The following is a 60,948-nucleotide window of genomic DNA, read 5'->3' as shown; positions in this document are numbered from 1 at the left end:
CTTTAAAAGCTTTTTGTATATATTTCCAAAAATCCACAGAAATCCACAAAAATTGAGTGAATATCAACTTTTGTAGACTTCCATATTAAGAATTTCGTACCAACCTTGAACTCCTACATAAAAGACAGGTCTCATTTTCTGCTTCTTTTCAAATACCTCCCACCAATGAATGATGTTACATCCTTTTGTACAAACATCAAAGCCTCAAAGACAAAGAGTCAGTCGAACATTTTCTTGACACTAGGCCTACAAAATCATCATCTACCTCCTTTTTAATTTAGCTGGCTGCTTTTGTTCTGAAGAGGAATGATTTTTTGGGCACAAAAATTGCACCTAGTTTTGCTTGTTTATTTGTTGGCCATCTGGAAGAATGAATTTTATACAACCACCAAAAAAACCCTTTTCTACCATTCATTATGTCTTGGAAACGGTACATAGATGATGTATTTTTATTTTGGAAGGGATCAGTCTCCACAGTACTGGAGTTTGTACGATTTTTAAATGAACACTTTGCAGGTTGATGTTTTACTCTTGATCATAGTAGTAAAGAAATTAACTTTCTTGGCATAATAGTAACCAAAAAAGACAAATATCTGTCCAACTCTCTTTACTCCAAACCTACGTATTGAAATACATTATTTCATGCTGGAGGTTTTTAGCCTCAAAAAAGGTTTACCTGTAAGCCAAGTCATTAGATTCAAACGCATTTGTGAAATTCCTGAACAATATAATTACAGCAAAGAAAAGGTGTCATAAAAATGACAAAGAGGACTGGCTAAGATTTGTAGAAAATAAGGTGGACTCAAAAAACAGAAAGTTTTATCTGGTAACTAAGAAACCTCCAAAACCCAAATGAAATCTTGTTTTTTGCTCAACCATTACAACAAAAACCAGGAACATTAAAGAAATAATTTTAAAAAATTGGCACATCCTTCGAATTTACAGGGGATTTTTAAAGAACCGCCAATGATAACTTGTAAGAGTGATTCTAAAACCCCAGAAACAACCCTGATATCTCATAACCTACAAGGTCGTTTTTTTTTTTTTTTTTTTTTTTTTTTTAAATGTTTTTTTATTAGTTTTTCTGTTTTCACAAGTAGTACATAATTACATAACCTAATAAAGTGTACAATTCAGAACCAAAAATAAATAAATAAATAAAAAACAAAACCAAACAAAAAACAAATAAACAAAACAAAAACAAACAAACAGACAGACTGATAACTAAGCACAAAACACCAGCTCAGGTCCATCTAAAAAAATAAAAAAAATAAATAAAGAGAGAATACAATACAGTACAATACCTGTGGTCCCAGTAGTACGTTGCAGTTTGAACACTCAAGAGAATCCTTGTAACATAATATTAGAGACGTCAGGTTCCACATAATTCAAGTATGGTTCCCACACCTTAAAGAATTGGTCTGTTTTTGAGTGCAGTACACATGTAAGATATGCCAATGGCACTAGATCCAACACTACTCTTTGCCAACCTTTAATAGTTGGTGCTTTTTCATTAATCCATTGGAGTAGTATATTCTTCCTCACCGCATAGGTGAGAACACAATACAATCTCCTATTATTCTTGGATATTAACCGCCGGCTGGGGAGGCCCAGTATGAGAGACATAGGGTCCATCTCCAATTCACAACTGAAAATCTTCTCAATTTCAGATAACACATTAGACCAATATTCTTGCAATTTCAAACATGACCAGAAGCTGTGAGTTAGGGTACCAATTTCTGTCTTGCATTTGAGGCACATGGGTGAAAGGGTAGGATTATACTGACGTCTGCGAAATATGGATATATGCATTCTGTGTATGATTTTTAACTGTATTGCTTTGGTAAGATTACAGACTGAGATTGATTTGGCATAACTCCAGACATCTTTCCACTCTTCATCATCAATTGCTATACCTAACTCCTTTTCCCATGTGCCTTTAAGCCTCTGTGACATCACTGAAGGTACAGAATATAAAGCCTTATAAAATATCTTCACAGGTACCTCTTTAACAGGAGAGACTTCATGACTCTCACTAAAGTTAGTACTATGCAAGATATAATGTCTTATCTGTAAGTAACGGAAAAAGTCATGTTTGGGGAGAGAATATTTCTCAACCATTTGGTCAAATGGCATAACCACAGTGTCAGAGAATAAGTCCCTCAGTCTGTGAACTCCTTTGTTCTTCCATTCCTTAAAACCTATATCAAACATCCCCGGTTGAAAGTCAAGATTATTCACAATAGGGGTGAACATAGATGTTAACTTCAACCTTCCCTCAATTCTACATACTGACCGCCAGGCCTTAACCCTAGAACACTATCACCGGGTGATTTATACCCGAGAAAATACATTTACATGATTTCTCCCTCCTCCAGCTGTTTGCGTGTCGGGGAGCCTGTGCCTTCACCACGGAAGTCTCAAATGTCCCAGGAATGGGTGGACCAAAGACCAGCTTTCCAGAGTCATTATTTTGTTTTAGGAGGTTTATTTTTCATTTTGTTAGACATGGCACAGTTGAAAGTAAAAGAAGACTACTCTAATTTGTCATGTGTTGTCATATTTTGATATATTTGATTACTTTTCATTGGTTATATTATATCGGGTGAAAATCACCCGGCACTAGTGATCGTGTTACTATTTATAGCGATAGTGTTCTAGGGTTAAGTGTATTAAGTGTGACTGGATTATCACAGCTCAATCTAATATCTTTAAAGTTCTTAAAGAACAGTAAGTCCCTTAATGGATACTTTGAAAGAGAGGTTTCAATCCCCAACCAGATAGAGTGTAAATTATTTGTGACCCAGTCATGAATATAGCACATGTGAGTACTCAATTGATATGTTCTAATATTTGGTAAATCTAGACCCCCTACTGAACCTGGGAGCTGCAGTGTAGCCATCTTAAGTTTTGGTCTGCGTTTACTCCATATAAAAGAGCTTAACCAGCCATTCAGATCCTCCATCACCCTATTTGAAAATATAACTGGAATCATTTGAACAGGATATAACAGTCAAGGCAAAATATTCATCTTAATCAAAGCTATACATCCTAGCCAGGAAACAGGTAGGGAATTCTATCTCTCCAAATCCTGCTTTACTTTCTCGAACAGAGGGACAAAATTTGCTTTATACATTTGTTTAAATTTTGGAGTTATAAATATCCCTAAGTATACAAAACCTGTGGGGGACCATTTGAAGGGGAAAGAAAACAGTCCAGTTGGCACTGAATTAAGACTCCCAATTGACATAGCCTCTGACTTAGTCAAATTTACTTTATAACCAGAAAATTGACTAAATGTATCGATAATGTTAAGTATTGATGTCTCTGGATCAGAAATAAATATTAAAACATCATCTGCATATAAACTGATCTTATGCTCATAATCGATTTGCAAGCCCCGTACATCAGGTTCCGTCCTTATAGCCTCGGCTAATGGTTCGATGGCAATAGCAAACAAAAGAGGTGACGGGGGCAGCCTTGCCTCGTTCCTCTAAACAGTGGGAAACTATCTGATTTCAGTCCATTAGACAAGATGGACGCCTGAAGATTATCATACAAAATTTTTACCCACTTTACCCAAAATTATCACCAACACTGAATTTATTTAAAGTGTAAAATAAGTAAGTCCATTCTATCCGGTCAAAAGCTTTTTCAGCATCCAGAGAAAGCACCAAACCGCCCATGTTCCTTTGCTGAGCAGCCTGAATTAGATTGAGAAGGCGCCTGACATTATTACGAGAATTACGGCCTTTTATAAAGCCTGTTTGATCTTCTTTAATAATTACAGGCATGAGAATTTCAAGTCGAGTAGCTAATATTTTAGAAAGTATCTTCCGGTCCACATTTAGAAGAGCTATCGGTCTATAAGAGGAACAAGACTCTGCGCACTTCCGCTTCTTCAAAATAAGAGAAATATTAGCTTCCCTTAGAGTCTGAGGTAATCTATTATGCAAGAACGAATAATTAAACATATTAATTAATGGGTCTATTAACAGCTCACTAAATTCTTTATAAAATTCACTACAAAAACCATCAGGTCCTGGGGCTTTTCCGTTCTTTAAAGTTTTTATAGCGTTTAGTACTTCCTCTCTAGAAATGGGAGCATTAAGGGTGGTCTGTTGTTTTGTTGTTATGGTAGGCAGATTGAGCCTGAAGAAGAAATCCTCCATTAATTTCAGTGCGTCAACTGATTGTTCAGATGTATATAGTCTACAAAAAAATTCTTTGAAGATGCTATTTATGGTTTTTTTTTTTTTTTTTAAACCTGTCCCGTTTGGTTCTTTTGCCATCAGAATTATTGTCTAAAGGCGAAGAAAGATGCCCAACGGATTTACTTTACCAAATTGACCATCCCAGCCTTGCCGTAATGGTCCATTTGATTCACCTTTTATTGTTTATTTTATTTTCACTTGCTGAATACGGGACAGACTTAACTGGGGGAAATGACAAAGAGGACTGGCTAAGATTTGTAGAAAATAAGGTGGACTCAAAAAACAGAAAGTTTTATCTGGTAACTAAGAAACCTCCAAAACCCAAATGAAATCTTGTTTTTTGCTCAACCATTACAACAAAAACCAGGAACATTAAAGAAATAATTTTAAAAAATTGGCACATCCTTCGAATTTACAGGGGATTTTTAAAGAACCGCCAATGATAACTTGTAAGAGTGATTCTAAAACCCCAGAAACAACCCTGATATCTCATAACCTACAAGGTCGTTTTAATTGTGGGTCTTCCATACATTGAGAATACTCAAAAATGTAAAACCAGATACTGCAAGTGGCAAGGTTATTGACGCAAAAGGGTTTATTACCTGCAAAAGTAAAAATGTGGTCTACATCCTTGCAACAAAATATATATCGGAGAAACATCCTGTCCTCTGAAAGAATGAATTAACGAACACAGAAGTTCTATTAAGAAAAATGATTTAACCAGCCCCGTCGCAAGACATTTTAATGAAAAACATTGTAGCTCATCTTTATTCTTTATAGGCATTGAAGCCATTAAGCTCAGTCAAAGAGGTGGTAATATCAATTTCATCAGAAAAAAGTGAGAGGCATTCTAGATATTCCATTTAAAGAGTTTATTTCCCAAAGGTATGAAAGAAGATCTAGCTATTAATGAGTTTCTGTGATTCAATCTATTTTTGTCTCTGAAAAAATGTCTCTAAAAACCTTTTAATTGTGATGCAAATTGTTGTCTAGTTCATGGAATTCATTTCTTAGAATTCCTGTGATTGTTATGTATAATTTTATCTTGTTTGCAATTTTTGTGCACCTGTGGGAATGACCCACTTTTACATGTATAAGGTGACATCCAGTTTAAATCTGTAATGGTTCGGTCCAGAGCCTATTTGAACAATCATCATCCCCATTAATGATTATGTTTATGTGTGAATGGGTGATTGGTTCATTAGTTGTTTTTATTTTCTGTTGTTTTATTTTAAATTAAGCAAAAGCTGTTTGTTTTGTAATAACCCTGATGAAGGCCACAAGCCGAAACACGTTTGTCTGGTAATAAAGTTGTTCCTTAGGGTTTCAGGCATCTCTGGAGTTTTCATCTCACCACCCCTTTATTTTGAAAAACACAAAGCTCAGGCACCAGGTAACTACTCCACATACAGACCACTACAGTATGATGCATTAGGTTTCTTATGCATTCTGTATCTCTTTTAAAAAAGTACTTATTCTAAATGATTAAAGTTTAATATTATCACTGCAAAATGCAAGTGCTATTAATATCTGATGAGCTTTCTCCCCCACAATTCCCCTGAAAACCATACCTCTACCTGAAGTATATAACTTAATTATTCATTTCAAGATTTACTGAGGGCGATCGTGGCTCAAGAGTTGGGAGTTCGCCTTGTAATCGGAAGGTTGCTGGCTCGAGCCCCGGCTTGGACAGTCTCGGTCGTTGTGTCCTTGGGCAAGACACCCGTTGTCTACTGGTGGTGGTCAGAGGGCCCGGTGGCACCAGTGTCCGGCAGCCTCGCCGCTGTCATCACCAGTGTGTGAATGGGTGGATGACTGGATGTGTAAAGCGCTTTGGGGTCTTTAGGGACTAGTAAAGCACTATACAAATACAGGCCATTTCATGTCTGCATGTCTTTTATTGTCAAGTTCATGTAGTCATGTCTGCGTTTCATTAAGTTTGCTGTTTTATTCTGAAGAGGTCCTGTGTTCCTGTGTTCATAGTGTTTAGTTTTACACTTCCCCTGTGACATTGTTATGTTCATTTGTTTCAACCCATGTGTTGCCACTTCTGATCACCTCATGTGTGTATTTAAGAACTCAGTCTTCCTGTGCTCAGTGTCGCGTCCTCCCTCATAGCTGTGTGTGAGTCTCCCTGTGTCTCCTCGTGCATTTGTTTTTCCCAGTTTAGTTTTGTGTTGTTATTTGTATAACCACCATGCCGGCAATAAACTTGTGTTCTTTTTGACTTTACTTTTCGTCTCTGCGAGTTTGCGTTTCGGGCCTTTTCTGCCTACACAGAGCCAATTTGTGACATTCATACATTAACATTAACATTTAATCTACATTTAATCTATGCTATTTGTGATATAAAAGAGGGCTTTCCAGATTAATAATTATATTCATAATTTGGATTAATGTTTATATTATTAGTCTCATATAATTAAGTATATTATCATTTATTTCTTATTTAGCTATTTATTTAATCCTTCACAGCTACACTTAAGCATAATTAAAAGCACGGTTCTTTTGCATGAGTGCAAATCAGATTTGATTACACAGCAGTGAGGGGTGCCTCATGGTTCTACCTTGAAACCGTTTCTTTTCTCTGATAATATTAATGATTTGAACCTTTATTTTTCTGCTAACTCTAAAAAACAAATTATTCAGATAACAGTATTATATTTTAAAAAAGGCTTCAGTTTTACAAGTTCAAGAAGCCCTGTAATTCAGTTTTAATATATTACAAATGTCGATTTGAGCAAACAAACTACCGCTTAATAAATACAAACCTTACTTAGTGCTCATTAGTAGGAGGCAGAACCTCGACCTTAAATCACAATCTTTTGCTTTAACCAGTAACGGTGCTGGAACACTTTGAAAGTACAAAAAAATATTTGGGTATCATAATCTACTCTAATTTGTATTAATTGCATCTTGAAAAAAGCAAGTATGGTGTTTTCAGAATGCCTGTAAACTGATCTTCATCCTCTTAAATCATATAAAACTGACAATTACATCATTGCACAGTGCTTGACAAACCCAGTGAGCTTCTTCTTCGTTGAAGATATCATTTGTACTAAGTTATTTTTAAATGTATTAACTTTGACTGTCATTATAGACTAAAAAAATGCCCTTTCTGCTTCAGGATGTTCTTTAAGTTTCATTAGTGTTTCTTTCATGTCTTCTCTGTATCTAAGTAAGGTTTAAAAAAAAGCTCTTGTGCTTTAGGCTCTATCTCGTTGGAATAATTTATCTAGTTGTTGATTTTGTTTTTATTTGTTTTTGCTTTGTTTCATCACCTCAGACTAGACTTCTTATGTTTTTAAGAAGTATCACTTTTCTCTATATTCCTTCTTTAAATGGTTGATTTACTTCTCAAGGAGGTTTATGTCATTTTCAATAAGAAGATCCTTTGTTCTATAAAATCCAAGTAACTGTCAAATTGTTCAGTATGACAGTCTGCTTTCACAAAATCCATTTTGACTTAAAATAGTAGGTAAGCACAGATGTCACTAATCACATTAAAGATATTTCTGGACCTAAAAATAACTGAACCTTCATTATAATGTGATTAGCAACACCCGTGCTTGCCTACTATTTCTATTTCATGTCACAATGGCTGATGAAAGTTTGGTTACCAGCCTCAAATTGCCTATTACTAGCACCTCAGAGTAGAGCCCAGTGCTTCCCACAGTTCAAATAGCACACACTACCCAGGGAGCTCCATAATAAGAAGAAAATTGCTTGGGCCGAGAAACACAAGCTGAACTAGTAAGCTGAACCAAAGTATGTGCTTTGGTCCAATCAGATTTATGTATCACAGACCAGGTGAACCTGTGGCCCTTACACAGCCTCCAGGCGGTGTGGTGCATCAGACGACCTCGCCTCCACAATCAGCTGACATAAATGAGATAGTTTGGTTAAGCTGGAACACAGACAATGCCAATTAAACTCCGAAGAAGCTCTTCTGTTACCTTACCAGGTAATGACATCAGGATGACATCATGCCTTCTTGACAGCTTTGCATCTTCATGCAAAGCTGTCAAAATGGGAAACAGTGGCTGCTTTAAGAAATAAAGCCATAAATTAAAAAATTATTTAATACCAAAATAAATAATGACAAATGCACATTTGCACGCAGAGTTTCATGTAGTCTAAATAAATACCACAAGATCTGCAAAATATACTTTTACAGTTTTTACTATAACACGTTGTATTTTTAAGCTAAAACTCACCACTGTGCTGTAAATAGTACTGGGAGTTGTTACTCAAAAAAAGTAACAAATAACAATTTATTTGTTACTTTTCTTAAAAGTAATGCAGTACATTCCTTAATCGATCACTGAAGAAAGTATCACTCAAGATCACTCACCTAGCTGCCGCTCTGCTCCTGGAAGCACCTGTTGAAGGAATTCTTCCCTTGGATCCTTCTCTGTCTTGAACATCTTGACACTTACCTGTGCTTCCTTTTCCCCCCCTCAAAGCTCTGTTACTCTGCCGAACAAAGGTAAACACTAATCACATCCACAATTGCTCCCCCTGATATTTTACAACAACTAACTCACTTTTCCCTCTGTTGCAGTGGATTCCTCACCGCTGACTCTAGTTTTCCCTCCATCCCCTGTGATTAAGTCTCATGAGAAAACAATAAATAAAGCTTTTTCATTCTAGTGAAACATTCCATCTTTTGAATCTGCCTTTCGCTCCGGCCCAATCGCTGCTTCTTGTAATGGGAGAACAGAGAGCATGTTTATTTATTTAATAATAAACCGTACACTGTCTCCTCTGAAACAATTATCTGTGCTGTGTTGTTATGTTCCTGTGAATGATGAATCTGTTAAATCATCTTATATGCACGCTTTCTACTGCTTCAACCCTGGAGAGCTTTTGTTCTGGTTGTTAGACACACATGCAAACTGTTGGATTTCCATGATTTCTGCAGACATTTCATTGGCTGTGCAAACCTTACAGTAACCCATACCTCCATGCAATTCAATGATTTTCCTTGAGGGGACTTTGTTTTTTGTCCCCAGAAGAAAGACCCGTCCCTATAAATCGACTGTTTGAGTAGATTTAGGTCCCCACAACACACTGTAAAATGTAATTCTAGCTGTTTGTTATTTCAACATATTATTCTATATCAGTTTGACGATAGATGACTGAAGTTGTTGTTATAACATAGAATTACAAGTTAAAACGTCCCAATTACACCAAAAAAGCTAACTTGAAAACTCATGTCCAGCTAAATCAGAAACTTATGTGAACTTGACAATGTGGGTAAGTTGAGCACAGCAGGATTCAAAACTGCCTCACGTGACTGCTACCGAAGTGCATCATGGGGAATTGGCGGTTAACGACATGCTCACTTTACTTGGACGTTTTCTAATCGTCTTCTTTGGAATATGCTTTCAAGGTGAGTAACATTGGTTATAACTATAAGGAAAGAGAGCTACAAAAGTTGGAACATGTTTTGAATTTATGGCATGATGTGTGTTTTTCTCTTTTACCGAAATGTTTGCTTTAGCTAATGTAACTTTAGCCGACAAGGTCCAGCTTGTGTGTCATGACCAAACTTGACCTAATAAACTGACACATGGCCTTTTTTATGGGTTTAATGTGGCGCTGAGCAAATCACAAGTATTGTGCCGCTAGCTTTAAGGTTGTGCACTCACCCTGTTGCGATATTAGCAAGCTAACTCAGCTAATTAATAAAGCTTATTTCATATTGTCTCTGTACTTGTAAATTTCTTTCAAGTTCACAGGCTGTTGTATTTTGGTGGAAGTTCATTTTGGCAATATTTCCAATAACTGGCTGGGTTCAAAAAGAACTTTTTGGCAGGACTCGGATGCTTGTTGTCATCTGTTTATCCCTATGTAATCACTTAAGGTGTTATTAACTGCTGCATGCTAAGCTGCAAGAGTGCACTGAGGACTGAGACAAAATATGGTCTACAAACCAGCATTATATTAGTTTTTATCAGATAGTCCTCCAGTGTGCTTATTTTTTGCTTTAATTATATTGTGCAGTTATTTGTTACCCTGAAATGCTTTATGCTTAACAACAGCTCACTATTTTGACTTATTTTTGAACTCTTGTGATCAGTATGACTAGATTGTGTGAGTTTCCATACTAAAAGAGCTGTAGTGATAAAATAATTGGCATCAGAGACACTGATTTTTGGCATGGTATACTGCAGAAGATTTTTTTTTTTTTGCATAATTTACCTTTTAATTAAACTGCATTCTCTGTATTGTAACAAAACTAACATTGTTTATATGTCAGAAAATTAGCAAACATGAATAAATGGCGAAAACAATATAATTATAACATATATTTTTATTTTACTTATTTTAGGTCTGTGAAGCCAAACTTGATGCTGGGGATTTATTTTTGTCAGTGGAGTCAAATGGTAAGTTACAATTTGTGCATTTTGTCATACTGGAAACACCTCAGATTATATTGTAATTTAATAGCTCTGTAGAACAAATGATATAAAGATTGTAGTGTCAGGGTACTTCTTAAGAAGTAATATGGCACTATTGATGATCACATGCAGGTGGCATAAACTAAATATTCAGATGTGTTACCAACAAATGATTCATTAACAAAAGCAATGGAGCAGACTGTTTAGGTTCTTGTGGTTGTAATAACATCCATAACTGCAAGTTTGTCATTAATTTATTTTCACAGGTCTAGATGATCACATTTGACTTTGTCATTTAAATGAGGTGGACTTGCAAACTTTGCGCTCTTTGGGGTAAATTGCTGTCCACTACATATACACAGAATCTGCACAGTATTTCAGATCTAAAAGGGAGTATGTAATGGACTTGCTGGCTTTAATGTAAAAAGCCTGTTGTGTAACTTTAATGAGGCAGTTGGACTAAAACAGTATTGCTCATCAAGGTAAACATCTGAGGAATAAGGAAACTGTTACTTGTCCTTTTGCTCAGTGTTCTTTAATCGCATCGTTTACTAAAGTTTTACATCACATAAGTCATTTTCACAATCATTCTACTTTAAAAGATTTCAAGACAGAGCTTATTGTTCTCTGAACTTCCTTGTTTGCTGAACGGCAGGTAAAGTGCATCTTTTGTTTGTTTGCTTTTGTGTGTTTGTGTTTTCTCTAATGGGCCTCAGATGACTGTTTGCTTAAATTTGGGTCTCAAAGAATCTTTTTTAATTCTGCCTGTACTCTCCACCCCTCTTCTTCTATTGCTCAGGTTGAAGCAGAATTTGCCCGTCTTACATCTGTTGACCTGAAAGGGTTCCTTTTGCTGTGCTTGACCATTATGGAGAGGTTCGTGGAGCTGTACAAAATCAAGAGCGGCATAGAAGGGCTAACTAGGCTCATAAGATGCTTCGGAGATGATGTAAGTGTTCAACTGCGAAATCTAATCCTTTGTTTAAGTTTTAGGTTATCCAGTTCAACTGATGAACTCATTGAAAGAAAGCTGATAAGTAAAGTCTGTCATCATATTTCACAACTGGACATTTAGTGTGGTAACTTTTACAGAATCTATGTATATTGGTGGTAGGTTGGATATCATATTCTACTTGAATGTCCTGATAAGCCTGATTCAAAATCTCCAATGATAATCATATATTGATGGAATTATGCATGAAAAAGCTGTGAATTTGGAGCTGTCTACATGCTTCATAAACACTGTTTAAAAAGTGTTTTTGTTTTCTTTTGACTTCTTTGACCAGAGCCCTACACAAAGGAAGAGGACAGAGGACCTCATTTTCTAAAGGAAGATCCTCACACACTCAAGACTGTGAAGGTTAGCATTGTTTCTTTTAGTAAATTTAATAATGACAGCACCACAGTGGATTTTAAATTAAAAAGTACATGTGTACTTTTTCCTCACCAAATGTATTATTACAAGATCTTTGACACTGGATTTGGTCTGGGTTTCAGAGAAACTAACTGGCAAGCTAGCATTGATATTATTAGTGTCTTGTGTTTATTCATGTCTTCACCAGGGTCTTTGACATTTCGCTGCTGTACTGTTCACTTCAGCTTTACGTTTGATTTCTCACATTGTATATTGTAATGGCAGAGATATTAGGATATTTAAGGGGCTGCAGTGGCTGCTACAGCTGTGGGGGCAATACTTTGGTGAAATGTCCTGGACCCTGGAAAAGAGACTGTGTAGACTGGGTAAGCAATTAAAGGTTACTGGCCGAGAGTCATTGGGCAGCTGGGTAAAGGTGGATGTTGATATTCAGTGCCAATTATGCAACCTGTTCAGCCATGTCTATATGCTCTTTTTCATGCTGTTAATATAGGGGAAAAATAAACTTTAATCAATAAACTGATTAAAGAAGCATTGTCTATGGAGCCATAATCTGATCCTGTAGTGTAGCTGCAGTTTGCACATTTCATGTATTCTCAGCCAGATTTGGTTTAGAGCACAGCCAATATTTAGCATAAGTAGATTTAAATTCACACACTGGTGATGGCAAGCTACATTGTAGCCACAGCCACCCTGGGGCGCACTGACAGAGGCGAGGCTGCCGGACACTGGCACCACCGGGCCCTCTGACCACCACCAGTAGGCAACAGGTGAAGTGTCTTGCCCAAGGACACAACGACTGAAACTGTCGGAGCCAGGGCTCGAACCGGCAACCTTCCGATTATAAGACGAACTGTCAACTCTTGAGTTTCAGTCATCCACCCATGTGTGTGAATGACTGAATGTGTAAAGCACTTTGGAGTCCTTAGGGGACTAGTAAAGTGCTATACAAGTACAGGCCATTTACCATTTAAATTGAAAATTTTGTTTGAATTCTGCAATTGAAGACATGCTCAGTTATTTATGAACATGGTCTTTGTTTAAAGCAAGAAATAGATTTGTAACATGGGGGTGCATATCTCATTCTGAAAAAACTTTAACAACTAATAAGTGTTACCCAAAGCCAATCACCATCATCCAAAGCATCAGTATGGCTCTTCTTTGGAAAGACATGAATTGTTAAGCACACGGGATATTGTGTAATTGTAATTGTGTAATTTTTTTTTTTTTTTTGTCTTTGAACCCTTTTATAGCCGACAGGTATTGAAGACACGTTTTCTAAGAGGATGAAAGTTGGCATTGCGATGGTGAAAGAAGAAGACATCGATGTGTTGGTTGTCCTTGAGGCGGCAGTAATCCTGTCTAATCTGAGGGATGTCTCAAGTGCCATTTCCATGCTGATGGGCCTTCTTTTTGCCCTCAACATACACTATCCAAAGGAACTTAAGGACATCTTTGAAGTCATTCAGAACATCCTAATGAACATTGGTGGAAGGCAGTGCATCTCACTAGTGCATGGTCTAAGAAACAGACTCTTGCAGAAAGCCATGCAGAACTGTAATTGTATGATCCTTAGTGTTAAGGACAGTTTTTATTTTACTGTTTGTTTTTTATTCTTGCAAGTTCTCATTCTCACTTTTGTATGTCACTAAATGACTACACTTTACATTCCAGATTAGACAATTACTCATTTGTTCATGGTTTAAGAAACTTATGTGAACAACAATATAATGGTGGACTCTGCAGATGCTTATCTCATGCAAGTCAGTAGTTTTTCCTTTGTTTTGCAATTGAGCAGACTCAAACTAATGTTTCTGAAATATTCATATTATCAAATGTTTCAGAAGCATGCACTCATTTTCAGAGATATTGGTTCTGTGGAATTTGTTGCAATTGTAAATGAAGACAAATACAAGAGTTTGATGTCTTAGTTGTTATAAACTGATCTTTACTGTCACTTATCAAAGGTTTTGTACTATTTTAATATTTCAAGTTTTATGCTAACAGGTGTGACTGAGCACAATGAAGTTTAAAAATTTTGTAAATGTAAAGAATAACTTTTCTAAAATAGCAAGTGTCCCGTTGATACATTACATTAATGCAGACTTTATGTTGTTACTTCACAAGAATCACTACTGCTCCTAGAGTATTGGTCAGAATTTCATCTTCACCCAAACTGGGCTCAAGACCAAGTTCAAATTTATTGTTTCACAGGAGCAGCCTTTGAGTTTTGATGGATTGTGAGCCTGATGAGCTACGTCACTGATTTTTCTGTTTCTCAGATGACTAAGATGGCACAATAAATGGTGAATGTTGGGTGCTCATGAGTAATTGTCTTGTCATGTTCTTAAAACAAACTTTCTGTATGAAATGATCAGATAGACTTTAATGGAATCTGTGGGGTTTATTTTTTTCTGTAAACAACAGAAAATTAATTTAAAGGAATGTAGATATTTAAACCTGAGATCTAAGATAAACCTAACAGGTAGTTTTGCTGAAATGGATGTTAGAAAGCCAAAAAAAACCAAAACAAAACTTAAGATGTTTAATACACATTTTTCTTTACATCCAGTCAATCAACTCTGATAATTAAAATGAAACTGATTTACAAGTTCACTCAGCTACCTTAAGGAGCTCAGTTAATTAATAAACTTAAATCAACTTAGCTAACAGATTATGTTAGTTAAGCTAAAATAGATTCCTAAGTTAAAAGAACTACTAAAGTATATGAATTAACTAAAAAACCCAAGTCAACTGAACTAGGACAAGAGTTTAAACAATGGATTATTTTAATTTAGCTGAAAGGGTTTTCCCAAGTAAAGATGACAATTAAAGGAGTTGAACTGACTAATAAATCTCAGTCAACTAAACTAAGATGAAAGTTTAGACAACATGTGATTTTTCATTAAGATAACAATTGGTTGTGTTATAAGAACAAACTCTATTTCTTGACTTAACTTAAAATTTTAAGGCAGCCCTTTACCTCATATTTTTAAGTTGAAACAACAAGTTATATTTTACAGTGAACATGAGTAATACCAGAACAGCTCACAACCACATACATACACACTCACTCACTGGTTTATTACAATAGTTGCTTTTTTTCTCAACCAGCAGATGAATAACAGCACGTGGCTTTAACGTCACATGAATATCAGCACCTTGGACAGCAGCCACAGTCAGCAGCTACACCACCAATGAAGGATGGAGATAATTTCTTCTTAGCTGCAAGAAGCAAAGGTCTTTAAAAAAATAAAAAATAAAAAATAGGAAACTATACAGATAACGAAGTTTGGGTGGTTTGAGCTGACGTGCATACGAAACCTCTGAAAATCGAATCTCAGCATCCTGGGAATTATGATGAAGGAGACACTATACTACAGTCTACCAGGTGAAGTGGCACTTCATTGTCTTGCCTTTTCTCCGGGGTCTTGATATGATTTGCTAAATAAGTGAGGAGGTGCAGTTTTTTTTTTAGCAACCCGGAAGGGACAGTTGCGGTCTGCTGTCGGCTCTTTTTGTGTTCACAGGAATCCATATCTGGCATCCTCTCGCTCTTCCTGATTTGTGGCGCAGAGATGGTCGGGAAAAGAAGTGGCATTACAAGTTGCTGTGAAAGGATGTTTTTTTCATGTGATGTTATTTTCTTCGCTTTCTCCGCTGAGATTGAACGCCGCTGGATTCTAACTTTATAATCTGGCTGTCGGACCTGCTTAAGGGGAGAAAGTGCGGGACGAACCCCCCTGATGTAACAGCAGAGAGCGAGAGAGGGGGGAAAGGGCTAAAGCGAACAGGAGGAAAGAGTGGCGAAGTGATGGATGCCACTGCCAGACAACAAAGGATGCACGCTTGTCACCTCGTGTAATTCCACCCGCTCTGTGGGTAAATGAGAAACTCAAATATAAATCGGATTGGACTTAGTTGTTAATAGGATTCAGCATCAACCCCACACCTCAGACACCCTCGCTGCTCGTCCGCCCGAAGAAGAAGAAAACATTTTGTGGCAAACCTCGGACAGCTCCTGGTGATTTACAACATCGAGATGACCCGTTTGAACCTTGCGATATCGGCGAGCGAGCGGGATGGAGACGTGTAAGAGGATGCTGCTGGGCTACTCTGACTTTAATGTTTGTGCCTCACAGTTCGTGGCTCTCAGCCTCCATTGAATCCCGAAAGAAAACGCCTCTATCCATGAAAAATAATCCTTCCCTATTGGCTGGATTGCGGTGCACATGCTATAACAACAGGATATGCAAAGAGCTATGGGCTGATCTAATAGCCTATCATGTTAGTCGCATGCTTTCTCAATTCAGATCTGAATTTTATTCAGTAGGATTTGAACTGTCTACTTGAATCAATTCAATACCTCAACAACAACAAAAATAGTAATAATAACAATAACAATAATAATAATAATAATAACAATAATAATAATAATAATGAAGAAGAAGGGACTGTGACAGTGAAGCTGAAGGTTGCTCTGTTTGTGGCTGTGTAGTAAAGCTGCTAAAGAATGTTTAAGTATCGCATCCGGATGTTTTTTAATGAACTCAAAGTGTTGCTACTGATGCGCTCTGGATCAAGCAGGAGGACGGACACTGACCCGAACACACAGACTACGATGAGAGGGCTCGCTATTGGAGGCTGTGGTTGGCCACAGCTGAGCTGCTCTCAGCGGGACGACGAGGAGGAGTACTATGGCTCTGACCTCCGGCCACGCAGCCTGGCGTTTGAGGATAAAGAAGGTTCCAAACCTCAGGGAGGAGGAGTGGGAAGCATGGATGCTGCTTCACTCCCGAGTCTCTCAGAGAGCGGGACGCGATCACCGCAGTGCCGGATCTGCTTCCAGGGGCCAGAAAAGGTAAAGTTAGAAAAAAAAAAAGGTACTGGTGCTGGAGGAACAAACACCACTGGAGCCTCTAGCAGTAGCTTGTTCATGGTGCTTCCCTCCAATCACTTAAAGAAAGTGTCTTAAGACAAGTTGCTCAGAAAAGTTTCCACCGGATGCATGGGGAAAACAACAGAATTAAAGGGGAATTGTAGGAAAGAATCGAAAGGAGAACGTTTGCTTAGAAATTTACTCATCGTCCAAAATTGTAAAGAAGTTGAAGCCAGATCTTGAAAGTTTACCACCAGCCTGAGCTGCATTTAGCCCAGTGTACTCAAGCTCTTTCTTTGTGCACTCAAATACTTTACTTGAGTGTGATTTCCTAGAGGCGGACTTAATGAATGGTCAAACCTGGTGCAGGTGTAATGGTTAACACAGTTACCTGAAATGTGAACAATTCCTGGTTCTCAGGAAGTCACAACAAGTGCACTTCTAGTGCTCGTCCCAAGTCGTTATAAAGGTTGTGTCAGGAAGGACATCTGGTGTAAAATCTGTGCCAAATCAAACACATAGATCCATCTGCTTGGAAAATAAGGGAACAGCCGATAAAGCTGCAGAGGGTGAAATCTCCAGATTTTTACTTTACCAGTGATGCGTGAAACTCGAAAAGTGTTGTGCATTACCCACAATGCAAATAAGTTAGAGATTTGGGTGTATAATGCTAGGAGCTTCAATTCCTGAAGCTGCTGAGGACTAGTAAGTAAGTGACGTGACTTTACTGGAGTCACGTAAGAGTCAAGATTCAGCATAATATACTGTCAATTCAAGTTTGCATAGTGAAACTGTACATATAGTCTCCTTGTGTTACTAAAAAGAGTGAACAAATAATCTAAGGCTATTTTTCATGCCCAGGTATGAAGGAGTTCAGTATTCCCACTGCCCCCAAAGTCTGAGAGTACATCAACAGACAATTCTGTATTGCTTGCCAGATATAATGTGTGATAACATCTTTTTTCACAAATGCAAAAGTGCTCCCGAGGACCTTTAAGGCAATCTCGATGTGTAAAATCAGTAAGGATTCCTTTTATGTGCCAAGGATTCTATGTGTTTCCTTTGCAAAGACATGGAGAACATGCCAGCTACTGTAGATCAATTTCAACTTGTTTTCAGTATCTGGAAGACTGCATCACGTCTGCTCTGAAGTTTAAAAAAAGAGAGAGAACGAAGTCAGAGTGAGTAAGACTAAAATAGGGGAACTATCTATCAACAGCGATCTGAAAATAGCAGTGGGCAGACAAAGGGCATCAGTTAAGAATAGTCTCAGAGAAAAGGGAGGAGCTTTATGTTACCATGTGAAGTAGTGAAGTCTTTACGGTAACAGATTCAGCATCTGATGCACAAAATTAGGCTGTTTTAAAAAAGCAATAAAGAAAGGTTTTAAGAAGGATTTCTCAGCATGAAAATAAATCAATCTACGCTTATTGTTACTCTAAGGGATTTGAAGGGCAGTATCTGTTTAATAACTCTGACTCTGTAGCAGAAACCATTAACGAAGGGATCAAACCTTTGATCGTGTGTTTTAGCTACAGGAAAGTCAAAGTACAGTGAAAGTGTCTCCCACGGACAGACTCTGCTGGAGGTCTCGGTAAAGTTTTTGGTTCGCCTCCAGAAATCCACATAATTAAAGGCCTCACACGTCACCCAGAGTCAGACAGGAAATAAATTAAGATGTGCAAGAGTGTTGTCAGTCCAAAGGCCTTAGGGAGTCTCATGCTGACAATGAAAACCTGCACCAGATATCTCGTGGTTTTTTAAGGGGAAAGTAGAAAGGTAAGTGTATTCAGATAAAGGTCTTAGGAAGCGTTTAGTCAAAGAATATCACATAGTGTCATCGTGAATTCATGTTTGAAATCACTTAAGCGCAGGATATTAAGGCAGACAGCACATATATACTATACACTGTGCAAAAATCTTGAGCCGCCCCTTGTTTCTTTATATTTTTCTTCCAAGGTGCCAGACTTATTTGTCATTTTTAAAGTGGTCTTAAGCGATAGTTCTCCAGGCTTTCTTGGTCTTTCAAAGTTTGTCTTTTTCTCTTATTTTTTTGGACTTTGGCTGCTCTTTCACTCATTTTCAGACCCGTCCGTGTACCTGAATATTTTCAGAGAAATGTTGTTTGTGTGTGCTGAACCTCTTAACACTGACCTATAAATCATTCGCTAATAAAAAAAAAAAGCTCAAAAAGGAGAGAGAGGTACAACAGTGAGTGTCTGCAGGCATTTGCAACACACAGTGGACTCTTTCATGGTTTAGCTGGTGGTGCTGGGGATTGTGTCAAAATTGATGGAGGTATGAATGCAGTACCATCAGATTTTGACCAACCATGCAATACCAACTGTGTGGGTTTTTTTTTTTTTTTTTACCTTATATGCTGCATTTCCATTCTATTTCCATTGGTATATTTACCAAGGATAGATCAACATGAGGCTGGAGGAGCCAAAGCTCAAACCACAAACTTTCCCATAAGTAATAGATTTGCTCGAATTTCTTCCAAAACTCTCCTTTAAAAAACAACAACAACAAAAAAAACACCTTACTGGCTATTGATTACTTCACCACAAAAAGAGAGTAGCAACGCATCAGCAGCACAGCAGCAGGCTGAAAAAGCCAAACAATGTTCAGTATGAAATGCCAGCAAAGCTTGCCAAGTAAAGAAGCACTCCAAGCTGTCAGAAAGAGTAGGAAGAGTCAACAAACTCTAAGATGGTTCCCAAAGGAGAGGCTGGAGTTACAGGATCCTGTTCACAACTGAGAGAGATAACACAACACTGTGAGGTTACATGTACAGGCAGTGCTTATCAGTCAAGGCAAAACAATGGAAAGTGTAATTAGTTTTTAACTCTGTATTAAAGCAGAACACAACTGTATGTATCTTTACACGTTCTACATCGACAGGTCAGTGGATGTGTATGTCAGTGGACATGCATCCAATTTGCAGTGACCACGATTGAGCCAGCACAACCACAACACTGCAGAGTCGCTAACTGTGTACTCTTCCTGAAAGCAGACCTGTAGATAATATAGAATAACCCTTCATCCACGGTGTCTGCAGCTGTCTGCAATGGAGTACGAGTCCAGTCTTGATTTAATTCACGGTATTTGTAACTACATCACACATACCCTAAAAAACACACTGGCATAACTCAAATATTTACCACCCCCCTTCTTGTCAACCAGAAACAGTAAATTATTATATCTGTTGGTACTTGCTCCAGACGGGTCTGTGACCCAGAGATGCCCTCAAACAATGTCTTCACCAGATAAAACACAACAGGAACATTGTTAAAGCTGTGAAAATCAAAATCAACGATAGAGATCTTTATTTTTATTTTTACTGTCAACTTTGTGACTCAAATCTTCATTCGGTGGGAGTTTTACCCTACAGGAGGCTCTGTGGAAGGCCATTTCATCCACTTAATGTTTCATCCTGCAGGGGGAGTTGCTGAGCCCTTGTCGCTGTGATGGCTCAGTGCGCTGTACCCACCAGTCCTGCCTTATCCGCTGGATCAGTGAGAGAGGCTCCTGGAGCTGTGAGCTCTGCTACTTTAAGTACCAGGTGTTGGCCATTAGAACCAAAAACCCACTGCAGGTATGGTCAATGTGGTTTTGTTCTACTCTTACTGTGTTTTAATGTTAACACTGTAAACCCTTCCTATAGGATTTAGAATTGCTACAAGAATAAAGTCCTTGATGGCTTTATGGCCGAAAGCCATAAATAAAGGTTAATTTGCCAGATTTGAGTGACTGACTGGCAGAGGAGCACGATAATCACATTAGGGGTCACTGTAATCTAAGAGTCGATGTGCTGGCACTCTGTAGAGGCCATGAAGTATTCACATTACCATCCCCTCAGGCTCCCAGTCATTTTGAACTCATGCTGTTCAGTAAACTTGCACCGATTCCCAACAGGAAGCACAGTAGCTTTGCATACTTTTCACAGAGCTATTTTTAGGGTTTCTATGAACAAATGGAGAAGAAAACCGTGAGGATTGAGGGCTTGCAGGAGGAGGTTGCCAAGAACAATAAAATGAGGCACTGCACATTTGAAAGAGTTGAATGATTTGGTCTAAGTGATTTCAGCATCTTAATGCTAGAAAACAGACATCATTGGATAATTCTCCTTCAGTTCAGCTGAATTCAGAGCAGTTCAGTTTTATTTATCTAGCACCAGCTAACAGCAGCAGCCATCTCAAGAAGCTTTATAATGCAAGGTAAAGACCCTATAATTTTAGAAAGGAAACTCCAATAATCTGATGATCTCCTGTGAGCAAGCACTTGGCAGAGGCGGAAAGTAAGATCTCCTTTTTATCAGGATGAGACCTCCGGCAGGACCGGAGCGAGGGAGGGGCAGCCATCTGCCTTGACTGGTCCGGGGCCAGGGGAAGGAAATGACAGAACATATTCGACCCGTGTCCTTTTTCTGTGTGAGAGATGCCGTATGCTATGTTGGAGAATGTGCCATCATTACTGTTGTTCCATACTTGCTAATACGTGCCAAATTAATAAATGCCATAATACCATAGTTATGATTAGTTACAGTCAGAATCAGGAGTAGACATGCTTCCAATTTTGACAAATTTTGAGTTTTCTTTCGTGGCAGGACAAAAAAGAGAAGAGACGCTGAAACTTACGAAGAATAATTTTGTTCCCTGTAATATATTCTCTTTCAAAAAGGTACAACAGAAAAGAGTCTGTAGTTTCATTATGGAGATCAGATTATCCTCAAATCCACTTTCAAACCTGCAAAACACAATTGCTGTTATTGCCTGTGAGATTCAGTGATTATGCTCCAGAAATCACAGAAACCATCTGGGAAATATGTGCTGATAAAAAAACCAGGGCCTCTTTAGATGTACGGCAATGATTCAAACTCTGTGCTATTATCTCACATAATCAAGAAGCAGTTTGCAGTTTCTATCTGAAAAACCATTTCATTCAGTTTTTGTGTCTGTATCCAGTGGCAGGCCATCTCTCTGACTGTGATTGAGAAGGTACAGATTGCAGCCATTATCCTCGGCTCTCTGTTCCTCATCGCAAGTATTTCCTGGTTGGTTTGGTCCTCTCTCAGCCCCTCAGCCAAATGGCAACGGCAGGACCTTCTCTTCCAGATATGCTACGGCATGTACGGCTTCATGGACATAGTTTGCATAGGTAAGACACAGATACTACGGCTGCCACATATTCGGTATTATATATTTCACATTTGGTGTAAATGTCATCAAACTGAGTGCCATTCTTGCATAATCTGACTTTTTATCTTACAACTCTGCAATTTCCCAATCATTTATTAGAATTTATCATTTGGTGATTATTCTAAGTAATATGTCGTGAGTCCATATACACTGCAAGGTTCCCACAAAAGGGCAACGGTTTGGTTTATCTAAGTAAATAGGTGCTTTAGGAGATTTCCATTGGATCATTACTACAGTGATTTATATGTTTGGGCTGGCAACAGGTTGCCGTTGTCGTGAAAAAGATGGGTTGAATTATTGGCCTGCATCAAGCTACTAAAATTTACTAACTATAACTACTGAAATCGTATTAAGAACGGTGCACGGCATTACTACCATCAAGTTCGAGGAACAAATATGGTCAGAAAAGAAAACTCGAATGATCAAACGGTCAGAGATTGTTTAAATATTTGGTGAAATCAAATTGTAAAGCAAATCAACAGTAGAACCTGCAGCTGTTCATGGTTACTGATGAAAGCAAGAGTGTGTTTCCAGAAGCAAAATGTGAAGAGAACTCAAGGGAATGGGACTAAACAGCTGTGCAGCCTTAAGAAAACCACTTATCAGTGGAGAAAAAAAGGCTTCTGTTTGCCTATAGAGCATAAAGATTGGACTCTGGAGCAAAGGAAAAGGGTCATGTTGTCTCTTATTGCATCAGGATAAGAAGACAAGGGATGAAGTGATGCAACCATCATGCCTAATACCGTCCAAGCCGTGGGGGCAGTGTAATGCCTGCGACTTTTTTGGCTAGAGTATATACAGAGTCTAATTCTAACTCGCACTGATTTTTAAGGTAGTTTCAAAGAAAACCTGCTACAGCTGCTGTTTAATGGCCTCATCTGTCGCAGTCTGACGATGATGATGATGGGATCAGGATCCTTGTTTTTCTTATTGTTGTGACTATTGAATCAAAAATTATCAAAAACCTTTGGACATGATTAAACATAAAGAATCACAGATTTCCAAGCTATGTGAATGACAATCAGTTTTTTGAGGGGCTCAAAAAGTATATTCCCTATAATTACACAAAATTGCAATACATCCTGTAAGATACATTATTTTATGTTTTTTTTTTTCAGTTACCATATCCAAACTTACCTTATAACAAGTAATTTAATATGATTGCTTACTTCCTTTTTAATATATACTATCTTAAAACCAAGCATCCCCAATATTAAGAACACCAAATACATTTTGAATAGATGCTTTTGTGGCTTTAATATAAAAAAAGTTAGCGTTGTTAGATCTGAATTCTAGGAGAGCATGTCCCTGAATGGCTTTGGCCACATAGAATGAAGGTCTGATGGAGGGCCGGCAGACCAAAGAGGATCAGGAGCTTGCAGGGAGACGAAGCGAATCTGGAGCACAAAGAGGATGAAGTTAACACTAGGATTTCACACTGAAGAAAACTAAAAGAGTTTGCCTGAAAACTTTTTGTACTCAGACAATGGTGAGAGGAACACTCTGGTCTGACACGCAGGTATTACACTGAGTGTGCTGCCTTTGTAATACAGCGGGGTTTATATTAGAGCCTGAATGATATTGAATGTTTGAGACAGAAACCAATACCAATATTTGGTGATATAAAATATTCTGATATATCCTCCCGAGAACCAAGGAAAAAGGAATCTTCCCATTTAATTTTTTTTGTGATTTCCTTCCTCTTTGGAGCTAAAAGAGGCCACCCAAACACATGAGATATCAATGGAAGATGTCCTCTATTTAGTGCATCAGGACTTAGTAGGGTAGCTCAAATAAGTCAAAAGATATCTAGACCAAAAACAAATGTCCATTACAGGACATAAATGAATAGGCTGGTTCTCAGGCCGCTATACTTGTTTATGCTCAGCCCGCCTCTGCTCTGATCAGCTGGTTATTGTTGCTGGAAGTTGACAGGAAGTGCCTTCTAGTGGACAAACTATGCAACATTAACACTCATGACATTGTGGACTGGTGTTTCTCCTGTCACGTATTTACTCTTTAAATTTTTTATTTATCAGCTGTTATAAATTCAGACATTGATAGATCAGCATCACCATATTGGCCAGAAATAACAGCCTGCTGCTAAGATCGGCCCTCTGATAAATCTTTCAGACTCCAATATATATACACGGCACTGCCAATAGGATAACACACACACCACATGAGAGCACACATATTTCAAAGCCTGTTGCCCACCGTTGCACACTGTTTCAAGGAGACATGTCAGTTAACCTGGGAATTGTAGCACACATTGCACACCATGTTGTGGTTTGCACACAAACACAGATGAGGACAGAAACATTCTACATTCTTAAATGCCTACAGTAACACTTCTTTTCTTGCCTTTGATCTTCACACGCAGGCCTTATAATCCACGAAGGATCATCTGTCTACCGGATCTTTAAGCGCTGGCAGGCGGTGAACCAGAAGTGGAAAGTGCTGAATTATGACAAAGCAAAGGACTTAGGGGACCCCATCAGTTCCAGCAGCAAAAGCACTGTTCGAGTAGAGAGGAACTCTTCTCACACTGTCACAGACAGCAGCCGGAGGGCAAACCGCCATATCAGGACTATTCTGAACCACCACTGTGGCTACACTGTTTTACATTTCCTCAGCCAGCTAAGACCCAACAACTTGCACAGCAGCAACCATGAGGTGGTCATGAGAGTGACCACCGTATGAAGCTGACTAAAGTGCTATAATGTTTAAGGAGGAGAAAAGTGTTGATTGGGGTTTAATTAAATAAAATCCCAATCTGCCATATAAACACTGCCATGAACTTCCACTTTCATATTTCCTTCTCAGATTCTGCTGGAGTTAAGGATGAGTATTACCTATTTTGTGAGAAACTTGAAGTTTTTATTTGAGACTTTAAATGTGAAGCCTGTGAATTGAGAAAAAACCCCCAACAGATTTTGAAAAGAAAAAGCTTCTTTCTTAAAGCAAGTAACCATTTTTAACACTATGACTAAGGTTTCAAAATGTAACCAAACAAGTTTGTTTTACTTAGAAAAGAATAAAGTTTGATTTGGATTTGTTGTTAAGGTGGATTTGGATCTGACAACGTAAGGGAGATTTTGATGGTGATAATGATTGTGCTTCTACGTATGACCACTGTAGCAGTTCCCTTTCTAATGTTTCTGTGTATTTCTGAGGGTTTGCCATGATCTTGGTAACTTGTGCTGTTTTCACTTAAAGTTGAACTGATGGATAAGTCAAGAAAATGCCCAATAAAACTTTAGGATGTGTTAAAAGTGCATAGAATGTCACATTTTATGTTCTGGGTTTTGTCTCGTCTCAATTTAGGAAACAAAGATCTGACTGTTTGATGCTTTAAACTGTCAATTGTCAGTAAAAATCCTAATATTAAAAAATGTGCTAACCAAACTGAGTAAACTGAGTAGGCACATGAGTCAATACATGAGCACAGCTCAGCAAGGCATTGAAAATAACACCAGAGGGCCAAAGCATCAGCTCCTGGTTGATAGAGCAGTACAACAGGACTCTAACACCTGACAGCCCTGAACATCACCTGCACTGACAACAAGAAAGCCAACGACTCAATGCGCCAGTGGAGTGCTTGGCACCGAACAAGACTAATAGTGAGCTAATAAAATTAATCAGGAATTCATTGGGACTGTGGAAAACAACACTCCAAGGCAAATCGCACCAGTCCCTTGTCCACCCCACCAGGATCTACACTTACGGCAGTAAATAGCTAACTGCATTTAGCATGTCCACGAAAAGAAACAGAACTTTAAGGTAATTTCATTCCATCCTACGACTAGGGAGGACTTGGAATTTTACACTTAGGTTTGTCTTTGTGCCGGTAAAATTTGTTTACATATTTTTGTGGTTTCTGTAATAAATCAATAAACATTAAAAACAAACAACACACATCACTTGAAAACTACAAAATATCTGGAAACAAACAAAGAAACTGTAATGTTGAATTTTTCAGCCGGTATCAGCAAACCTGGCAACCCTGAGCGGGCGCTTGGTGATGACGAAAGAACCCCGCGACTAACAAACTGAGTGGAAACAAGCGTGAGTGAGTGCAGATTCCGGCAGTTTGTTCATAACTGGGTGAACATCCTGAATATCGTCGGCATTAAGATCTTTCCTTTGATCCATCATGGCTTCGTCCATGCCGCAGAAGCGTTACTACAGACAGCGAGCCCATTCAAACCCGATGGCGCACCACACCTTTGATTAGTGAGTGAGCTCCATGTGCACGGCTCTCTGTGAGCACAACTAAGTGTTTCTGTGTTTGGATTGGTATGACAATAAAACAAACAGATAACATAAAAGAAACAGGAAATAGAGGATCGCTGCTAATGAATCCTTTAGTTTTAAAAGGGGTCTGTCTTCCGCAGAAGACGATTTAATTGAAAACTTTATAGTGATGTACTTTCTCCTCCTCCTTTTCAGCCCTGTGTGTCCTGATAAAATGGACTGGTCCAAGCTGTATCCAGACTTATTCACTGGCAGCCTGAGTGAGACAGAGCCCCCTCGAGTCGAGTTTGCTGACATTGGATGTGGATATGGGGGGCTTTTAGGTAGTACACACAGCCTGTGTATAAAGACCACATTCAGCCTTTTATTGCTCCATAATCTACATCATGTTTGTGTCTTTATTTTCTCTGCACTCCAGTGGAGTTATCTCCACTCTTCCCAGATAAGCTCATCCTGGGTATGGAGATCCGGGTGAAAGTGTCAGATTATGTTCAGGATCGTATCCAGTCGCTGCGTGCCTCAAATCCAGGGAGCTACCAAAACATCGCCTGCATTCGTAGCAATGCCATGAAGTACCTCCCCAACTTCTTTTGTAAAGGACAGGTGGGTTGCTGCTGTTTAATGAATCAGCACGGCAGAGGTGTCTTTTGGCTTAACTCGCTCAGTAATTCCTGCAGAAATATTTCGCTTTGAGCTCACAAAAATGCTGCAGATTAGTCCCCTAAAAAATGTTCTTGGTCTCTTACCCGCATAAAATGGCTTAGTGAAAAAGGTTAAGTATGAGGGCATTATAAGGCAGCAGTGTGATTTAAGAAATTAAAAAGGGAACATTATTAATTTGGTTTAATTGAGCTTTTTGTTGGAATTCGTATTAGAACTCTTAAATTTCCAAAGCTGGCTCAGGCTGGCTTCAATCAAGCATAATGCAAAATGTTAGAAGTCACTTCTGAATCAGCTGCAGTTTTTCACTTTTGTTTTTAAAGAAAATAAAAGCATTTCAAACACATTTGACATATCAAATAAGAATATTTTCCCCTTTAGGCAAATATCAAACACAGTTCAAATTAAATGTTCAGTGCTTGAATAACATAATAACACCGGATGTCAGTGTCTGCGGTGCGGCATTCATCTATAACACAGTTTATAGGTCGTTCTTACACTTAAATCAGACCATCAAGATGTGAATGAAGTGCAGTTTTTTAAGGTTTAACAAAAAATTGCATTAACTGTTTAGGAGTTACACATGTGTCATCCTCATTTTCAGACACTTAAAATAAATTGAACAAACTAGCATGACTTTAAATGGGATTTTTGAAGTGTAAAACTCTTAGACATGACCAAATTCTGTGTTCTCTCCCTGGAGATGCTCTGCTATGACTTTACTTGCTTTGGGTCATTATCAATTGAAATGCTGTCCAATCTGAGCAGAGGCTATAGCCCTGTACACTTCAGAGTTCATCCTGCTGGTTCTGTCAGCAGTCACATCATCAATAAACGCTAGACTGGTATGAGCTGTTTCTAACAACCTCCATACGTTTCTCCTTCCATCATTCTGGGAAGGTGTTTTTCTAAATCATTGAAATAATTCTGTCATCATGAGCTTTAGTCGTCTTCTGTGGTCTTTCATTGTTGCTGAGCTTGTCCAGTGTATTCAGTCTTTTTAAGAATGCACCAGATTGTTGATTTGGCCACTCCTATAGTCTTTCTCTCTTTCTGATGGGTTTATTTTAGCTTTTCAGCCTAATGATAACCTCCCTCACTGGTATTTCTTCAGCGCTCATAAAAATTCAACACTTTGAATCAACTTGAGATATTCTGTCTGTTTCACTTGTCACAAAATAACAGTGAAAACAGGCCTCACATAGAAATGAAGCTGTTCATCAGCCAATTATTTTTGAGTCTCTGTGTATATAAATAAATGTAATTCCTATTTTTGTTAAATCCCCTGAATTAAAGCTAAAACACTGCACTTCAATCACATATCGGTTGCCTTATTTAAATTTGTGGCGGTGTACAGAGACAAAAATAGAAAATTGTTCTTTCTCCAACATTATGGATATTTACCAGCTTGCATATAAATACTCCCATAAAATTGATATCAGCATCAGCTGCAAAAATCGACTACAGGTTCTGTTGCGGTTCAATGCTTGTGTGCTCATTTTAGCTTCTACAATTCTCTAGCAAACCTAAAGAATATGACTGCAGCACCATTTTTGTGGCACTAATGCATTTTATGAATAGAGGAAAAACCACGTGGACCTACCTGATTTATAGGGCCAGCATTAATATGATTATGTGCAGGTTATTGAATTAGAGCACATATACAAACCTGACCTTTCTGTCTTTTTTTTTTTTAATGGCTCATCCAACGTGGGCTTTAAAAACGTTAAATTGACGCTGACAGTCTGTGCTGGAAATGCCAAGGTAATAAGAAAATGCACGTGTTCAACATATGGACTGAATTAATTTATACAAGGTCCAATAAATCCAGGGATTTCTCAACAATGGGGTCATTGACTGACATCACATCAGCTGAGCGAGACGCCGTTTATCCGGCCCAATTAGCTGCAGCGCTCTATGACTTGTTGAAACCCGCATTAGACTGCTCAGTGGGCTTAGTGTACCAGGGTTCATTCAGGTATCCTGCATAAAAAAATTCACCTCAAATGCCCTGTGTGGGTATCAACTAAAGGGGAAAAAAAAGAGGAATAACTGTAACAGTGACACATTTATGGAGCACAAATCATGAAGGTGTTTCATATAGAAACATGCACATTTGTTTAATGTATTTATATTTTAGTATGCAATTTCAGGTCATTTAAAATAATAGGACATGCTGGAAAGAGTTGGGGCTTTGAACAGTGCTAAGAGCAACTTTGCAGAGCTTCAGTGCCGCAAAGCATTAATACCTCTTGGCTCATAGCTGAACACTGCAGCTGCATCCTCCTTTAACATTGGGTGTCTACCTTTTCTTACAATAGGCTCAAAATCATTCAGATTTTCAAAGTGAGAGTATTAAGTGAAGACCACCCAGACTAGAAATGAAAATCTAGCCACAATCCTTCCCTCATGCACGCCGTGTTTCAAGTGTTGGAACAGTGTATTCTAAAAGATTCAAACTCTCTTTTTTTCCTCCCTCTTGTTGGTGTGTTTTGTAACCCAAAAATAATTCAGTTCTTTGAAGGTTTTTCCACCTTCTATCAGCACTGAAGGAGCCCCTGAGGCTGTAGCCGTCCCCGGTGATTATCCTCACAACTCTCTGTCTGTACCTGATGTTATTTATTTTAACTAATAAAAAGTGACTGGAAGTATTTTTAATAAATCAGCCAGACAAATATGAACGGAGCCTGCACTTGTACACTTGTCAAGGACGGAGACACGGGGAACTTTGTGGGGAGAAAAGGAAAGGAAAAAAAAATCAAGGAGGGAAATTCCACCTTTGCAATCCTCAGTGTTTAAAAACCAACAGCCAGATTTGCTCACCTTTTGTTGTGTTGCATGGCTAAATATCGTTGAATATAACTGCCTACACTTTGTTTGGTCAATACTTGTGTGACTGTTACCATTTTGTTTCTGTCTCTCAGCTCACTAAGATGTTCTTCCTCTTCCCTGACCCTCACTTTAAGAAGACCAAGCACAAATGGAGGATCATTAGTCCCACTCTGTTGGCAGAATACGCCTACACACTCAGAGTAGGGGTATGTATCTGAGTAATGCTTATTCCAGGTTTTTAGTGAACATTAATGCAAACATCATTTATCAGACAAAAATGTAAAACATTGTCCTTCTTCCAGTTTTCTTTCAATGTAATTAAAACCTGACTGATATCGGATATTTAAGACCAATACCGATATTTAGGGATGTAAGAGAATCCGATATAACAGCTAATACTTGTTTTGTTTTTTTACTTTTAGACATAACAGATTTGTTATGTGTAGTTATTTATGACTTCTTATTAAGATGATATGATAATTGCATTTAAACATAATCTTTTTTTAATTGCTATAATAAGTTGGATTGCTCATTGACGCGCTGCCCGACACTGCTTGGATCAGCGGGTTGTCGTGTATGTGGCGTTCCAAAAACGTGTTGTCAACAGGGAATTTGTAGAGTGCCCTTAGGTGGGCAACAAGCCATTATAAATGCAGATACCAATTAAAATGGAGAGAATGTTGTCTCCAGGAGTTTAGCTGATTTAGAGCGGCAAGGTATGGTGGGTGTGTTCCCGTTAAAGAACACGGAGGCAGCTTCCAAGTTTAGGTGATTTATTCAGCTGTGGTCTGTAGTAACATACATAAAGCAACTATCAGTACAGCACACATAAAACATTCAACATGCCCAGACATAATTCTAGCACATAGATAGCACAAGGAACTGTATTCAACACTCATATATAACAATAACAACAATTACACAAGATTTACAATTAGCATTAACTAGCTTAGTAGCTTATTAGCGTATTAGCATATTAGCATAGTCACGAGGGAACAAATACACACAACAGCATCTGACATACAGAATATCATGTAAACAGAACCCACCTTCTGGCATTCACACATAGCAATAAACCAAAACCCACGAGATGCTGATGAGAGGACACAAGGAAAAAAGCTGGCTATTAGCAGCTGCAAAGGCAGACTAGCAGCACACGCACAGAGTGGTGCATTCAAGGAGCGTAAGGATGGATATGGTGAGTTCAATGACGTAGGACATATCAATTTCAACAGCACAAACACTATCTATAAACAAACCACAACACTTCAACCAAGCAAATAACGTATAAACAGTGGGCTTTCTAACACAGCCGCCCCCGACTGTCTGCACAGACAGTCGAATCCAAGGTAGAAAGGCCACTCAGGTATGTGGATCCTTATCATCTTCAAGCATAGGGAGTGGGACCAAGCGGGCTACTGGTCGAATATACGTTCGATCTTTGACCTTAACGGCAGCAGTCCGGATGCGTCCATCAGCTCCAGGGTAAGTAGTTGTTACCTTACCAACAGGCCATAAAGCTCTTGGGAGCTGAGGATCAACTATGAGCACCACTTGGTCCAGTTTGAGGCACTCCGCATCCTTCTGCCACTTCTGTCTCTCTTGCAAGATAGGCAGATAGTGACGGATGAATCGGGACCAGAAATGGTCGACAAGAACTTGACTATGTCTCCATCTGCGACTCCCGATAAGGTTACTGGGATCGTAAACCACTTGAGGGAGTGATGCATCATAGCGTCCCATCAGCAGGATGTTAGGTGTGATGGGGTCTGGATCTGCTATGTCTGATGAGACGTAGCCGAGAGGCTTAGCATTTACGATGCCTTCCACTTCCACAAGGACCGTACGAAGCACAGTTTCAGGGACCGTCTGCTCCTTGAGTACGACCTTAAGAGCAGTTTTCACGGACCTGACCTCTCTCTCCCAGGCGCCACCGAAGTGAGGAGCACTGGGGGGGTTGAAACGGAAAGCAATCTGCTGCTCTGCCAAACGCTCCTTCAACTGAGGCGCCATGGTCTCAAAGGCCTCATGGAGCTCTTGGGCTCCACCGACAAAATTTGTCCCGTTGTCACACAGGAGCTCAAAAGGTTTGCCTCTTCTGGCAATGAAGCGCCTTAACGACATCAGAAAGGAGTCAGTGTCAAGACTCTCGAGGAGGTCTAGATGCACACAACGGGTCGTCATGCACTTGAAGACTATGCCCCAACGCTTCTCTGTTCGACGTCCAATTTTCACAGTAAAGGGTCCAAAACAATCGACTCCAGTCGAATAAAAGGGTGGTTTATACAGACGCAGACGAGCCGGTGGCAGATCTGCCATCTTCGGGATGGAAGGATTGGCACGCCAAGCCTGACACGGCCTGCAGTCCCTCTGATACCATCTGACGGCTTCCCTCCCCCGGAGGATCCAGAACTGGCGACGCAGTTCAGCCAACACTCTTTCTGGTCCAGGATGAAGGAGGGTCTCATCAAAATCCTGGATGATGAGCTTAGTCAGAGGATGTTTTGGGTCTAGTATGATCGGGTGGATGGTGTCTAGCTCCAGCTGCTCAACTCTTCGTAACCTTCCACCAACTCTGATGAGTTCCGTATCCTTATCATATTCGGGTGATAAGGAGTTCAAACGGCTGTTGGTTGGCAATGGTCTGCCAGACCTGAGTGCCTTGGCCTCCTCTGGGAATGATTCTGACTGGGCCTTCATCAGGAGGAGTTTCTCAGCTTTAATGTAATCGTCTGCTTCACTGTGCGAGCTTGAGTTTGGGTCAGTCGCCCCATGTAGGGACCGCGCTGTTGTCTTCATGAGATCCTTCCAGGTGGAGAACATGCTGATTTCAGGAAGTTGAGGGCAGGAGTTGACCCTAACCTGTCCACAGAAATATGATTTCTTCAGCTCACCATCCTCTGGCTCTGGATATGCTGGTGGGCTGATCGGCCAATGCTCCTCGGATCGACGTAAAAACTCAGGGCCTTGGTGCCACCGGTGTGGTCATGACAGCTCCCTCAAGGTCTTGCCCCGGGTGATGTCATCAGCAGGGTTATTCGCGCTATCCACATATCTCCAGGTACTCCCATCTGTAAGACTCTGGATCTCTGCCACCCGCGTGCCCACAAAAACTTTATAACTGCAAGATTCTGACTTGATCCAGTGGAGAACGGTAGTGGAGTCCGACCAGAGAATAACCTTTCGGATGGGCAGCGTGAGCTCAGCTTGAAGCAGACCAGGTAGTTGTGCACCAGTGAGAGTGGCACTCAGTTCCAACCGCGGCATGGACAACTGTTTCTTTGGAGCCACCCGGGATCTAGCCATTACAAAGGCGACATAGACTTCCTTCTGAGCAGTTTCTGTCCGCAGGTAAGCGACAGACCCATATGCTCTCTCGGAAGCGTCGCAAAAGATGTGAAGATCTCTACTTGAAGCAGATGAATCAGCAGACGCTGGTGCATAACATCTGGGGATCTCCATTTGGATAAGATCAGGAATCTCCTTTTCCCAGGCAAGCCATCTGTCACGAAGCCTAGGTGGCTGGATCGGGTCGTCCCAGCCAAGCTGCTCCTTCCAAAGATCCTGTACCAGAATCTTGGCCCGTGTGGTGAACGGTACTATATAACCTAGCGGATCGTACTGACACGCAAGTGTTTTGTAGACGTTCCTCAGTGTGGGTTCGGTTCTCTCCCCCATTCGATGTCTGTATTTGAAGGAGTCACGAAGGCAATCCCATGTCAGTCCCAGAGTTGGCTCCCAAAGGTCTGTGCTAGACTGAGAGAGCCATAGGTCACTACTCTCAGATCTCACATTGGATGGAAGATGTTCAATGACAGCAGGGATGTTGCTGGCCCACTGACGTATCTCAAAGCCCCCGGTGTGGAGCAGCTGGCGCAGACTGTCAACTAGGACCTTAGCTTCCTCTTGGGAGTGGTTGCTGCGGAGGCAGTTATCCACGTAGAACGACTGCTCTACACAATCGATGAGGTCATGATTGGACCTACAAGTGTCCCGGACGTGCTGCTGTAGTGCATAGATGGCGTAGCAGGGGCTGCATGTAGTGCCAAATGGTAGCACTTGCCATTCATAGATCTTCAGCTCTTCATTCCTCTTCATGTCCCGCCAGAGGAAGCGCAGCACTGGTTTGTCTGCTGGCAAGAGGCGTATCTAGTGGAACATACCTTTGATGTCGCCACTCACAGCAACTGGATACTGTCGAAACCGAAGAAGAACTCCTAGCAAAGATGGACCTAGGGCAGGTCCAGGGAGGAGAACAGAGTTGAGGGACTTCCCTTCGTACTGGAAAGAGCAGTTAAAGACGATCCTGTCCTTGTTATTGTGTCGCACCATGTGGTGAGGTATGAACCAGGATTCTGCAGTGGTTCTAGCTATCTCATGTGGCACCACAGCTACATAGCCCAACTTCTCCAGCTTCTGAATCTCCTGACAATATACTTGCCGTTGTGGGTCTTTGACAAGTCTCCTCTCTGTACTGCGCAGACTTGGCAAGACTGCTTCCATAGGAGCTTGAAGCGTGGAGGAGTTGGCGCGACGAAGCAGTGGTGTGGCATACCTCTGTATCCCATCGACAGTGACCCTGATGGTGGATGTCTGGAGTAGGTTTAGAGCTTGCTGATCTTGCTTCGATCGGGTTACCTGCTTCTCGCTCACATAAGGCAGCGTATCAATCTGCCAGAGACGCTCAACATTCCTGAAAAGCTCACTGGTTGGCACAACTGTTGCTGTGAACAGGCACTGCTGCTCAGTTGCAGGAGTCTGGTCGATACTGATGGGACCTTGGAGCGACCAACGAAGCTTGGTATGGACAGCGATGGGTCCCCCTGTCGGGCCCAGATGGACTGGTTCTGTAGGTGCCAGGAGATGAGGCATGTCAGAGCCGATAAGCAGCAGAGGTTGAACATGGTCTACCAAAGGCAGAGGTAAGTCACGCAGGTGTTTATAGCGGCGTTGGAGAATCCTCACCGGATAGGAATGTTCTGAGAGACCAAGGGCATCGGCGGTGAATGCCTTTTGTATATGATACTTCTCCCCAGGTTTGTAGGGGGAGGACACTTGGAAGGAAACTGAGGCACCACGAAGCTGCACTACCTCTTGGTGGACAGTCCGCAGGGTGAGTGTCTCAGGCTCTGGGGTGAGGTTTAAGCGTCGAACAGCTTGTGGTAAAATGATGCTTCGTTCTGAGCCATCATCAAGTATTGCATGAGTCTCCAATGCTTGGTCCCTGTTGTACAGCAAGACCTTTACAACCTTCAGCATCACCTTGGGGGAACGGTTTGGCCTATCCAAGTACACTGTTGTAGTCGGAGCAGTCATCATGAGCACACTTTTCTGGATCTGCTGGACCGCATCATGCAGTACAATCAGGTGTTGCTCTCTGCAGGTATTACAGGGTCGTTTGAGGGTGCAAACCTCCGGCTGGTGAGTTCTTCCACATTTCCAGCACCGCTGTTCATCAGTTAACCACCTCACCATCTGGTCGGTGGTCAGTTTCTTAAACTCTATACAAGCGTTCAGGAAATGCTCCTTATTCTCACAGCGGGGACAGTATGGTTTTGGTCTGGATGAAGACTTTAGTCGGACAGAACTCCCTTCTGAGCTGGGGGTTTCCCGGGAAGTCAGGAAGAAGGCTGTCGATTTCTCCTTTGGTTTATTGGGAAGACGCTGGTCTTTCTTTGTCAGCTTATGAGCTTCAGGACTATAGAGTGAAGCGGCTCTACCTGCGATGCGCTTCGCTTGGGATTTCATCTGCAGCCAGGAACTCAGATCAGGCAGGGTATAGGTTTGGTCAGTACCTGTCCGAAGAATGCCTTGGTTCAGGCAATGCTCTACAAACCCATCGCGATAACTGGGTGGCATCTTACTCAGTAGTCGGTCGACATGAGACCCACATCTTAGCTCAAAGCCGTTCTGGCCCTCCAGTGTCCTAAGCATCCCTACTAGAGATTGGATAGACAAGGCAAATGCATCAAAGGCTTCTGCGTCGCCGAATTTGATAGCTGGAGCATTCAGAATTGTGCCCAATTCACTTTGGACGAGCTGACGGGGTTGCCCATACTTGTCCTGCAGGGCGTGCATGGCCGTGGTGTATGGCGTTGGGTCATGCATGTATGCCTTAGCTAGCTGGATTGCACTAGGTAGCCGTAGGTGCCCAAGCAGCACTTGATATTTATACTGCTCATTCAGGTGTGGATGACTGTTCAACAGGTTGTCAAGGGCCATTTTCAATAAGGCAAAGTCACTTTCACGGCCACTCTCAAAGGAGGGAATCATAGGTTTGGGAATGCCATACCCTGTGGCGAGGAAAGGGTACGCATTAGCTGTCTGTAGTTGATGTAGCTCGGACTTAGTCCCGGCGGGAGTGCAAGATAACTCTGCTTCAGCAGGGTTGGTGCAGGCTGCACGAGTGTACTGCGACGGCTGAACTGAGAATGGAGTAGATGCCTGGTAAGAGGTATCAGGTGCAAAGGTAGTAGACCGAGGTCCAGCTGGAACAGTTGGGTGCGGCCCTTGGGGCATGCATTGAGAATGCAATGGATGAGAGGCCATGGTTACTGGAGGTGGAGCTACCACGGGCGCTGGAGGCTGAGTCACGGTAAGTGTTGAGGGTGGAGCGACTAACGGTACAGGAGGCTGACCCACGGGACCGACTGAAGGTAGAGCTGCATGGGTGCTCGAATTACTATCCTCCGATGGGCATGGTGAGGCTCTGGAACCATTGGGTTCTTGTGCTTTCTCTTTAAGGAGAGAAGTAACCATCTTGGCTATCTCCAACTCGTTTACCCTCTTTAGCTGTCGTCGCCTCTCCAGCTGTCTGGTCAACGACTCTTGGGTTCTAATGGCTTCTTCCTGTAGCTGCTGGGCCTCTCTGGCTTGAGCTTGAAGTCGTTGACATTCATATTCGACTTGTTGATCATCTTCTAGGTGCTGTTGGAATTCCTTAAGTTCCATCTGCTTTACTCGCTCTTCGAGCTGGGCTGTTTCCAGGTCTGATAATGCGTGGGAAGGGAATCTGCCTATCGACGAGCGTGATGCCCTTGTGGACCTGGAGCTGGAGCTCCTCTGGGATGAGCGTGTTTTACCACTATGTGAACACCGGGAAGCGGTAGCCGGTTGCGTGGCTTGGGTTTGTCCCTCAAGAGGGAGTGTTGAAACCTCATAATCGGTCAGGTAAGCAGGTGGCCGTCGCTCTCTCTGCGAAACACGTGGGGGTGCTGAGTCAGCCTGGACATCTGTCTGTTCCATACCTTGATCAGTACTCTAATCCGGCTCGAAGGACCATAAAATGGAGAGAATGTTGTCTCCAGGAGTTTAGCTGATTTAGAGCGGCAAGGTATGGTGGGTGTGTTCCCGTTAAAGAACACGGAGGCAGCTTCCAAGTTTAGGTGATTTATTCAGCTGTGGTCTGTAGTAACATACATAAAGCAACTATCAGTACAGCACACATAAAACATTCAACATGCCCAGACATAATTCTAGCACATAGATAGCACAAGGAACTGTATTCAACACTCATATATAACAATAACAACAATTACACAAGATTTACAATTAGCATTAACTAGCTTAGTAGCTTATTAGCATATTAGCATATTAGCATAGTCACGAGGGAACAAATACACACAACAGCATCTGACATACAGAATATCATGTAAACAGAACCCACCTTCTGGCATTCACACACAGCAATAAACCAAAACCCACGAGATGCTGATGAGAGGACACAAGGAAAAAAGCTGGCTATTAGCAGCTGCAAAGGCAGACTAGCAGCACACGCACAGAGTGGTGCATTCAAGGAGCGTAAGGATGGATATGGTGAGTTCAATGATGTAGGACATATCAATTTCCACAGCACAAACACTATCTATAAACAAACCACAACACTTCAACCAAGCAAATAACGTATAAACAGTGGGCTTTCTAACACCAATGAATCAACAAATAGAAACTATCAACTTAGATATCGGTCGGACTCTAAAGATAAAATCTATGCTTTTTTTAAATGAGTGGAAAAAACACGCAGCCTAGGATTCTGTCCTGAGCTTTAGGAAAGGAGGAAGGAAATCTCAGATTGATGCACAGTCAGAATGGCTACTGCATTAGCGCTGAGCTTCAGTTAAAGTAATATTTTACTAAGTGCTGCAGTATGGTTCACGTATGTCTTTGGGTTCAGAGACCAGCGTAGTTGTGCGTTGATCCTATGCAGAGCTTATCCATAGTTTTGCAGACCGCCATCTCCGTGTTTTACTGTGTTAATGTCACCGGGGGGCAGTGTCAAAAATGTGTGGAGTAAAGACGTCTGTGGGCTACTCCTGGTTCCTGTTGGTCCTTCCGCGTGCCCTGGAGTGCTAAAAATGATGAAAACTTCTCTCTCTGCGGTAAACTCTACTGTTGCTCTACTGTTCAAGCCCACTTAGGCTCTGTATATGTTTTGTAGGTTGCACACCCATAATCCTTCACTCTGTTATCCAAACACCAATGCAAACCTCCACAAATGCACAACCCTGAATCCCGCTTTAGTAGGCTGAGTTCACTGATGGTTTGGAGCTTTTAATGGAATTTGTTGACAGTGCAAATTGATAGTGTATCACTACAATAACCACTTAAAACAGTGTGGTTTAGGTTGTATCATTACTCTAAGTGTTTTTCCATATATGCAACTAACATTTTTTCCCTACTGTGGGTCACAGTTGAAAATTAAACTACTATTTCTTCCCTAGTTTCCTACATAATTGAACAAACCCGTGAGTTCACAGGAAATAAAATGTAGGAACCGGTGTGGCCTACAGCTGGTTGATGCCGGTATACACCCAGGTCCTGCCTGTCAGAGCAGTCAAGGCAGCAGTGGGACACTCAAACTGGGAGTGAACGCTGATGGAGGTTGTGGGGAACAATGGAAGGCTTGTGTCTAAATTTATCCTTATTCCTCCGTTGTGTGTTTGTGCATTGATGCACGTGTGCATACATACATTGTGTGTGCGCGGGTGTGCGTGCAAACTCTACAAGGGCCTTCAGCATTGGCTCGCAGCCATAACTGCCGGTGGGTGCGGAGGCTGTCAAGTGTACGCTCATTTGCAGAGGCAGTTTCAAACCAAAATGAGTCGTTCTGTGTATGTTTTAAATCTTAGGTATTGTTAAAACGGCGTCCCTCACCCTGCTTTTTTTTTTCTTTCTGGAAATTAAGACACATACGTGCTGACATGCACTGGTGTGGAAATCTGTGCCTTTTCAAAGTGTTCAAAGAAATCCAAGTTCTAGTAATGTTATCAGCACTGTCTCCAAAGTAAACTACCTTGACACAGGTGATTCACCTCTGTGTTGGCAGTAGGTTATTTTTATCTTTAGAGATAAATCGCTCTCCAAAGGTGATGAAACCATATATCTAACCGCAGGTCTGAAATGTCTGACAGTGTCAAAAAAGAAAGACTCATATATATGTTTGTTTGTTTTATCATCACTGCAGTGGGTGTGTCTGTTGTTTGATAAATGGATTCATATCAGTAAATAGCAAAGTTTTAGTATTTTTCTCAGAGCTGTGTTAATGATCTCTGTGTGTTTGTCTGCTCGTGTCAGGGTTTGGTATATACCATCACAGATGTGGAGGAAGTCCACCTCTGGATGGTGAAGCACTTCAGTGAACATCCACTGTTCACGCGGGTCCTCGATGAAGAACTGGTACGTTGACATGATGCTTTGCATCGCTGTGTTTGCAGGTCATGACATCAGCATTTGTTGTTCAGCTGCTCACTGGAGCAAAGTAGTCAAAAGTAGGATATGAAATCGTAGAATAGAAATAGTCTTTTCAGAGAAAGATAGTAGTTTTTTACCAATCAGAAATATATTCTATGGTGTAGAAAATGTTGCACTGTTTCCTTTAAAAGGTTAATAGATTTTCTATTATTGATCAGAAAAGAGCAAACTGGTGGTAAATTAATTTGTATGTTAGAATAAGTTGAACTCTGATAATAAAAGGTACTGAACAGTGTCAGAAAATGTAAGTTTTGGTCTGCTGTGCTCTAAAATGTGATTCAATCTTAAATCCTCTTTTGGTAGGCCGATGATGTCATCATAAGTCGTCTGGGTACCTGCACGGAGGAAGGAAAGAAAGTGCAGAGAAACGGAGGGAAGAATTTTCTTGCAGTTTTCCGGAGGATTGAGGATTCACATGAGATTTCCTGAAATAAAGGCCTTATGCAGTCATCTGTGCGTGGGTTCAGCTGCTCTGCTGAGGGATTGTTCACCAGCCAGATGAATGCTGATTTTTTTTTTTTTTCTTTTATTAATGGACCCTTTTAACAAGAGCAAACTTTTAAAGAAAACAATTTTTTTGGGGGGGGGGGGGCTTTTTCACATAATTTATGTTTTTTTGATTTTCTCAGAGACTGTAAAAGAGACGTAACACATGAAAGGATCTGACATGTTTGGTTACACTTTCTAATTTTTGCCTCTCTTGTTCATTAGTTTCTCGGCAAATGTCAGTTTGCTATTTTGGATGTCATGTAAAGCTGTACAGTATTTCAATTAAAAAAAATCTACAAATGTTTAAAATGCAGTTAGTGACTCGATTTCTGTAGTCATGATTTGTTTAGTAACATTATTCTTTGAATAATAATAAAATGGACAGGTTAAATATTGTGATCTAAAACCACAAACCTATCAAACTGTGCTGCAGAGTTTGCTGATAACTGCATGTGCTGTCACATGAATGCCTTCAATACTTGGATAAGGTGTTGGAGTGCTAGGTTATCAACTTTTGAACAGATACTAAATTAAAATTGTAGCATTTCACTTCCTTTAACTGAAACACAGAACTGTTAGACTGGCTGTTGCACCTCACTGCACAGCAGCCATATTATTGGAGTGGATTACATTACAAATACAGTGTGTGTTCCATTATAAGATCCAATGATATAATCAGTGAAAATGCTAAATTTGTGTTCATTTTAAAATTTTAACTCAGCATTCCAAGTTGCTAGACTGTCAGGAGTTTGGGAGCTGGGCAGGTTTCAATCCCATTCGCTGCTGCAGGCTGCGGTGATTACCAAAACAGGACAGCACATGCCTTCATGTTTGAAACCCAGACACTGGAAAACTTGAGCTGAAAGCAGAAAGAAGCACACAAAATACATGTTGTCACCATAATTAGAAACCTTTCCACTTTTGTATCCTTTGTTCACCACATTTGGCAGTATGTATGGAGTTGTGTGCAAAACTCTCAAGCCCTCTCCTCTTTATATTTTGCTTCCAAGGATCCAGACTTTCTTGGAATTTGTTTTATAGTGGTCTTGAGCAATAGTTCTCCAGGATTTCTGAACATCTTTCAAAGGTTTTCCTTGGAAATTGGCTACTTTTTTTCAGTCATTTTCAGTCCAGTCCTTGTACCTCAGCAATTAAAGAAATTTTTTTGTAAAGCCATTTAACACTGTCCTATGAGTCATTCAGTGATGAAAAAATGCACCTAACTCAAAGGATGAATGAGCATTGTGTTTACACATAACAGACAACTTTGCGAAGAACCCACTTTAAATTGTATCTTTAGGCACTTTGCTAATAGCAGCCTGTCACGTAAACGTATGATTTGTTCCCATTTCTTTAGTCAAATCTAAAAAGAATGCCAAAGATAACACAGTTTGGCAGGTATAAAATAGTATTTTTGCACCAACAACTTGATTTCCAAAGAGTTATTGACCAAAGACCTGGCGGATCACAGCATGGTGCTGTGGAGGTAAGCATCAACGACACAGAGCTCTCAGTTCTCACTCCTTCTTTATTCGTCTCTGACATCAACTGCTGCTATCGCGCCGCAAAACAGAGGAACACACTTCCTCAACACTGGGTGTGAGTGGAGCCCTCTAGTGGTCCACCACACATGCCCCCCCCGAACACCCAGCAGAACTAGTCCAGGACCCGGGGCTTAAGCAAACGGCCGGAACGGCTGAACCGGGGGGGTGGGGAACTGACAGAGGGCAACCCAGCCCGGAAGCGAGGCTGGCACTGGCGGTCAGAAAAAGCTGCAGACGACTCTGTTATGTTACGGCTGTGTGCAGACAGGAAGAGGACCCAAAGTGCAGACTCCGGAGACAAAAAGGTGAACTCAAAACAGCTTTAATGCTGAACTCAAAAAGGGTAACAAAACATACCTGGGAAAATCAAAATAAACTTAAACCAGAGAACTGACAGAACACACAGCTAGGTAAACGGTAGAACGCGACAGAGAGCACAGGAAAACACAGGGCTTAAATACACAGAGGGAGCAATCAGGGAATGGGCAACAGGAGGGAAACACAGCTGGGGCAAATCAGGACTAACGAGACAAGGAGAGCAAAACCAGATACACTAACATGAGACATGGGCTTTCAAAGTAAAACAGGAAACATACACAGGCTGAACTAAAGACACAGACGCACATGCAGGCACTACAGAGGAACAGAGACATGGGACCAGGGCAGACACAGACACTGACTGGACACGGGATATAGCAACAAAGGATACAGAGAGACGCCGAACTAGACAAGGGGATACAGCTGACAGGGGAGACAGAGCAACTAAAGAAGACAGAGACAAACCATAAAACAGAACTCAAAGAAACCAAAAACTAGAAATTATGAATAATATAATAAACCCAAAACCCTGGGTCAACGACCCAGGCATCCTAACAGTACCCCCTTAAGGGCTGGCTTCCAGACAGCCCAAACCAGAACCCCAAAAAAAAAAAACAACCCAACCAGGGTGGGCGGTGGGGAAACAGGACGGAGGGCACGAAACAAACGAAACACAAGGAACCAGAAACCAAAACACAGGAACAAAGTCCAAAACAGAACAAAACAACAGCACTGAGGCCCAGGAACAGTCCAAAAGAAAACAAACAAAAGGGCCCATGAAAGGCGCAGAGGCCCAGGCAACAGTCTCGAAAAGGTTCAGGGGCCGGCCCGAGGTTGACGGCATAACAGTGCAAATCCGGGCGGTTCAGGGGCCGGCCCGGAGGACGATGGCCCAAGAGTCCAGAAAAAGTTCAGGAGGCCGGCCGGGCGGGAGGCACCGCGGCGACGGAGCAGGTCAGGAGGCCGGCCGGGCGGGAGGCACCGGCGGCGACGGAGCAGGTCAGGAGGCCGGCCGGCGGGAGGCACCGGCGGCGACGGAGCAGGTCAGGAGGCCGGCGGGCGGGAGGCACCGGGCGGCGACGGAGCAGGGCGGGAGGCCGGCCGGGCGGGAGGCACCGGCGGCGACGGAGCAGGTGAGGAGGCCGCCACGATGGCGAGGATGCCCAATCATCGGCCTGGAAGGGGGCCGTCCACGACGGCAATGACGTCCAATCACCGGCTTGGAAAGTGGCCAGAAAGGACGAGCAGGCCGGACAGGACGTGCAGGACGAGCAGGCCGGACAGGACGAGCAGGACGAGCAGGCCGGACAGGACGAGCAGGACCAGGACGTGTAATCAGAGGCCTGGAAGGAGGCCGGCGCTGTAGAGGCGCAGGATGTGGTCTGGACGTCGGCGTGGCCGAGGCAGGACCAAGCGAAGCTGTAGCCGAGGCCGGACCAGGCGAAGGCGAAGACTCGGAGGCCGGACCAGGCGAAGGCGAAGACTCGGAGGCCGGACCAGGCGAAGGCGAAGACTCGGAGGCCGGACCAGGCGAAGGCGAAGACTCGGAGGCCGGACCAGGCGAAGGCGAAGACTCGGAGGCCGGAACAGGCGAAGGTGACGCTGCAGGCGACGGCGTGGGAGCCGGAGATGGTGGTGCTGCAGGCGACGCTGAAGCCGGACCAGACGACGCTGAAGCCGGACCAGACGACGCTGAAGCCGGACCAGACGACGCTGAAGCCGGACCAGACGACGCTGAAGCCGGACCAGGCGAAGCAGTAGCCGAAGCCGGACCAGGCGAAGACTCGGAGGCCGGACCGGGCGAAGGTGGCGCTGACGGCGGAGCTGAAGCTGGACCCGGCGACGGTGGAGCTGAAGCTGCTGCTGCTGCTGCTGGCGGCGTGGATGAAGGTGCCGCAGGCGGGGATGCTGCAAGCAACGATGTGGGCGCTGCAGGCGGCAACGTAGGTGGTGGCTGAACGGTCTCCCCGGAACCGTCAGTAGAGATGAGGATGTGTTGGCTGGGTCCTCCAAGACCCCCAGCTGACGAGGCAGGAGGCTGGACGGGCTCCTCGGACCCTCCAGCGGGAACAGACGGCTGGACGGGCTCCTCGGACCCTCCAGCGGGAACAGACGGCTGGAGCGGTTCCTCGGACCCTCCAGCGGGAACAAAAGGACGGACGGGCCCCTCGGACCCTCCAGCAGAGACAGGTGGCTGTGGCTGGACGGGCCCCTCGGACCCTCCAGCGGAGACAAACAAAGGCTGGTTCGGTTCTCCAGAACCCCAGCGGGAACAGAAGGCTGGACGGGCCCTCGGACCTTCCAGGCGAGGCAGGTTGCTGTGGCTGGACGGGCCCCTCGGACCCTCCAGCGGGAACAGAAGGCTGGACGGGCCGCTCGGACCCTCCAGCGGAGGCAAACAAAGGCTGGCGCGGTTCTCCAGAACCCCCAGCGGGAACAGAAGGCTGGACGGGCCCCTCGGACCCTCCAGCGGGAACAGAAGGCTGGACGGGCCCCTCGGACCCTCCAGCGGGAACAGAAGGCTGGACGGGCCCCTCGGACCCTCCAGCAGAGGCAGGTGATGCAAAAAATATAGCCCCAGAATAAATAGTCCCATGGCCTGAAGAAACAGAAAAAGTGTCCTTTTCACTCACCACAGCCGGCTGTTTTGACATCCCGAAGTCCGGCTGTGGGGTGACACGCCGGGTGGCGCTGCCGCCGCTTCCTCCTCGGTGATGGCTCCAATGGGCCGGGCAACTCCAAGTCCGGCAGGCTGGGCAGCACATCTTTCTCCGAGTTGGGTAGGTGAGTGGTAGCAACAGGGGCATGCAGATGAAGCTCATTAAGGAAAAACTCCTGTATGAGTGGGTGAAGTGAGTCCAAAAGCCAGGGAGACCAGAAACCAGTCGCTGTAGCCGGTTCGCTACAGCACGCTGAAATTCCTCCCTGGATGATTCAGCCACAGGTCACATAATTTTTCCACTGAATAAATTATATCCTCCCTGAGCTCATCAGGCGGGCGAGTGCTGCTGGGTCCATGTTCTGGTCGCGTTCTTCTGTTATGTTACGGCTGTGTGCAGACAGGAAGAGGACCCAAAGTGCAGACTCCGGAGACAAAAAGGTGAACTCAAAACAGCTTTAATGCTGAACTCAAAAGGGTAACAAAACATACCTGGGAAAATCAAAATAAACTTAAACCAGAGAACTGACAGAACACACAGCTAGGTAAACGGTAGAACGCGACAGAGAGCACAGGAAAACACAGGGCTTAAATACACAGAGGGAGCAATCAGGAATGGGCAACAGGAGGGAAACACAGCTGGGGCAAATCAGGACTAACGAGACAAGGAGAGCAAAACCAGATACACTAACATGAGACATGGGCTTTCAAAGTAAAACAGGAAACATACACAGGCTGAACTAAAGACACAGACGCACATGCAGGCACTACAGAGGGAACAGAGACATGGGACCAGGGCAGACACAGACACTGACTGGACACGGGGATATAGCAACAAAGGATACACAGAGACGCGAACTAGACAAGGGGATACAGCTGACAGGGGAGACAGAGCAACTAAAGAAGACAGAGACAAACCATAAAACAGAACTCAAAGAAACCAAAAACTAGAAATTATGAATAATATAATAAACCCAAAAACCCTGGGTCAACGACCCAGGCATCCTAACAGACTCGGACTCCGTTGATTGTGGGTCGCTCCTGGGAGAAAAACAGAATCCATCAGCCCGGTGGCAGGTGGGCGGCTGCGGCGAGGGGCCTGGGCCGGGACCACCTGATCCTCATGCATAACATGTGCAGGCTTAAGTCTGTCAACAGAGACAACCTCCTGCCGACCGCCAAAGTCCAAAATGAAATGTTTGTTGCCTGGTTTAAGAACCCTGTATGGCCCGTCATATGGGGGACGCAGCGAGTCCTATGGGCATCGTGCCTGACGAAAACAAAACGAGCAGAGTCCAACAAACTCGGAACAAAAGTGTCAGGCAGGCAGTGGTGCACAGGACCAGGAACAGGAAATGAGTCTCGTGGGGGGCGAAAAGGCAACAAAGAGGTATCAAAACATGGGGGAGGGCTCTCAGGCAAGAATTCCCCGGGGACCCGGAGGGGCTGGCCGAGGACCAGTTCAGCCGGGGAAACCCCGAGGTCTTCTTTAACCGTGCTACGCAATCCCAGCAAAACCCACGGAAGACGGTCGACCCAGTCGCCACCTGTCAAGGAAGCCCGGAGCGCAGCCTTAAGAGACCGGTGAAACCGTTCGCACATCCCGTTAGCTTGCGGGTGGTATGCTGTGGTGCGGTGGACCTTGACCCCCAGGCCGTCAGCCATGGCAGACCAAAGCTCAGAAACAAACTGGGGGCCCCTGTCTGAGGTAATGTCAGCAGGGGGACCGAAACGTGAAACCCACGTTGACAAAAATGCTCTGGCCACCGTCGCCGCTGTCGTGGACGCCAGGGGTACCGCCTCCGGCCACCTGGTCGTGCGGTCCACCACAGTCAAAAGGTGCGTGAAACCCTGTGACTGCGGCAAGGACCAACCAGGTCCACATGAACGTGATCGAAACGCCTACCGGGATACGGAAAGGTTCGAGGGTGCCTGTGTGTGCCGGTGGATTTTCGAGCGTTGGCATGGGATACAAACCGCCGCCCATTCTTTCACCGTCTTGCGAAGGCCCGCCAAACGAACCTGGCGCTGACCAGCTTGACCGAGGCCCAGACGCCGGGATGAGAGAGGCATGCACCGAGTCAAAAACACGACGACGCCGCCACGAAAGGGGAACCACCGGGCGAGGGCGGCCGGTGGAAACGTCGCAAAGAAGGTGCGGACCGCCGTCCCACACCGGGGTGTCCTCCAGCACGAGGCCCGTTTTCGTTGACTGAAGGGCCAGGATGTCCGGGTCAGCACGTTGCTCGGCGGCCATGGCAGCGTAGTTGATGCCGACATACACCGGAGAAACCAACACACGTGACAGACAGTCAGCGACGTGATTGGACTTACCAGCCACGTGCTGAATGTCTGTGGTAAACTCTGAAATGGCCGCCAACTGGCGCTGCTGGCGTGCGCTCCATGGGTCAGAGACCTTGGACATCGCAAACGTCAAAGGTTTGTGGTCAACGTATGCAGTAAAGTTGCGACCCTCGAGGAAAAAACGAAAATGTCGTGTGGCGAGGTGCAGGGCCAGTAACTCCCTGTCAAAAACACTGTACTTGCGTTCGGCATCCTGGAGCGTACGACTGAAAAAGGCGAGCGGTTACCAGAGACCTGAAACCCGCTGTTCCAACACCCCACCCACTGCCACGTCGGACGCGTCGGTGGTCAACGCGATCTCCGCCGACGGAAGCGGGTGTGCCAGCAGGGCGGCGTCAGCCAGCGCGAGACTTGGCTGCGGAAAACGCATGGACGCGTTCCGCAGCCAGTCAACCGGATCTTTGGCTGTTTTACCTTTCAAGGCAGCATAGAGTGGCTGTAGCAGGTGGGCAGCTCTGGGGAGAAAGCGGTTGTAAAATTTATCATCCCCAAGAACTCCTGCAACGCTTTAACCGGCGTGGGCGTGGAAAAGCTGAAACGGCCTGGACTCTGTCGGGCAACGGAACCACACCTTCAGCGGAAATGCGGTGCCCGAGGAAATCCAGAACAGGCAACTCAAACTGGCACTTGGAAGGGTTGACGATCAGGCCGTGCGTTGCCAAACGCTGGAAAACCTGGCGCAGATGGGACTCGTGCTGGCTCGCTGAGCAGCTGGCCACCAATATATCGTCCAGATAAACAAAAACGAACGGCAGCCCACGCAAAACTGAGTCCATCAGCCGCTGAAAGGTCTGGGCGGCACCTTTCAGGCCAAACGGCATGCGCAAAAACTCGAACAAGCCGAAGGGGGTAATGACAGCGGTCTTAGGAACGTCTTCGGCGCGCACGGGAACTTGGTGATACCCACGCACCAAGTCAATTTTAGAAAAAATCGACATTCCGTCGAGATTGGCAGAAAAATCCTGAATGTGGGGGATGGGGTAACGGTCATTCTCCGTGGCATTATTTAAACGGCGGAAATCTCCGCATGGCCGCCACCGACCGTCCGATTTGGGCACCATGTGAGCGGAGAGGCCCATGCACTGTTCGAACGCTGTAAAATGCCAAGGCGCCCATGGCTGCAAAAACTCTTCCCGAGCGACGGACAGTTTCGGTGGGGTCGGGTCGGGCAGCACAAGACGCCGCCAACACCAGGGGCCCGACCGTGGGAATATAATGCTCAATCCCATGCTTCGTTACCGTGCCAGAGAAATCAGGGACAGACAGCGATGGAAACTCTGAAAGCAAACGCTGAAAAGCATCCCCGGAGGTCACTACATTAGCCCGAATCAGGGGTTCGGCGGCCCGAGTAAAACAGGGTAGCGAAGAAAACGAGAGAGCATCAATTAAACATCTGTTACCAACATCGACAAGCAGTCCATGAGCGCACAGAAAATCAGCACCTAAAATAGGTACAGAGCTAGCGGCAACAACAAAGTTCCACTGGAAATCCCGGCCATGAAAACAAACAGTCACCAACCTTTCCCCAAACGTTTTGATGGGAGAGCCATTAGCTGCCAGGAGCTGCGGCCCACAGTTCGCTGCTAGTCCGTCGGCAGCGGTAGGGAGAAGGAGGTTCTTCTGGGAGCCGGAGTCCACGAGAAAACGTCTCCCGGAGCGCGAGTCCTCTATGAAGAGTAGCCTTTCTGTATTGCCAGTGGTCGCGGCTGCTACGGTGCGCTGGCGGGTCCGTTTCCCTGGGCCGTGAAAGCGCAAGGCGGCAGGCAGCGACGCGCTCTGTCGCCAAAACGCTGATGGTAGAAACAGATGTTCTTTCCGCGGTGCCGGCGTGTAGCAATCCCTGCCGTCAGCAAGGGGGCGGATGCTCCGGGGGAGGCAGGTGGAGGCTTGGAAGGCGCCGCCGGCGAGTCCGTAGCCAGGGCATGAACGTTGAAAGTGCGGCTAGCCAGGAGAATGCGATCCGCTTCTTCAGCCAGGGAGCGATAATCCTTCGCAGGCAGAAGCGGGGAGTTTGCGAGGACAGCTCTCACGGCGGCCGGTAGCTGGCGGAGGAAGAGGTGGGCGAAGAGGAATCCCCCGTCATCCGGCCCGAGCAACGATAGCATGTTCTCCATGAGCTCGAGCGCGGTACCGCCACCCAAGCCTGACAGGTTGAGGAACTTTTCGGCTCGTTCAGCGTCAGAGAGGGCATAGCGCCGAAGAAGCAGCTCTTTAAGGACGGTGTATTTCCCTTGGGCGGGTGGGTCCCGGAGGAGCGTCATCGCGCGACGGGTGGCCAGCGGGTCGAGCGAGGCCACCACATGGTGATACTTTGTGTCGTCAGCCGAGATGCCGCGAAGGGCGAACTGAGCCTCCACGTGTACGAACCATGACGGGGGGTCATGGAGCCAAAAGTCCGGCAGTTTCAGCGCCACAGCGAACGTAGCTGCAACAGGAGGCGGAGGACCGGCGGTCGCTGATGCCTCCATAGCGGAGTCTGCGTTATCTGCAGCCCGTTGCATGCTCGAGTCAGGGGTCACCAATGTGGAGGTAAGCATCAACGACACAGAGCTCTCAGTTCTCACTCCTTCTTTATTCATCTCTGACATCAACTGCTGCTATCGCGCCACAAAACAGAGGAACACACTTCCTCAACACTGGGTGTGAGTGGAGCCCTCTAGTGGTCCACCACAGTGCACAGTATACCCCCCAAAATTGGAGGAAAATGGATAAGTGAAGGACAGAAGGAAAAAATCCAGCAGAGACCTGAGACAGGACCTGAGAGATGCATCTGGGCCTGCAGTTCATCGATCTAATGTTCACTGAAGCCAAATCAGCTCTCAGTGGAAGGGTGGCTGTCAAGAAGCCATTGTTAAGGAATGGAAAAGGCTAGGTTATGACAAATTACACAAGAACTGGACTGAAAATCAGCAGCAACATGTCTGATGAATCCAAATTTGACATAAACAAGTCTTTATCAGGATGTATGGAGGACATCAGGAGAGAGGTACAACAGTGAGTGTCTACAGACATCTGTAAAACATAGTGGAGGCTCTGTCATGGTTTGGGGCTTTAGCCAGCCCCTTTAGCCAGGCTTTAGCCATTTTAGTCAGTGGTGTTGGGGGACTTGTCAAAATGAATAGAATTACGAATGCAGAAAAATACAGTCAGCTTTTGATCCATTTTTAAAATAGTCAATCTAGTTTACCAAGTAATGTGGTTGTTGTTCATGAATTTCTTCTTTTTTTCTTTGCTAAATACAGGAAGTACCAGCTTTTTTATGGTGTGAATGTTAATCAGTCCATCAAATGAGTGACGATGAGGAGGCGCTCTTCTCTTGACACGTATTTTAGCCATACGGCAACAAACCTTTCTGAGCCAGCCAAATCAATGCATCATGCAACATTTTAGTCCTATCAGGTCATCAAATAAGAGTTTAATTAAATGCTCTGCAGGGGAAACTTAATGATTTGCATTTGGCAGGACTGGTAAAGCAATGTGGATTTACTTTTGTTTCACCCAAAAAGAATTTGTTACATCCAGATATTGGAATGTTACTGGGGTCAAAGATAGATCCCCCTGAACGTCTTTACAGAGGCAGGTGCTCGACTTATTTTCTCATAACATAATCGAAGTAATCACATCTTGGTTTATTTCCTTTAAATATGAAATAATAACTTAAAGCTACAGTTCTGTCACTACACAATGATAAAACAATATTTTTAAACCAGATGAAAGATCAATGACGCTCTCTTGTGTGTACTGTATCTTAGTTATGAAACTACTTCCAGCAGCTGACTGACTTCGTACAGCACAGGCATGGATAGGGCTGGTAACAAACCCTATCCGCAAGCAACTTAAAAATGTAGTGACGAATTTTGTGCCAGACTAATTTTTAGCCTGAAAGAATAACCTTTTGATTTTTTTGCCGGAGAATGCTAGACAACCAGTAAGCTCTAAAGAAGTTACTGTCCCGCCTAAGAAAAATTCAGACACATGACTCCACAAGCCCTCTCAGACAAACCACAAACTGCTTAGGATTTTGGCAAATTAGGAAGAAAACTGCAGTTCATCAGTGATATGTTGTGTTTGGTTTTCACCAAGCCCAACATATCACATACCACCCTTTTCCACTTTGGGCTCATCAGTCCAAAGTTCCAGGAGTCCTGTGGCTTGTTCAAAAGTAACCTGAATTGTGCTACCATGCTGCTTTTAGAGAAAAGATAAGTTAAATAAGTTAAATAAGTTATTGTCCCTTATAACTAGGGATGCACCGATCCCGATACTGGTATCGGGTATCGGGGCCGATACTGTAAAATGTGTGCGTACTCGTACTCGTAAAAGTTAACCGATACCATGAACCGATCCTTATGTAGCCCGGATGGGAATTTGGGAGTAGATAATCATAATTCCCATGGACTTGAACGCCACATAAGGTGTTCACAGTTCACAGAAGAGAACGGCATGGAGAGATGCACGAGGTTAGCTGAACCAAAGTGAGAGACTCGGCTAGTTTTACTGAGGTTAACTTGCACAAAAGAGTGTGTGACTAGAAAGCTAACCGTGTGAGAGGTTCGCAACAGAGTGTGGGTGAAGTGACTTTTTGTTTCAACGGTCGCACCACCATCCGTGGAAAACTGTGTTTCCAGCCATGACCGCCGAGGCTAAAGGCTAGCCGGACTGCTTGGCTGCGCCACGGAGGCAGCTATGGACTGTCGGAGAGCTGGACAGTGACTGGCTAACGCGCTGTAGCAGAGACAGCATCGGGTCCGCAGGGAGTGGATTTAGTGTGGGACTGGTGAACGGCGACCTACCGAGCAACGGAACTGTAAGTCAGACTTTTGTGCTCTTACTGGGGAGAAGAGGATTTTTCTCCATCGTCCGGCGTGAGCAGCAAACAGGCCTGCAACAAGTGTGAATGTGAGTGTGTGGGGCCCATGTGTGAATATTGTATGTTTAGTGGATTTATATAACGTGTTTTGGAGTGTATATTAGTGAGTCACTTACCAAAAGGTGATAACATAAGTTGGGTTGTTTAATATAATTTGAAAGGAATTATGTCATTTATACAGTGTATTTCATTTGGTTAAGGAATTGGAATATCATTTGAGTTTAAAAAAGGGATGTGTTGTACAGTATTTGTCTCTGCCCTTACGTTCAGTAAACGTTTCGCTTGTGTTAAAGAGTTGTGTGGGGTCGTTTCTTTACTACCGTTAAGTTTAACTTGTGTGTGGTAGAAGTATCGGTTTTGTACTCGGTATCGGCAAGTACTCAGATCCAAGTATCGGTATCGGATCGGTTTGAAAAAATTGGTATCGTTGCATCCCTACTTATAACCTATTTATATTTATTCATCTCCCTTGTTCTTCATAATCCCAGACTTGCAAGATGTCAACACAATGAGGATTTGTGGATGTGTTTGTTCTCTAACTGAGAACTGAGTTCAGTCTCTATCATGAAGAACGGTTCTGAGCAGTTTCCTGAAGCGGCACTTTGTCCTACTCTTCTTTCTACACTCATAATGATGTAACACAAAATTTCCTTCTTTTTGTGCCAAGTCACTAGCACTCACCTGTCTCTTTTCCTTCCTTATACTCAGGTTGAGACATGCACCTCTGCTGCCTCATTAACATCCCACCCTGCCACCCCAGGCTCACCCTAAATCAGACTGAGCTGCCATGTTTCTAGAGCTAAACCCTGACACGTTCCCATAAAAAATATTTATTCCAATGGGGCTTTACGCAGCTACAAAAGAGAAACTCATTCAAGTTTGAGTTCAGAATCCGAGCCTTGCCCATTTGGGATTCTTAGATTAAGCTAATGAGAAGCTCCTCTCTATTGACCTAAGTGTCTGACAGCATCTCTCCCCGGCTTTCAACTCAAAGAAAAACTACTCACTTTGTATTCAGCTTCACATGCTGTCTTTTAGCCCATTCTTGCAACTCTTCTCTTCAAAACTCCCCAAAAAGTTACAAAATAACTTTTCCAACTGTTTTCATCTTTCATTTGTTTTTATTCACAGAGTGACAGCATCAGGTTTCAGTCTGAGCCTCCACTGTAGACACAGTGATGGTGACTTTGGGGTTTACACGTTTTTTTTTTTTTTTTTTTTTTAGTTTTTACTGATTTTACAAGTTTTTTTTTTAAAACATATACTTAAACCTGTATGTTACGACCCGGCTCATAGCCGCAACATAAAAGATGATGAATACCAGATTGTGGGATGAGAAGAGGCTTTATCTTAAACTGGACAACCAGGTTGGCTAAAAAATGGCTGGTGCCACTAAAGCAAACACAACAAAAGAGATGGACAAAATGGTGAACGGAGAACTAAACTATACTGGGAAAAACTAAACTACTGACCCTGAACAGAAACACAAACCTGAACACGAATAACAGCCAGCAGAAAACAGATGACGGTTGGGCAGCAGGGAAACACACAGATGAGACACGGTGGATACACAGACGGACCAGCCAAACTACAAAGACAGAGGACGCGACTTAAATACACACAGGGAAACACAGGGAGATTACACACAGGTGGGGAACACAGCTGGGAATAATCAACAAGACGAGACAGAGGTAAAACTGAACACACTCACATGAGACGCAGACCTTCACAATAAAACAGGAAACGAGAACAAATCCTTAAACATAACATAAAACAAAACACTGACAACATTAAATCATAACATGTATAAGAAGGGGGAAAAAAACATGGGGTTTACAGGTTTTGTTTTTTTTATGTGTGATGGACCGAGCAGCGACCCCAAAACATAGTTAGTTAAATCATGCAGCGAAAAAAAAAAAAATTCAAAATCTTGGGCCCATAAAACAGGTCAAAATAACAGAACTCTAACTCAAACAAAGTGACCTATCTAAACAATACAAAGTGGAAACTTAAATAGTGGCTGATCAGCCCACAAAAAACACACAAGGGGTAAAACACACAAAAAACCTAACTGAAACTAACATAATGAACTCCAATTCCCCCCCATGGTCCCGAGTTATGGAATGAGCCCATTTGCAGTTTTGCATCAAGGCTTGCTCCGCCCCTTTTCAACCTCTTGGCTCCTCAATCAAGGGACTGGAGCAGCTGCAACTAAGGTAACTCAGAAAACAAAGATTAAATCACACATAACAGTGTAAACTAAAACGTGCGCACTTATTTTAGAATGCAGTGTTATGTGGGTATGTGAATTAATTCTAAACCAAAACCAGTTATTTATTATCCTGTAAATTAAACCTTATATTTAAAGAAAGACAAATATGAATGCAATGTTGTGTGTAAGCCTCTACTCTGAAATTACCACTGTGTGGCTGTAACTGCAGCCGTCACATCATAACTGAAATAAATGCCAGAAGAGTGTTTGATTTGACAAGGCCATAGGTGAAGCTGGAAATCCAAAGCCACAAATGTCAGAAATGTATTTGTAAAGTAGGGTTATCAATCCACTTACAAAAAACATTTTAAACATCACTCAAACTGTCTAAGCAAATGTCTCACAGTTTTACCAAACAATGCAGTTTATTGCATGTTTTCTTTCTCTTTCCTTTTCATTTTTGTCCAGCCAGCATGTCTCAGTGATAAATAGAAGGAAATGTGATCTGTTCAAACTTTTGAAAGTAAACTTTGGCGTTGATGGACGCCGGTAATTATATTTGAAGTGGAGTGCAGCTGCAGCCCTTTTAGTAATTGTTTACACCTGCCGTCATGACATCACGACCGCCTCATTATTCAAGTCAGTTTGCATTGGATCACCCCAATATATGTGCTAAGAGCTCATTAATCATGTCGGAGCTACTACATAAGGGTCATGGGTTAGTCTGAATCTGTACTTTTTATGCAGGGTAAATCTTTTTCTTGGTTTGTATCACTGTCAGATTTGGGTGAGATAAAGTCATCTACAGCTTATTACATCGCTCTTTGATTTGTTCAGTTTAAGGCGAGTTCTTTTTTTTTCTTTTTTTTTTCTTTTTTTTTTCATGCTTGCAGAACTGCAAGGTTGGTAATTTGATTCAATCGGTCCATGTAGTTGACACTTGGGTAGGATTTTTAATGATTTTTTTTTCGCTTTTGTTATTTCCAGTATTTCAGCAAATTCCTCCTCAGGAAATATCCCTCGCTCCTTCTATTCATCCATCCATCCCAATTTAAACTGGGTAGCTGAAGCCAGTCATACTTGGATCCACAGGCCAATTTAAAATGAACCATCAAACATGTATGTCTTTGGAATCTGGGAGGACTCCAGTCAACAAGCAGGTTGGTTTGTTGGCCATGCAAACCCATGTCTCTGTGCAGCACCTGTGCAAAACACTCATTATAAATAAAAAACACTGAGTACAATTTGTATTCTTTCTCATTTGACTTATTTGCGTTTTTTTTCTTACTTTTGGAATGGGATCTTCCAGATTTTAAAAACTTCTCATAAATAGCATAAATTCATTTTACACACATGATTTTTTATCAATTTAAGACACAGAGTGCAAATGACATTTGGTCACCTCATTCATAAGGGTTTTTTTTTTTAGCAACGATGCCTTAGTTTGTAAGACAAATTTCTTTTATTGCCACTCCTAAACACATCATACAAATACAAGGCAAAAGGGATTTGAGTTTTTTCATCCATTCATTGTGCTTTCTAATATTTTATTGAAGAATGAAAGGTTATTGTGGCTCTGAAGACTGTTGCTCAATTGTGTTCAAATCGACACACACTGATCAATGTGTGACACAATAAATTCAATACAAAGAGTCAAAAGTGCAAAGTAGAACAAAAAGGAGATGAACTACTCTAAAAATCTAGCGACACACACTGAAAATGTCCTTTAAACACTGCAATGCTGCATGTTGCCTGTTGGAAGCTGACCACAGAACACGCAGATCAAACCTGCAGAGATCCTGCAGGTTTCTGATTATATATTATAGTTATTATAGGGAATTCATTTTTTCTGTGAGATCAGTCTTTATATGCAGCCCAGAGACACGTCATTATCCACTCCATGCATGCATGCAGTCACTGTGGTGGACCCTTATACACAGCCAGTGAAAAACGCTTTCTCATACGTAAAGCACATGTGGTGCCCAGATCTGCTCTTACTCTGACAGGTGCCCTTTATGACACCTTAAACACCTATTTATTATTCAAGACGTGGAAGTGTTTTTCTGAAATCCACACAGTCTTAATCAGTTACCACATGTATGCCAATAAAAATCATTATTCAGTAATTTTATTGCTATATTTTTGGTCTTCATTACCACATCTTCATATCCATTGTGCTCTCAAGCAGCTGTTGGGCATTTGGCAGACACTCTGTCACTCCTAGCACACTCTGACTCTTTTGCAGAATGTGTACACTGGGTTGTCCAAGCATGTCGGAAGCAGTATAAATACATACCGACTCTCATACACTGACGACAGACTATTTTTAAACATTAGGACATGAAAACCAGTGTGAGACATAATCATACAAATGTGAGCAGCATGCAAAACACAATAAGGTGATAATAATGGTTTAATAACAATGATCAGCAAAGAATGGACTAATCACACATTAAGCATGTCCCCTCTCTGTGATATAAAGATCCAAGAGTAGAAAAAACCTTTAATATAAGCATAAACAGCCATGTGAGAAAGAACTGTTTTCTGTATGACTTTATCGGTCTCTCACATCATTGAGGAGGAATTTGGCCCACTTGTCTTTATAGCTTTGTTACAGTTCATTGAGGTTTGCAGGCATTTGTTTATGCACACCTCTCTTAAAGTCCCACCACAGCATTTCAGTCAGGTTGAGCTCTGGACTTTGGGATATTATAAGACCTTAATTTGTTTCTTTTTCAGCCATTCTATTGTAGATTTGATGTTGTGTCCTTGGGATCATTTTGCTTTTGTAATGGTAAGACTTTAGTTTGTTAGACAGACGGCCTCGCATTTGACTCCAGAATACTTTGGTATACAGAGGAATTCACAGTCACCTCAACTGCAAGGTCCCCAGGACCTGTGCCCCAAATCGCCACCCCTCTCCCACCTTGTTTGACTGTAAAGTGTTTGTGCTGATATGCTGTGTTTGGGTTTTGGCAAACATGGTGGCGTGCATTACCACCAAACATCTCTACTTTGATCTCATCTGTCCAAAGGACATTATTCCACAAGTCTTGTGTTTTGTTCAGACGCAACTTTGCAAGCCTAACCTGTGCTGCCATGTTCTTTTCTACAGAGAAGAGGCCTTTAAAAGTAGTTTTTTGGGGGTGTGCAACAAAGATAAGTAGTCACTTTTGTTACCTGATGACTATATTTGAAATAGCAATACATTCAACAAAACAATGAAACACAGCCGACAACAGGTCATGTCTATCCATGATCATTCAAATATCAAAAGTATGGGGTTGGGTGTCCGCGGGGAGACCCATCACCAAATATAAACCATACTAACAACTTTTGGAGTGAAGAACCAAATATAACCATACTAACAGCTTTTGGAGTGAAGAAAAACAGTAAGACACATGCTCATTCATCCACACTTAGGCACACTGGTACATAGACATCTGTGTGTGTTTGAAAACGTGTACAAAGGCACTCTTCTGATGCCACCCAGACAGGCAGACTGCAGATGTGAACTTTGACATACTAGTCTGGGAGTATACCTCCTTTCTAGGCACTGGGCCAATGCAATAAGGGAAAATACCTCCGAGGGTACCCCCTCTGTGCTCTATAGCATGATCTACATTTGGGCCACGACACTTTGCACTTTACACCAGCACAAAGAAGCCATTCTTTCTATTAGGTTTTTCATAATCAGTATTAATCCCCTGCTTCTGAGGCGAGCACAGATTAATTGAAATTTGTTCCTTGTGTGGTCCTAAGTTACCAGCCAGCTGAACAAGAAAGTGAGGATATGCGATGTCCAACTCGACACCAGTGCAAAAATGTGTCCATCTCTCTTACAAAGAGTTAGAAATTTTAATTCCATGCAATAAAAATGACATCAGTCTGACATCATTGCATGGTTATCCAATACTGTGTTAGCTTTACATAGCACCAAAAGATTGCTGAGACCCAGCGTTGTTTGGCTGGGTTTATATGTTGCTGTTGTCTCTCAAGTGGCTGTCTATCCATTGGACAGGGAGCTTCAGCAGACCAGCAAAAAAAAAAATCACAGGTTTGCACTGCGTTGTGTAAGACCGAGACTTATCAAGGCACGAGTGGCCATGTCTAATAAGTTATTAACGTTGATGAAAATTTCAGAGGTCACTCTTTATCTATCACCCTTCAAGATAGCTATGCATCTTCGATTCAGGAAGTCTGGTGTCATTGCCTCATGTCCTGCTCCGTGCTGCACTTTTATCTTCGTTAGTCAAAGTTAGTTTGTTTGCAGCTTCTAATTCAGAAGTCACTTCGCATGGTCTGGTCAGATGGATGTCAGGTGTACGAGGATTGCTGCAATGCATAAAAATGGTCTCCTGACAATATCCTCTACCTACCCTGAGGAGTTCTTCAATGCGATTGGAGCTGTTATCAAGTGCCTGCATCGATCCACCACGCAAGCACTTGATTCACAATCATCATCGTGCAAATTTAACTTTGTTATGTCACCGTCATGCTGCTTTTATTTGTAATGTTCACGCTTCCGTCTCCTTTGACCTGCACTCTGCTATGGAAAAATAACTGATTTAGAAGAACTAATCTCCATATTCAGCTTAACTATCAAGGGCGTAGTTTTGATTATACTCAACAGTTTATGTAAGTGTGTGGGGGGAAAAGGGCCAGAAGCACAGAAAGTGATCCTCACAAGACTGAATCCTCCCCCGAGCCAAAAAGATAAACAAACAATAAAAAAATAAATAAATCACACCATATCTGGCCTTTGTAGAGAGATTGGACCATAAAATAAAGACAATTTATCTAAAGGGTTGGAGTGTTCTCCACATTATCCCAAACACCATCTAAGTACTTAAAGTCTGAATATCTTGTATGATGTCAGCAGGGGTTAAGTAACCCACCAGCAGGCTCACTGGACATGTGATGCTGCAGTGGCAAGAAAAAAAATTCTCCTAATCACAGTTTTAATCAGCAAAAAAACCCACACTGTTTGCTCATGACAGAGTCCGATACCCTGAGGGTAACAGGCTTTTAACACTGCAGTAACTCTGATGAATACTTCTGCATGTATGACATGCATGTCTGTGTTATTCTGTGTTTCACTGCGTGAAAAAAAGAATGTAATATGTCATTTCTGGAACAAGCCTTTGTAGGCAGCAGGGTTAATTTTCTGGCACCAACCCATAATTCTTCCTCCCTTAGGCAGCACATATTTATATATTAAGGTTTGTAATGCTTGGCTGGCATATTATGAGCATAATGTATGATTTAAAAAGATTAAGTCCTGGGCTTGAGGGGAGTATGCAGCTTAAAGAGTGCTTTCTTTTTTATGATCATATATTACACACACATATATATATATATATATATATATATATGTGTGTGTGTGTGTGTGTGTGTGTGTGTGTGTGTGTGTGTGTGATTTCCATAGAAACATCAAATGAAGCTGCACTGGGAAAAACTTTTAGTGGTAGTGTACGCTTCTTGGCAGTAAAGAGCAAGTCCAGTACAGCAGTGACGTCTCCTCATTATAACAGAGTGGTAACTGCATATATTCCGGCATTAATATAGAAAGTAAGCCAAAGTCTGGTTATTTTCTTATGCCTCATATATGGGAGAAAAACGTAATGCACAGTTGTAGCTATGTAGCTAATGACTGACAGTGTTTCACTTTGTGTTTTTCTATCCAGGTTCATCACTTCTTCAGACTTGCCACTGATTTTCAGTTCAGTTCTTGTGTAATGTGTCGTACCTCAGCCTTTTCTCCCTGTTTCCCTTCCATGGGAACAGTTTCTCGACTGATGCCACTTATGGTTTTTCAGCCAGATTCCTCAAACTTTAAAATGATACAATATGCATCATAGAGGGATATGCAAAATTTTCAGCTAATAGCTGTTTGGGAATCACCTTGCTGGTGAAAAATACAATGTTATGTTTGTCAGACTGTATCAAACCTTCGCAACTTCATAGATTTTAACCAAAGAAATGTGAATAGATGATATGTTTATGCGACAGGCTGCTAGTAACAAAGCACCAAAAGGGACCAATTAATATTGATTCATTGCAGAGTTTTCTATTATTTGTAGACACAACACTTATTCATAAGTCAGTGTTAAGTAGCTTAACAAACAAAACTCCAGTTTCTTTGAAAATGGACAGGTACAAGGACAGGACTGGAAATGAGTGAAAAAGCAGCCAAAGCCAAACCTTTGTAAGACCTTCAGAAACCCCAAGAACTATTGCTTAAGAGCAGTTTAATCAGGGGTGTGTGGCACAAGAGTTTTTCACAGTACTATATAATATAGCACTTAGAAATGCTTTCTTTCTGTAGCTCCCTCAGTGTGAAATAACATACTCTCTTTTGAATTAATCAAAATGTGCTTTTTTTCCTGCACTGCAGTGCCAAAAACATGCATGAGATACATGTTTGCAGGCTTGCCCTGTAAACATTCAACATGTTTGAATGTGCCGTAGCGCATATGAATAATGCAGAAAGCTGCATGAGCTGAGATATTGCACCCTCATCCAACCTTTGCGTGTGGGGGGGAGCAGATCAGCTCTCTGTGTTTCTACCTGAAAATGCCGGTCATTCCTCTGCGTTTCTGTGAAACTGGGTGATCTAAGATTTCTGGTTAGTTCATACAAAATGTGGAAGCAAATGTCAAAGCAGATTCTGAGTACAGTCCCAGGGTTATTACTTCACAGTCCGCACACATGGTACTTTGGACGGCTTCCAGTATGAAATCAGGTCAGGATTTTCTGCTAGGAAACCCACCAAGTCAGCAAAAGAACTGGCCATAGCTGCATAAACAAAACTTGGGCAGGACACAGACTAGCTCTACCCATTTCTCCATTATAGTTTCATTACAGATATTTGTCTAGTGTTTCTAAAGATTTTTGGTTATTGGATCAACGGGCTG

At 42.6% G+C, this 60,948-nt stretch overlaps 2 protein-coding genes across 2 annotated transcripts; both read left to right on the top strand.

The window, feature by feature from the left end:
- The first annotated feature begins 16,453 nt into the window (after nucleotides 1-16,453).
- On the top strand, nucleotides 16,454-25,413 carry LOC116326602 (E3 ubiquitin-protein ligase MARCHF9-like). The gene is made up of 4 exons (XM_031747945.2): nucleotides 16,454-16,857; nucleotides 20,318-20,473; nucleotides 21,843-22,035; nucleotides 24,460-25,413. Exons 1-4 carry the CDS (start codon nucleotides 16,510-16,512, stop codon nucleotides 24,777-24,779), a joined length of 1,017 nt encoding a protein of 338 aa, XP_031603805.1. The 5' UTR covers nucleotides 16,454-16,509; the 3' UTR covers nucleotides 24,780-25,413.
- A 649-nt stretch (nucleotides 25,414-26,062) lies between these two features.
- Nucleotides 26,063-40,377, top strand: mettl1 (methyltransferase like 1). Its single transcript, XM_031748011.2, has 6 exons — nucleotides 26,063-26,312; nucleotides 26,529-26,656; nucleotides 26,752-26,936; nucleotides 29,918-30,031; nucleotides 39,399-39,500; nucleotides 39,879-40,377. The coding sequence occupies exons 1-6, from the start codon at nucleotides 26,233-26,235 to the stop codon at nucleotides 40,002-40,004; spliced, it is 735 nt and encodes a 244-aa protein (XP_031603871.1). The 5' UTR covers nucleotides 26,063-26,232; the 3' UTR covers nucleotides 40,005-40,377.
- Nucleotides 40,378-60,948: the final 20,571 nt, after the last annotated feature.

Source organism: Oreochromis aureus, linkage group 5 (assembly GCF_013358895.1).
Source record: "Oreochromis aureus strain Israel breed Guangdong linkage group 5, ZZ_aureus, whole genome shotgun sequence".
Lineage (NCBI taxonomy): Eukaryota > Metazoa > Chordata > Actinopteri > Cichliformes > Cichlidae > Oreochromis > Oreochromis aureus.
Note: the sequence above shows the minus strand (reverse complement) of the source record. Positions and strands in the feature narration are given on the sequence as shown.

What these genes read in the sequence shown, in the direction of transcription:
- LOC116326602 (XM_031747945.2), top strand. Translation starts at nt 16,510, where the DNA reads ATGTTTAAGTATCGCATCCGGATGTTTTTTAATGAACTCAAAGTGTTG. An exon ending in GAACCAAAAACCCACTGCAG is followed by an intron (nt 20,474 to 21,842) that starts GTATGGTCAATG and finishes GTCTGTATCCAG; the next exon opens with TGGCAGGCCATCTCTCTGAC. An exon ending in CATGGACATAGTTTGCATAG is followed by an intron (nt 22,036 to 24,459) that starts GTAAGACACAGA and finishes CTTCACACGCAG; the next exon opens with GCCTTATAATCCACGAAGGA.
- mettl1 (XM_031748011.2), top strand. Translation starts at nt 26,233, where the DNA reads ATGGCTTCGTCCATGCCGCAGAAGCGTTACTACAGACAGCGAGCCCAT. An exon ending in TGGATATGGGGGGCTTTTAG is followed by an intron (nt 26,657 to 26,751) that starts GTAGTACACACA and finishes TCTGCACTCCAG; the next exon opens with TGGAGTTATCTCCACTCTTC. An exon ending in GGGTCCTCGATGAAGAACTG is followed by an intron (nt 39,501 to 39,878) that starts GTACGTTGACAT and finishes CTCTTTTGGTAG; the next exon opens with GCCGATGATGTCATCATAAG.